This window comes from Triturus cristatus, chromosome 1_2 (assembly GCF_964204655.1).
Source record: "Triturus cristatus chromosome 1_2, aTriCri1.1, whole genome shotgun sequence".
Taxonomy (NCBI): domain Eukaryota; kingdom Metazoa; phylum Chordata; class Amphibia; order Caudata; family Salamandridae; genus Triturus; species Triturus cristatus.
The window spans coordinates 465,827,882-465,899,970 of record NC_140580.1 but is presented as its reverse complement, the minus strand read 5'-3'; positions in this window follow the sequence as shown (position 1 = coordinate 465,899,970).

The following is a 72,089-nucleotide window of genomic DNA, read 5'->3' as shown; positions in this document are numbered from 1 at the left end:
GTGAAAACTGCCGGGTAATTCTACGGCGTAATATGGATGTAGGAAAAGGTTTAGTAAATGGAGCAATGGAAAAAGTTGTTGATTTTGTTAATTATCAGAACAGAGGTGGAATTGAATTTGTGAAGATTAAATTTGATCAGATTGAAGAGGTTAAACACATTGGGCATTGTGCTGTTCGTTTTTTGCTTGTAAAAGATTTGTATGTTCATAGAAAACAGTTTCCTCTTTCTTTAGCATATGCAGTGACCATTCATAAATCTCAAGGTTTAAGTGTAGACAGTGCTATGGTAAATATTGGAAGTACAGTGTTTAAAGAGGGGATTTCATACGTTGCATTCTCTCAAGTAAGACTATTATCTGGTTTGTGTTTGATTGATTTTTATGAGAAAAAGATTAGTGCTGATGCAAATTGTGTGAAAGAGTATGATCGGTTATGAAGACTTTATGCTCCTAACTTAGGTGAATATCCCATTTATGAGAAATGTGTAGTATGTCCAAAACGGAAATATGAGAAACATTCTAGTGTGATTCAAAAAAAGAAAATAATTCAAGAGAATGATGAAGCTGCAAAGAAAATGAAAATGGACACTCATGATGATATTGTAGGAAACCAGTTAGAAAATAGTTCAGGTATCAACTTCTATGCTAATGTAATTGTGAATGTTGTCTTTTATCTAGAAGATCTTCATCATAAAGAAAAAAGATTCTGTTCTTTACTACATTATATTTTTCAAAAGTTGGTAACTGATAGAACTAAAATCCATACTGCTTTTGGCATTCAGCATCTTTTGGATATCTGTACTGGTTCTTCGCAATTTACACTTAATGTACAACAAGATGCACAAGAATGTTTTATGTTTATGCTTGCAGTATTGGAAGATGGAGGAATAGAAATTGAAAATGTGTTTGGAATAAGTTACGGATGGGATCATAAATGTGATGAGTGTTCATTTTCTTCTACCACTGAACGATTCATATATTTGACAATACCAGATTGCAAATCAGTGTCTTTTAACAAATTAGTAAAATCAGCTAATGAAGATATGAAATGTTCTCATTGTAAATTAGAAATGTTGTCAACGTTATATACAGAAAGATTTGGAAAATATGTAATTTTAATGCTACAACTTTGTAGAGCAAATGGACGAAAATTGGAAACCAAAATTAAATTTTTTGTGGCAAGTCAACCATCAATTTCAGGAAGAACTTTTAAAGCTGTGGCTATTATTTTCCATGATGGACCTACTACAACATCTGGACACTATACCGTGTATTTAAAGTGAAATAAAGGATGGACACATTGCAATGATGCCCATTTGGAATTCAAAAGTAGGTTGCCTTTCCAATACCAGATTCATATCTGATATTTTTGACGCGAACGTTTTGAAAACATCATTCGGCCTATTGGTAAGATGCAAACACAAATTAATGAGTTTGTTTTGAATATTTTCAATGCAAATTGATTTGGAAACATTATTAGGCCTATTGGGAAGATTTAAAGAATCACTGTTTGGATTATTGTTTGTGCTAATTCTTATTGCATTTGCAAAATTGTGTTTGAAAGAAATTGTTTATATATTTGATCTTTATATTATACGCGATGTAAATGAGAATGCATATTTCAGAAATGTACTTCAGAGAAATAAATGATTTATTGTAGTTGAAGAATTTAATTTAGAAACTGTAGATGGGTAAACAGATAGTTGAACTTGCTGCAAATTTTTTCAATGCAGATTTTTTTTTACAATCTCATTGATTGTATTTTTTCAATCAATGTCTAGGGTAAAATTCACTAGAATCTGAGAACAGCAAAAAAGGGAAACTGACTGTGTTATGTAATTCAAAAATTATGTTGTGTTCTTAAATCTATAATATTATATGCAATAACAGTTTTTCTTCTTCTTTTTTACAGAAAGTAATACTAAAGCTTGAAAAGATTTTAATTTCAGATTACAATAATAGTAATGCAAAATAGTTTCAATGAGTTTGGCATCTACTTTAATAAAGAAGGTAAGATGAAATAATGTAATAAGCATAATCAGGGGCGAAACACAGGCCCCACATCCTCCGCAGTGCGGGGGGGCCCCCAAGCTCCAGGGGGCCCCCTCAGCACTGAACTTCGACCGGGGATCGCCTGATAGAGTCCGGAAGGGGCCGCTCCACATACCTTGCAGGGGGGCCCCCTCAATTATTATTACGCCACTGAGCATAATATTATGAAGTAATGTTTACAGTCACTTTTATTGCAGTCATCCGTTTTTTCAAACACTACCCTTGCCCTGATCTACACGATTAGGTGCTATTCCCACACTCCTGCCATCACTCATGCACTATCCATGCATTTCTACAATCACAAAGCCTGTATTCCTACAGTTAAAGGATCACCCAGACACTACCTATGTACTTTTCCAATCAGCCAGGTACTATCTGCACACTCATGCAATCAGCTAGACATTATCTGTACACTCTTCCAATCACCCAGGTAGTGCCTACACACTTCTCCAATACCCTAACCATTATCCCTGCACTGATGCAATCACCTAGGCACTACCTTTGCACTCTTGAAATCATCCAGGCAGTATCTATACAATTCTCCATTCATTCAGGCAGTACACATACACTTATAAAATCACCCAAGCTCTATACCGTTCTCTGATCACTCAGGCACTACCTATGCACTCCTCCAATCACCCAGGCCCTCTCCCTACAATCTTGCAATCAGAAAAACATTACCCCTACACTCATGCAATTGCCAAGGTATTAACTATGCATTCCTATAAACCCAAGACAATATGCCTGCACTCATGCAATCACCTAGGTATAAGCCATGCACTCCTGCAATGCACCAGATATTACCCTTGCACTCATGCAATCACTTGGGCATTACACATGCACTCTTCCAATAGTCCTACATGTACCCAGACACTACCAATGTACTCTTCCATGCACCCAGGCATTATCCATGCACTCCTTAAATGACCCAGATATTACCCCTGCACTCAGCAATAACACAGGCATTACCCATGCACTCCTTCAATCACTCAGGCACTACCCCTGCAGTCAAGAAATCACCCAGGCACTACCTATGCACTCATGGAATACCCCAGGCACTACCCCTGCACTCATGGAATAACCCAGGCACTACCCTTGCACTCCTTCACTCATCCAGGCACTATCCATGCACTCCACCAATCGGCCAGTCACTACCCATGCACTTATATGATCACAGAGGCACTACCTATGCACTTGTCTAATCCCTCAGGCACTACCCATACACTCCTCCATTCACCCAGACATTACCTCTGCATTCATGCAATCACCCAGGCATTACCCATGCACTCCTTCAATCACTCAGGGTGTGCCCATGCAGACATACATGCACTCAGGCACTTCTGCAACAGTCATGCAATCATCCAAGCACTACCCATGCAGTCTTCCAATCATCCAGGCACTACTCCTGAACTCATGCAATAACCCTGGTACTACTCATGCACTCTTCCAATCACCCAGGAACGTCCCATGCAGTCCTACATGCACCCAGGCACTACCAATGCAGTCTTCCATGCACCCAGGCATTACCCATGCACTCCTTCAATAACCCAGACATTACCACTGCAGTCATGCAATCACACAGGCATCACCCTTGCACTCCTCCAATCATCCAGCCAGTACTCATGCACTTAAAAAAACACCCAGACACTACTTATACACTTTTGCAATCACCCAGCCACTACCTGTACAGTCATGCAACAACACAGACTTTACTTTTGCACACATGCAATCAGTAACAAATTTCTCAAGCACTTCTTCAATTAACTACACATTACCCATGCACTCATACAATCACTTGGGCATTACCTATCCACTCTTTTAATGACCCAGAGATTTCCCCTGCAGTCATGCAATCACCCAGGCACTACCTATGCACTCATGGAATAACCCGGGCACTACCCTTGCACTCCTTCAGTCATATAGATACTATCCATGCACTCCTCCAATCGGCCAGCCACTACTCATGCACTTATAAAATCACTGAAGCAATGCCTATGCACTCGTCTAATCACTCAAACACTACCCATGCACTCCTCCATTCACCCAGACATTACCTCTGCATTCATGCAATCACCCAGGCATTACCCATGTACTCCTTCAATCACTCAGGTGGTGCCCATTCAGACATACATGCACTCAGGCACTTCTGCAACAGTCATGCAGTCATCCAAGCACTACCCATGCAGTCTTCCAATCATCCAGGCACTACTCCTGCACTCATGCAATCACCGTGGTACTACTCATGCACTCTTCCAATCACCAAGGAACTACCCATGCAGTCCTACATGCACCCAGGCACTACCAATGCACTCTTCCATGCACCCAGGCATTACCCATGCACTCCTTCAATAACCCAGACATTACCCCTGCTCTCATGCAATCACACAAGCATTGCCCATGCACTCCTCCAATCATCCAGCCTGTACTCATGCACTTAAAAAATCACCCAGACATTACGTATACACTTTTGCAATCACCCAGACGCTACCAGTACACTCATTCAACAACACAGATGTTTCTTTTGTACTCATGCAACCAGTCACACCCTTCTCACTCACTTCTTCAATTAACTACACATTACCCATGCACTCATACAATCACTTGGGCATTACCTATCTACTCATTCAATGACCCAGAGATTACCCCTGCACTCATGCAATCAAACAGGCACTATCCATGCATTTCTACAATCACAAAGCCTGTATTCCTACAGTTAAAGGATCACCCAGACACTACCTATGTACTTTTCCAATCAGCCAGGTACTATCTGCACACTCATGCAATCAGCTAGACATTATCTGTACACTCTTCCAATCACCCAGGTAGTGCCTACACACTTCTCCAATACCCTAACCATTATCCCTGCACTGATGCAATCACCTAGGCACTACCCTTGCACTCTTGAAATCATCCAGGCAGTATCTATACAATTCTCCATTCATTCAGGCAGTACACATACACTTATAAAATCACCCAAGCTCTATACCGTTCTCTGATCACTCAGGCACTACCTATGCACTCCTCCAATCACCCAGGCCCTCTCCCTACAATCTTGCAATCAGAAAAACATTACCCCTACACTCATGCAATTGCCAAGGTATTAACTATGCATTCCTATAAACCCAAGACAATATGCCTGCACTCATGCAATCACCTAGGTATAAGCCATGCACTCCTGCAATGCACCAGATATTACCCTTGCACTCATGCAATCACTTGGGCATTACACATGCACTCTTCCAATAGTCCTACATGTACCCAGACACTACCAATGTACTCTTCCATGCACCCAGGCATTATTCATGCACTCCTTAAATGACCCAGATATTACCCCTGCACTCAGCAATAACACAGGCATTACCCATGCACTCCTTCAATCACTCAGGCACTACCCCTGCAGTCAAGAAATCACCCAGGCACTACCTATGCACTCATGGAATACCCCAGGCACTACCCCTGCACTCATGGAATAACCCAGGCACTACCCTTGCACTCCTTCACTCATCCAGGCACTATCCATGCACTCCACCAATCGGCCAGTCACTACCCATGCACTTATATGATCACAGAGGCACTACCTATGCACTTGTCTAATCCCTCAGGCACTACCCATACACTCCTCCATTCACCCAGACATTACCTCTGCATTCATGCAATCACCCAGGCATTACCCATGCACTCCTTCAATCACTCAGGGTGTGCCCATGCAGACATACATGCACTCAGGCACTTCTGCAACAGTCATGCAATCATCCAAGCACTACCCATGCAGTCTTCCAATCATCCAGGCACTACTCCTGAACTCATGCAATAACCCTGGTACTACTCATGCACTCTTCCAATCACCCAGGAACGTCCCATGCAGTCCTACATGCACCCAGGCACTACCAATGCAGTCTTCCATGCACCCAGGCATTACCCATGCACTCCTTTAATAACCCAGACATTACCCCTGCAGTCATGCAATCACACAGGCATCACCCTTGCACTCCTCCAATCATCCAGCCAGTACTCATGCACTTAAAAAAACACCCAGACACTACTTATACACTTTTGCAATCACCCAGCCACTACCTGTACAGTCATGCAACAACACAGACTTTACTTTTGCACACATGCAATCAGTAACAAATTTCTCAAGCACTTCTTCAATTAACTACACATTACCCATGCACTCATACAATCACTTGGGCATTACCTATCCACTCTTTTAATGACCCAGAGATTTCCCCTGCAGTCATGCAATCACCCAGGCACTACCTATGCACTCATGGAATAACCCTGGCACTACCCTTGCACTCCTTCAGTCATATAGATACTATCCATGCACTCCTCCAATCGGCCAGCCACTACTCATGCACTTATAAAATCACTGAAGCAATGCCTATGCACTCGTCTAATCACTCAAACACTACCCATGCACTCCTCCATTCACCCAGACATTACCTCTGCATTCATGCAATCACCCAGGCATTACCCATGTTCTCCTTCAATCACTCAGGTGGTGCCCATTCAGACATACATGCACTCAGGCACTTCTGCAACAGTCATGCAGTCATCCAAGCACTACCCATGCAGTCTTCCAATCATCCAGGCACTACTCCTGCACTCATGCAATCACCGTGGTACTACTCATGCACTCTTCCAATCACCAAGGAACTACCCATGCAGTCCTACATGCACCCAGGCACTACCAATGCACTCTTCCATGCACCCAGGCATTACCCATGCACTCCTTCAATAACCCAGACATTACCCCTGCTCTCATGCAATCACACAAGCATTACCCATGCACTCCTCCAATCATCCAGCCTGTACTCATGCACTTAAAAAATCACCCATACATTACGTATACACTTTTGCAATCACCCAGACGCTACCAGTACACTCATTCAACAACACAGATGTTTCGTTTGTACTCATGCAACCAGTCACACCCTTCTCACTCACTTCTTCAATTAACTACACATTACCCATGCACTCATACAATCACTTGGGCATTACCTATCTACTCATTCAATGACCCAGAGATTACCCCTGCACTCATGCAATCAAACAGGCACTATCCATGCACTCCTTCAATCACTCAGGCACTACCCCTGCAGTCATGCAATCACCCAGGCACTAACTATGCACTAATGGAATAACCCAGGCACTACCCTTGCACTTCTTCAGTCATCCAGGCACTATCCATGAACTCCTCCAATCGGCCAGCCACTACCCATGCACTTATAAAATCACTGAAGCAATACCTGAGCACTTGTCTAATCACTCAGACACTACCCATGCACTCCTCCATTCACCCAGACATTACCCCTCCATTCATGCAATCACCCACACATTACCCATGCACTCCTTCAATCTCTGAGGCAGTGCCCATGCAGTCTTCCAATCATTCAGGCACAACCTATACACTCATGCAATCAACCAGGCACTACCTATGTTCACATCCAATCACCCAGGCACTACCCGTGCACTCCTTCAATCAGTCAGGCAGTGCCCTTGCAGTCATACATGCACTCAGGCACTTCTGCAACACTCATGCAATCATCCAAGCATTACCCATGCAGTCTTCTAATCATCCAGGCACAACTCCTGCACTCATGCAATCACCCTGGTACTACTCATGCACTCTTCTATTCACCCAGGAACTTCCCAGGCAGTCCTACATGCACCCAGGAACTACCCATGCACTCATGCAATCACCCAGGCAGTAGCTATGTACACTCCCAAGTACCCAGTCACTACCGATGCACTTATGGAATCACCCAGGCATTACTCATGCACTCCTTCAATCACTTAGGCAGTACCCATGCACTCTCCCAATCACCCAGACATTACCCCTGCACTCATGCAATCACGCAGGCGCTAGCCATGCACTTCTTCAATAACTGAGGCAGTACCCATGCACTCCTCCAATCACCCAGACATTACCCCTGCATACATGCATTCACACAGGCATTACCCCTACACTCATGCAATCACCCAGGAACTATCCATGCACTCCTCCAATCACCCAGGCACTACCCTTGCACTCATCCAAGTGGATATATCAGTGGCTGTATTGATGAATGACTGTGTGTATGAGTGACTGTATGGGTTAGTGGGTGGATGTGAGTGTAGACCTAGGAATAAGTGAGTGGATATGTAGTAACTGGTATTGGTGTGCCTATGGTTTCAAAAATGGTAGTCTGTATTTTAGAGTGGGTGGATCAAACGTTTTATTAGGGTGTGAGGCGGTGCATCAGATTATCATGTGGATTATGTCATCAGTGAGGTCATTTGAGATGTAATCAGTGATGTCATCAGTGATGTCACTGAGCATGTCATGAGTGATGTAGTTTGTGACGTCATCAGCAGTGCATTGCGAGGGTGCAAGTTATAGTTAGCTCTACTAACTATAATAGCCAAATTTCTCTTGTTTTAGACAAGGGAAATGCCCAACTAACTATAACGTCCCTGAAACCTATAGTTTTTTCAGTGAATTTCCTGAGGTTTTTTAAATACTAATTTCTAACTATAAAGTCGCTGAAACCTATGTTTTTTTCAGTGAATTTCAAAGGTTTTTTAAATGCTAATTTCTAACTATAACATAGCAGTCGCGTTTGCAGAGTGGTGGGGAAAGGTGAGTGTGGTCTCCGAACACCTCTTAGCAATCCCACTGTGTGGCATTTACTGGAGGTAACAGGAGGGGTAGTTAACCCCCAACGTCAATCTTGGGGGCCAACTACCCCTCCTATTACCTCCAGTAAGTCCCACACAGCAGGACACAAGAGGACCTCATCGCCCCACCAGCAGTGCGCCAAGAGTTTGCAGACTGGTGTAAAAAGGGGCGTGACCTCAGACCACCTCTCTGTAATCCAGTTCTGTGGTGCTTACTGCAGGTACCTGGAGGGCTAGTTGGCCCCCAGGGACCCTTAGTATTCAAGGGAAATTAATTCTCCAACTTACAATGTACCAGGGGGCATGTTTGCAAAGTGGTGAAGGGAGGGGTGGGGCCTCCGGCAAGATGCTGGCTTTTTTTGTATTATATTTTTTATAGAAGGTGAGCTGTGTGTCCCCCCTTTTTTTTAATCATTTTTGTGGCCCTGCGGACCCCATCCCCAGGGCCTGACCTCTTTTTATAATAAAAAAAACAGGAAGGGGGCACCCCTCCCAAGGCCAATTTAGGTCATGGGCACTCCATCCCCTGGGGCACGGCCAGACTTTTTAAAAAAAAAACAGGAAGGGGCCCCCCCCTCCTCAGGCCAATTATGGCCATGGGGACCCCATCCCCCGGGGCCGGCCTTCAGCTTTTTTTATTATTATAGGGAAGGGGGCCACGTGTCAGGCGGCCATGTTTAAATCGGTACATATTCATGCACTATGTGTCAAAAATGTAGTGATGCCCTGTGCATGTCCGGCGGCCATATTGGAATGGATATGTAGTCCAATTTCACAATATAAATAATTGCCGAATGCTAACACAACTGACTACTCTATATTGAATACAAATCCTGTTATGCCAGTTTTTTCTGTTATATTCGCACTTAGAGGTGAATTGAACCTTTCTCCTGTTTCTTTATTTACTAAGAACAAAAAGTAATATTACGAAGGAAAAAGTGACTGCGTAGTTAATCTACTATGTCCTAATGTTGCACCATAAGTAAGCCTTCCTAGTGATAGTGATCTCCTCGGGTCAGATGCTTTTATAAGGCTAGTATAAGAGAGACTCACCCTGATTATTAACTATCTCCCCGCTAATACAGAGTACTATGCCCTTCTGATGGGCTAACTTGTTCATCCATAGCAATGGCATTGAATGCGCAGGGCCTCCACCACATTTAGGTGCACAGTGCGTGAATATGTATCCTTTCAATCATGGCTGCCGTACATGCGCAGGGTTAGACCATTGCATGCCGGGTGAACAGTGAAAGCGCGCTCTTTTGGCCAAGTAAAGGGTCTTTAAATGGGGCAGTGAAAAGTAACGAAACACTTGATTACAAATGGACGCAGAGACGCCGTTGATCGGAGCTAAGCATTACAGGACCTAGGACCACAATAGGACTAAAGGAGTATAGCATTGGGAGGGCCTGGAAATAGTGGCAGAGAGCGTGAATATGGGATTGAAAAGTAAAGGAATCCGGTCCGATTTAATAATATATGCTTGGTGCACGTAACATTACTTAGAGAGTCTCAGAAGTGAAGACTGAACCCTGTAAGCTAATAAATAGAGATCCATGCTGGGGGTTAATGCCATGCAGGTTATGCTATGTAGTTTTTGGAATAGGCAACAATATAGAGGGTTTAAACCTAATGTATATTGATTTCACTTTAGGAACCTTTGATTTTCCCGACCTGTCAGGCATTTTTTAACTTTGAAAAAACAAAGACAGATTGGATACAGACATAATAAGAAAACCTACTACTGAACAAAATTACATCCCTGAAAGGGGAGGTAAGCAATTTGGTTTTTAAATTGGAAAGTATAGGTGATAGTTTACCTGCTTAATATAATGAGTTAGTACAAATGAAAGTACCACTCCTTTACTTTATCCTTTTGCAGATAACTTTTGGGCCAACCAACAGGCCCAGGAGACACAACTTGGTGTCTAAAATTGATTGAAGCTGAATAAAAGGCCATACTACTGGGGAAGAAATGCTATGATTGGAAATTTTATTTAGAACTCACTCTTATCTTTAACAACTAGGAGGTATGAGTTTCTATCTCCTAGGGACAATTATAAATCTTTTTTTTTTGCCCTCATTCACCTCAGAAAGGAAGATAAAGCAAGGAGTCCATTGTTTCTGCCCTTATTTTCACGAAGGGATATTGACCATTAATCGGGCATACTACAGTAGACACCCGCCCCTCTGCAGCTTTCTCTCTCACATGGTGAAAAAACACAGAAACTTCATTACATTTTAAAAGTGTGACCAGACCCTATAGCAGTCAAAGAGTTTATTTGCTGGTGGGTGTAATCATTGGACATTATTTCAGACCTTGTTTACATAGTTTAGGGTATTAGTAAAATACTTATAGCAACCCTTCTGTGGTCTCCAACAATAGCTGTAATAAATTCCAGTATGCGTTCTTTTTGTACTTTTTTCTGGATAGATCCATCCTGGACTTACACATGAGAGACTCCAACTATTACGCATGTTGAGGTGGTACGTTGCTCACCCACTTCTGACATATCTCTCTCCTGGCTAAGAGCATTGCTTAGAATAACATGTCTCTAATACTGCTCGTGTATTCATCTGCAACACCAAAAATAACCAGGAAGAGGCTTACCTTTATATGCCGACCCAATATACCTGATATTGTTGTTTCCACTCTACTCCAGAAATCACCAATTGCGGGACATTGATATAACATATGTACATCTGAGGCATCTTTAAGCCCGCATTTGGCACAGCTGGATCGACTTCCTTTCCCCATCTTTGATAACTTCTCCGGTGATATGTACGCCCTATGGAGTGAAAACAGGTGGTTTCTTCTTAAAAAAGCAGGTTTAACTATTTGGTAAAGTGTGCGCATAGATACTTGCCAGATATTTTGCAGCTTCCCTCACGGCAAGTGATCTCCCCACAATTCATCGGCTAAGGTGAATTCTCCGTCCATAATGTCGTGTAGATGCCAGTACCATAGTGCTACTTCCTTTTTTCCTGGTGGTTTAGTTACCAGTTGATCTTCTAGGGAATTTCTGATTCCTAATAACGATTTATCTCATTTAAGTTGTGCCAAGATAATAGTTTACCTTCTAGTGTCAAGTCGCCCCAGATTTTAATATCAGCGAGTTTGATTGGTGTTGCCATTTTGTCCTTAAGACATTCTGGGGTACCTTGTGACTCCCAGATGGGGGCAAAATATGAATGATAATCTAATTTCATAATGCGTCTAATTTGATACCATACTCTTGCCATTGACTGTAGCACTTTCAATGTAACTTTTTGTTTTTTATTTGGGGTCCCCAAACTTAAAGAGAAAACCTTCTGGCCTATCTGGCACTCCTTTAGCATAGCTGTATACATTCTACCTATCATAGATATATCCGGGATGTTGTAAGCATTCTAGAATTCTTTAATTGGAAAGCCCAAGCGTAGTATTGGATGTTAGGCAGGGCTAAACCTCCCTTCTCCCTTCTCTGGAGTTTTTTCCAAGATATTCTAACCCCTTTATTAGCCCAGATAAATGAATTTATATCTTGTTGTATTTTTTGTATGGTTGTTTTTTCGAAATGGAGAGGTATGGAATCAAATATAAAGGTGAATTTTGATAGAATAGACATCTTAACTAAACTAACTCTACCTAAGATGGTTAATGGAAGATGTATCCAACTCTTCACTAGTTTAGCAGCTTCCTTAGCCACCCTTTTTAAATTACTTTCTGCAATTGAATTGATATCTTGAGATATCCTGATACCTAGATGCCTTATCTCTTTTTTTATTAAGGGATTATTTCCTGGATGGTTCCATACCATCACTTCTGTCTTGCTTTCATTTACTGAGTATCCCGACATTTCTCCTAATTTTGTTGCTATACTTAAAATTGCTGGTAAGGCTCTCTACAAATCGGAAGAGTAAACCATAAGGTCATCCGCATATAGCGCAACTTTCCTGACCCAGTCTCCCTGATGAAATGGTGGAATGCCGGTTGCATGTCTAATTTTAAAAGCAAAGGGCTCCGGATAAAAATTAAACAAAAGGGGGGAGAGAGGGCAGCCCTGTCTTGTACCTTTGAAGATTTTAAAGGACGAGGATAATCTTTTGTTTACTAGGACCCTTGCTACCGGTTTTACGTAGATTAACCTGATTGCTCTACAAAAATTGTCTCCCAAGTTGTATCTCTCTAGTACTGCGAATAGATAAGACCATCTCACCTTATCAAATGCTTTGGATGCATCTAATGTAACTATAGAAAAGGGGTATCGAAAGATATTGCAAAATCGATTGTGCCTATAAGCTCATACATGAGTTCGTGTAGATATCTTTCCCTTACAAAACCTCTCTGATCTTCATGAATTACACTACTTGCAATTTTTGCTAAGATTTTTGTAAAGATTTTGTAATCGGAGTTTAAAAGAGAGATTGGTCTATACGACTCACATATTGTTAGATCTTTTTCCGGTTTTAAAATTAGGGAGACTGTGGCCTCACTCCATGACTCTGGTAGTTTTTTACCCTGGCCTAATATCTTATTCATCACCACTGTTAACAAGGGGGACACTGCCTCTACCAAGATTTTATATAGCTCCTTCGGTATACTGTCTGGACCGGCCGCTTTACCCCTTTTACTGGTTAGGATGGCCTTAACAACTTCCTCCTGTGTGATTTCTTGATTGAGACTATTTTGTTAGTTGGCATCTATAGGTTTTGAACATTCCGAGAGCCAGCCCTCTATCTCTTCATTTACTAATTCATCTTTTCCCTCCTTATATAGATCATCAAAGAATTCTTTAAAGGCCTCATTGATCTCAGCTTCACTACTCAATAGATTACCAGATTGAGCTTCGCTGACTTCTTTAATTCTATTCTTTGTTCTCTCTGTCTTAGCTTTCCAGGTTAGGAGTTTGCCAGCTCCCTCCCCGTATTCAAAATGTGCTAGTTTGCTAGCATCCCACCTTTTTTTTATCCGTACTTGGAGGGTCTCTGATAGTTGGTTCTTCGTTAGTACCTGCTCTTTTTCTAACTCTATTTTTTTTTCTTCTAAGCCTGTACTTTTAATTTCCTTATCTATTCTCTTCAACTGCTCCTCTAGTTGTGATATTTCGTTTTTATATACTTTGTTTCTATAACAGGTTATCGATGTAATCTTGCCCCTCATAAAGGCCTTTAGAGTGTCCCACACTATTCCATTTGAGGCTGTATCTCTATTGATCTCAATGAATTGTATGACCTCTGCTTTTAAGATTTTCCATTATTTCGCTATCAGTTAGAATCATGTGATCTAGTGTCCACCTTCTCTCTGTGCCTTTACTGCTATCTTTCAATGTTAGCAGAACTGCTGAATGGTCAAATAGATGAGCTGCCTTATATTCTATATTCGAAATATGTTCTCTAAAACACCAATCTACCAGAAAATAATCAATTCTGGACATGCTCCCATATTTCCTATTGTGAAAAGACATGCCCTGTGGGGTTCCTGCTCTTTCTCTCCAAAGGTCGCACAATGTATGTTGGACCATCATAGCTTTTAATAGATTACGAGATTTAGGGGTTGGAGTTGTTCTAGATTTACTAGATTTATCTAAATTAGGATTTAGTACAATATTAAACTCTCCTCCCATAATTATGGGATCAGGGAAATCCAAAAGGTTAGCAAAAAAATGTATTAGGGGCTCGCAATCATCTTTGGGCCGTAGTAACCAACAAGTGTCAAGGGCCTATCGTTTACCTTCATTTTTGCTATAATCCATCTACCCTCTTTGTCTACTCTGGTTTCTGCTATCCATATTTTTGCATGTTTTTTTCACTATTACTGCTACCCCTCTTATATTACAACTCTGATTTGTACAGAAAACTTGTTCTACCCAACTTTGGTTTTCAAAGAGGTCTACACATTCCTTTTTTAACAGATGAGTCTCCTGCAAAAGTAGAATGCGTGCCGGGGAGTCTTTCAAGTATTGGATTCGTTTATCTCTTCGTCCCTTTACTCATAGAGCATTGACATTCCAGGTTAAGATCTGAATAGCCATATCTTTTTTATTCTCACTAAAACTGAGGATCTTGAGGATCCCCACCCTTCTTACCCATCTTACCCGGGAGAACCCACCCCTGCTTCTTCTCCTTGGACATGGTGTTAGTCGAAGTTAGGCTTGGCTCTGATTGCTCTCAATAATAAATCTTGTATAAATCTTATATGAATCTATAACAGGGGAAATTAAACTGAAAACACTGTTTCTTTAGCCCCTAGAACAATCCGATTGGATTTGGATTCCAATCATTGGTGATGGCTACATGAACAAATAGAGACCATTGAGATGATCTACTTTAAAAAACTGACAGTAATTACACCAGCAAGGGTCAGTGTTTGGTATGTGAGATTTGGTATAAATGGTGAGTCCTGAATGGAGGGGGGTAGGGAGGATACACCCCTTCTAATATGTTCATCCTAAGTGCCCCGTTACCCTATCGCAAATTGAGATGTAATGCAATCATACCGAGGTGTAAAAACTAGAAGCCAGACATGAATAATGCCTGGTGTTATAGATGAGTTTAATATGAGTATATGCAAAAAGTGGGGGGTTAACAGTAGGCTATAAGGAAGATTGTGTGTAATCTAAAACAAACCACATGTACTTACATGTTCTCCCCTTTTTGTGTAGATATAACACAGTTCAGAAGAGGAGTAAATCCCTAAACTAGAGTCCTGAAGAAGGTGGTACTTAAATTCATCTTCACACCACCGAAACGCGTCGATGCCTGTTTTTCTTGAATCCAACTGTATAAACGCCTGGGAAAGGAATAGTTATTCAATCAGGGTTTTCAATTTATAATTTCACAGTGTTGGATCTTGGTGTGCAACAGTCTGTATAAAACTGTGCCAATAGGGTTTCTTCTTATTTGGTTGTATTTTTTGTTATTGTTTTTGCGCCGTATTTTATCATGTTTAGCATTCAATGTATTAGGATGTACAGTTTATGCTATGCATACATTTTTAATAATGTATTGATTGTTTTTTTTTTAAATGTATTGACTGTTTTTAACACTCTGACTTACAGAGTTTTCCAGATTTTAATTTAAAAAAAATAAACAAATATTTGTAAGTATTACATCTCTATTTGGGATATGTTTTGGATTCTATGTTGATAACATGTTGATATAGTAAGAGTAGTATGTTAAGTGTGTGTGATTTGATTTAGAGGAAAAGCTCTGGTGTTATTTTATTCAACCAAGGGAAAATTATTTCTCTTTACTGAATTTGTACATCCCCAGGACTCTAGAGCAGGATCTTTTATTGAAACCAAAACACACACCCTTCATTACTCCCCCGCAATAGTGCCAGCTCATGAGCCCATCCGTAAGGGCTGACTTGGAGCAGCCTCAGGCCTCTGCGGCTTCATGAAGTACATCCAAGTGTTCACATAAATCTGGTCCCATGCCAGCGGGGGCCTAGTGGCCTTTATTCTCCTAAATTCCTTGTCATAGTTCCTCCAAGCGGTACCTCCAAACTCATCATGTACACAAACTATCCTATTCTGATAGCATGCCATGTGTGCCCCAGGGCCCGGCCCGAGCAGCCATGATTTCCTGGAAAATCGTGTAGCTCTTGACCCAATTCAACAGTGTCTCCTAAACCTTTTTTTGTAAAGCTAATGTCCACAATTCCTAGAATGGGAGCCCTGTTTGCATCACTTGCTCTCCTCCCGCTCGGGCCTATTTGAAATTAACTCACACATATCTGCAAAATTTGCCTTTCCAAATCTTCTACTTTACCTGCGCTGGCGGATGCCTGCCCAACTGATTGTGCGCAGAAATAACATCCCCTAAACCAATGCTCTGCAATGGTGCCAATGTACCTGCTGGTGATGTCTCCTTGGCAAGGGGTAGGGCCCCGACTGCCACCGGTACTGCTGGTGCCACACTGCCCGTGCCTGAAGTACCAACCACCACTGACCCCTGGGCCACTGTTAATATTGATATCAGTCTATGCAACGATACATGTATATTCAAAAATTAGATCAAGTCACTGTTATCGAAATCTCCTGAGATGACCTCTACATCAACCCAGAGTAAGACAAATGTGGTCAGGCAGGCCCTGCAACCTAAGCCTGAGGCTACTGATTGACAGATCACAGGTGGGGTGGCACATAACCAGCCGGACACAAACACAAACAGGAAAAACCCAGTTTAGCCCACAGATGGGCAGCAGCACCACAGTGGTCACAGGAGATTGGCCCAAATAAAGCACAGATGGGCAGCGGGGTGTACATGTTCCCAAAATACCATAAAGTTAGCTGCCCCATGAAGTTAAGAACACTCAGTCAATCAGAGCACAGCAAACACAGAATATGCAGCAATCATGTGCTCCCCATACCGGACATTTGGATACTTCACCCACTGGCCCTTATTGTGTCCACACAAGGTTGACACTCACCTGAATTTAGGTGGCCTGATTTACACCACAAGACTAGGCGTGCAATCTTTCCTCTAAAATAAGATTTTATTGTTTTATGATGCTCCAAAGACTGTATATAATGGCACTTAGAACAAATGTATGGTGATACAGTCCTTAGACCTATTTCTGTGAATGTTTCCCAGCCGAAGCGTTAAACCAACTGGTCCTGTTTTTTCAAACCCCTCTTGTCTTGTGTTTTTTCAAGGTATATTTATATTCCAGCAACACCACCTGAGTGGCCACTACAGACCAACCGATCCTACATGCAAGACTACTATTCCCGCCTAATCTTGCTAACCATATCCCCTACATTATCCAAATATGCCACCAGCCTCCTGGTCCTTTAGACATTGTTGCTCCCTGCTACACCTGTCAATGCTTCTCCCATTAGAGATGCGGAATGTTGGACTTGGCCCTTTTTGCAGGGTCATTCTGGAACTTTTTGCCTTCCTCCTGTATTTTTTCTCATCTGTTGTTGTTTGTTTTATGACTCTGGGAACTTTACCACTGCTGATCAGTGCTAAAGTGCATATGCACTCCCTGTAAATTGTGTTTATTGATTGGTGATTCCATGGTTGGCATATTTGATTTACTAGTCACTCCATAGTACAGTACACTGTTTGTGCCCAGGGCCTGTAAATCAAATGCTGCTAGGGGGCCTGCAGCACTTATTGTACCACCCACATAATCAGCCTGTAAATCTAGCTCAGGCCTTCCATTGCAGAGCCTGTGTGTAGTCTAGTACTGCCATGTCGACCTGGCAAGTGCGCCCACTAGCCAGGCCCTAACTTTCCCTTTACTTACATGTTAGTCACCTCTAAGGTAGGCCCAATGTACCCCTGTGGGCAGGGTGCAGTGAAAGGCAAAGGTAGGACATGCCCTGGTGTGTGTGGCATGGCCTGATAGTGAAATACTGCCAATTTTGTTTTTCACTATTGTAAGGCTATCTATTCCCATAGGATAGCATGGGGAGTTTGCTTATAACATCTTATAAGCATAACGGCCCCTGGGAACCAGATAGGAAAATAAAGTTTAGTAGGGGACTCAAAATGTTAAAATGCATCTTTTAGTGAGGGTGATTTTTACATTCTGTGTTTTAAAATACCACTTTTAGAAAGTAGGTATTTTCTTGCTTAGCCATCCAGTGTGCCTCTGCTAGGATGTGTACTGACTGTCTGGCTTTGGAGTGACAGGGGCTGAAGATGTGCAGTAGTTCCAGAGAGTCTGGATGAGTCAGCACTAGGCTGAATAGGCCTGATCTGCATTTGGAGTGGTGGGAGAGTAGCACCTGCACCTGATTAGGGCTGTGCATGCCTTCCGGAGAAGTCAGAGATCATTTTCTTCGGCCCCAATCTGTGAGAGGCCTGGCGCCAATGGTGCCCACTGTATATGTCCCCCCCAGCAACCTCAGTAACCACCGTGAAAAACCTTGGGGTTAAGCTGGACGCTGACATGTCCATGAAGGCTCACATTTAAACTTTGGCCTGCACCTGTTTTGGGCTATTGAAAATGATAAAGAACTTTCTTCCCCCGCTTCCGGTCCCACACAGGAAGACGGTAGTTTAGGCTCTGATTGTATCAAGGCTGGACTACATCAATGTCCTGTATTTGGGCCTACCTGATTATCTACTAGGTCGCCTGCAGGTGGTCCAGGATGCGGCGGCCAGGGCTATTCTTATGGTGGGCCCCAGGGTGCATATGACCCCCTACTTTAGATCCTTGCACTGGCTTCCAGTCCAGAAGAGGATCCATTTCAGGGCTCTAGTCTTGGCCTTTAAGGCCCTCCATGACTCAGGAGCCCCCTACATCGGGAAAAAGATTCAGCGCTATGCCCCACAACGGACACTGAGGTCCTCTGCACAGCACTTGTCGACCATCCAAAGGTTTTTCCACTCCTGTACGGGTGGTCGCTCCTTTCAAGTGGTGTCATCCGAGCTATGGAACAGCTTGTTACTTTCTCTTATACAGGTGAAGGATCTCCTTGTCTTCAAGAGAAAATTAAAAACCTGGCTATTCCACCATTAGAACTAGGCCTACCTGCTTTAGTGTACACTGCCTGTCTCGCGGTCTTTTTAGCGACGGGACACTCTGTAGAGTAGCCGCGCACTTTATAAGTACCTAGTTACATTACATTACAGTACTGTGCTTTCATCATCCTGCTGTTAGAGTTTTCTCCAAGGGCTTGAAGTAGAGCTTGCCTCCTGTAGCAAGTCTCAGGCTAGAAAAGACTTCAAAGATCACTTCTGGGAAATCAAGAGGAACCTTTGCCAAGGGGAAGAGCTGATGCAACTGAGGAGGGATACTGCCCCTGTGCTGGTTGCTGTCTGGGGTTGGCCTGCAGTGGCTACTTTCTGCCAAGGAAAGGGAAAAATGACTTTGCTATTTGCTTTGTCACCTGCTTGAGGAAGATCTCCATGGGCTTGAGAAGAGCTTGCCTACTGTTCTGAAGTCTCAGGGACAAATAGACTTTACCCCCAGCTCCCCTGAACTTCCTTAGCCCAAGAAAAGAAAATGTGAGGAGCTCAGGAAGAGAACTTGGCTGGGCTGGAGGTGGAGTCCAGTTCAGATGGTGGCAGCAAAAAGGTGTTATTTTGTGCTGAGGGAGCAGTACACATACCCAGAGATGTGGCGCCTGACTTGAAGGCGGGGGTTAAAATACACCAGGGCATTCAAGGAAATGAGGTAGCTCCAGTGGTGAACGGTATCCCTGAGGTGGATTGGGGAACTGGCACTGTATCGTGGATTTTTGTCATTTTGGTCTTGTTTGGTTAAGATAAAGATGACTTATTTTTCTAAGCTGGTGTGCTGTCCATTTGTAGTATTTTCCCCGTATTACTGTATGTGTTCACAAATGCTTTACAAACTGCCTCTGAGATAAGCCTGTCTGCTCGTGCCAAGCTACCAAGGCCTGATAGTGGAATACTGCCAATTTTGTTTTTCACTATTGTAAGGCTATCTATTCCCATAGGATAGCATGGGAAGTTTGCTTATAACATCTTATAAGCATAACGGCCCCTGGGAACCAGATCGGAAAATCAAGTTTAGTAGGGGACTCAAAATGTTAAAATGCATCTTTTAGTGAGGGTGATTTTTACATTCTGTGTTTGAAAATACCACTTTTAGAAAGTAGGTATTTTCTTGCTTAGCCATCTAGTGTGCCTCTGCTAGGATGTGTACTGAATGTCTGGCTTTGGAGTGACAGGGGCTGGAGATGTGCAGTGGCTCCAGAGAGTCTGGATGAGTCAGCGCTAGGCTGAATAGGCCTGATCTGCATTTGGAGAGGTGGGAGAAGTAGCACCTGCACCTGATTAGGGCTGTGCATGCCTTCCACAATGACGTCTCCGCCCCCGTGGCGTGTCTGGAGCCAGGGCTCACACTGATAATGGAGGTTGTTGTGCACTTGCAAAGTGACCCCCAGAACTGGTTTGGACTGGGCTCAGAGCCCTAGGCCAGGAGAGAACAATGAGATTTACTATATAAAAAGAGGGATCCAGACCCCAGACATTTAGATTACTGCTGAACTAAGGAACCTGCCAGGAAGAAGGACCGGGAAAGGTGAAGGAGGAGTACTGTCTCTGCGTTGTGTGCTGTTAGGGTTGGCCTGCAGTTGTTGCTTCTGTCTTGGGCAGGGAAGGACTGGACTGCGGAACCTGAGCCCTCTAGGCTGTGTGAATCCTTAGGAATTTTTAACTTGACCCCCTATGTCCTTCTTCCCACCCATGAAAGGGGCCACATTTTAGACTAGATTTTTTCTACGGCCTGGAAAGATATGGACGTGCCCCTCCCCATAGCATGGCCAGACCATTCTCTGCTGGCCTTTAGAGTCCATAAGGAATTATTCATGCCTCAATCATACTGCAAGCCTTGTGCAAGCAGTTTCAGGCCCTTTTATCAGCTCACAGAGGAGGTACTGCATAGTGCACTCGGGCTACATCCTGTTCATTTTAGCGGAAACTTGGAGAACGATGTGTTCTCCTCTGAGAATTGGCTACAGCTCCGTTCTCTGGAGCTGCCCCCTCCCACAACTTGGTCAGCAACAGCCAGCAGAGCCTCGGCCCCATGGTTCCCGAGGCCCTTAGTAAGAGCAAAAGTGCCAGCAAACGCCTCGAGAGAGCGTGGCGGAAGAATTTTAATCCCGCAGACAAAAGTACTTACAAACTGGCCCTGAAAGTTCATTACTCTAAAGAAACTTTTTCTGTCCACTGAAATTGAACAGGCCGGGAACAAAAGTAAGGAACTTTTTGAAATTGTAAAAGACTTCTCATCCCCTAATGCAATAGATAGCCCATTTACATCTCCTAGCGACTGGACTAAACACCTGGCTTGCTATTTTTATGACAAAATTAAAATCATCCAAGATTCCTTTGAGGCGCTGCCCAAGGCGATGGAAGGAAACTCAGGCTCGCCACCTCGAGTTGACCCTAAATTAGGTTTGTCCCTCTTGCCGTTCCCTCCTATCCCGTTGGACAAATCTCTCGAGATAATGAAAGCTCTTAAATCCAGTTCACCCTCCGACCCTTGTCCAGTGAAAGTACTGGCAACCATTGCTGAGGTGATTAACCCAGCCGTTAACTTGGTTCTGAACACCTCCCTGTCAGTGGGGCTAAGCCTGAGAGCTGGAAACACGCAAAAATTCTACGTCTCTTAAAGAAACCTACGGCAGATCCACTGGTAGCCACTAATTACCGGCCAATATCACTGCTGCCTTTCTTTTCGAAGGTCTCAGAGAGATATTTAAATACAGTCACCACGGAATATGTGGAGGCCAACTATTTACTGCATCCGAGTCAGTCAGGTTTCAGAGCAAACTTCAGAACTGAAACGGCCTTACTTAAAGTCTCTGAATCTATTAAAACAACACTCGACAGAGGTGGCGATGCAGTACTGGTATTATTGGTCCTGTCTGCAGCCTTTGATACCGTGCCCCATGACCGACTCCTGCAAAGACTTCAGGACTGCGGTATTGGTGGCACGGTACTCAGATGGTTAACCTCCTTTTTAAGTGGCCGTCATCAAACAATATGGTCCCCTCCCTTTTCGGCCCCCATCCCCCATTAAAGTAGGAGTCCCACAGGGCTCGATCTTGAGCCCGAATCTTTTTAATGTATATATGGCCCCCTTGTGATCCTAGCGGAGAAACACGGCGCTAAAATAGTATCCTACACCAATGACATGCAACTGCTGTTCACATGCGATAAGGGAACCGCCTTTAGAGACAGCGAGATAAACGCCTGCCTGACGGAGGTGTCCTCTTGGCTTAGGCGTATCCAACTAAAATGCAATCCGGAGAAGTCAGAGATGATTTTCTTCGGCCCCAATCTGTGCGAGGCCTGGCGCCAATGGTGGCTACTGTATATGTCCCCCCCGGCAACCTCAGTAACCACCGTGAAAAACCTTGGGGTTAAGCTGGACGCTGACATGTCCATGAAGGCTCAGATTCAAACTTTGGCCGGCACCTGTTTTGGGCTATTGAAAATGATAAAGAACTTTCTTCCCCCGCTTCCGGTCCCACACAGGAAGACGGTAGTTTAGGCCCTGATTGTATCAAGGCTGGACTACATCAATGTCCTGTATTTGGGCCTACCTGATTATCTACTAGGTCGCCTGCAGGTGGTCCAGGATGCGGCGGCCAGGGCTATTCTTATGGTGGGCCCCAGGGCGCATATGACCCCCTACTTTAGATCCTTGCACTGGCTTCCAATCCAGAAGAGGATCCATTTTAAGGCTCTAGTCTTGGCCTTTAAGGCCCTCCATGACTCAGGGGCCCCCTACATCGGGAAAAAGATTCAGCGCTATGCCCCACAACGGACACTGAGGTCCTCTGCACAGCGCTTGTCGACCATCCAAAGGTTTTTCCGCTCCTGTACGGGTGGTCGCTCCTTTCAAGTGGTGTCATCCGAGCTATGGAACAGCTTGCCACTTTCTCTAGACAGGTGAAGGATCTCCTTGTCTTCAAGAGAAAATTAAAAACCTGGCTATTCCACCATTAGAATTAGGCCTACCTGCTTTAGTGTACACTGCCTGTCTCGCGGTCTTTTTAGCGCCGGGACACTCTGTGGAGTAGCCGCGCACTTTATAAGTACCTAGTTACATTACATTACAGTACTGTGCTTTCATCATCCTGCTGTTAGAGTTTTCTCCAAGGGCTTGAAGTAGAGCTTGCCTCCTGTAGCAAGTCTCAGGCTAGAAAAGACTTCAAAGATCACTTCTGGGAAATCAAGAGGAACCTTTGCCAAGGGGAAGAGCTGATGCAACTGAGGAGGGATACTCCCCCTGAGCTGTTTGCTGTCTGGGGTTGGCCTGCAGTGGCTACTTTCTGCCAAGGAAAGGGAAAAATGACTTTGCTATTTGCTTTGTCGCCTGCTTGAGGAAGCTCTCCATGGGCTTGAGAAGAGCTTGCCTACTGTTCTGAAGTCTCAGGGACAAATAGACTTTACCCCCAGCTCCCCTGAACTTCCTTAGCCCAAGAAAAGAAAATGTGTGGAGCTCAGGAAGAGAACTTGGCTGGGCTGGAGGTGGAGTCCAGTTCAGATGGTGGCAGCAAAAAGGTGTTATCTTGTGCTGAGGGAGCAGTACACATACCCAGAGATGTGGCGCCTGACTTGAAGGCGGGGGTTAAAATACACCAGGGGGTTCAAGGAAATGAGGTAGCTCCAGTGGTGAACGGTGTCCCTGAGGTGGATTGGGGAACTGGCACTGTATTGTGGATTTTTTTCATTTTGGTCTTGTTTGGTTTAGATAAAGATGACTTATTTTTCTAAGCTGGTGTGCTGTCCATTTGTAGTATTTTCCCCGTATTACTGTATGTGTTCACAAATGCTTTACAAACTGCCTCTGAGATAAGCCTGTCTGCTCGTGCCAAGCTACCAAGGCCTGATAGTGAAATACTGCCAATTTTGTTTTTCACTATTGTAAGGCTATCTATTCCCATAGGATAGCATGGGGAGTTTTCTTATAACATCTTATAAGCATAACGGCCCCTGGGAACCAGATCGGAAAATAAAGTTTAGTAGGGGACTCAAAATGTTAAAATGTATCTTTTAGTGAGGGTGATTTTTACATTCTGTGTTTGAAAATACCACTTTTAGAAAGAAGGTATTTTCTTGCTTAGCCATCCAGTGTGCCTCTGCTAGAATATGTACTGACTGTCTGGCTTTGGAGTGACAGGGGCTGGAGATGTGCAGTGGCTCCAGAGAGTCTGGATGAGTCAGCGCTAGGCTGAATAGGCCTGATCTGCATTTGGAGTGGTGGGAGAAGTAGCACCTGCACCTGATTAGGGCTGTGCATGCCTTCTACAATGACGGCTCCGCCCCCGTGGCGTGTCTGGAGCCAGGGCTCACACTGACAATGGAGGTTGTTGTGCACTTGCAAAGTGACCCCCAGAACTGGTTTGGACTGGGCTCAGAGCCCTAGGCCAGGAGAAAACCATGAGATTTACTGTATAAAAAGAGGGATCCAGACACCAGACATTTGGATTACTGCTGAACTAAGGAACCTGCCAGGAAGAAGGACCGGGAAAGCTGAAGGAGGAGTACTGTCTCTGTGTTGTGTGCTGTTAGGGTTGGCCTGCAGTTGTTGCTTCTGTCTTGGGCAGGGAAGGACTGGACTGCGGAACCTGAGCCCTCTAGGCTGTGTGAATCCTTAGGAATTTTTAACTTGACCCCCTATGTCCTTCTTCCCACCCATGAAAGGGGCCACATTTTAGACCAGATTTTTTCTACGGCCTGGAAAGATATGGACGTGCCCCTCCCCATAGCATGGTCAGACCATTTTCTGCTGGCCTTTAGAGTCCATAAGGAATTATTCATGCCTCAATCATACTGCAAGCTTTGTGCAAGCAGTTTCAGGCCCTTTTATCAGCTCACAGAGGAGGTACTGCATAGTGCACTCAGGCTACATCCTATTCCTTTTAGCGGAAACTTGGAGAACGATGTGTTCTCCTCTGAGAATTGGCTACAGCTCCGTTCTCTGGAGCTGGCCCCTCCCACAACTTGGTCAGCAACAGCCAGCAGAGCCTCGGCCCCATGGTTCCCGAGGCCCTTAGTAAGAGCAAAAGTGCCAGCAAACGCCTTGAGAGAGCGTGGCGGAAGAATTTTAATTCCGCAGACAAAACTACTTACAAACTGGCCCTGAAAGTTCATTACTCTAAAGAAACTTTTTCTGTCCACTAAAATTGAACAGGCCGGGAACAAAAGTAAGGAACTTTTTTAAATTGTAAAAGACTTCTCATCCCCTAATGCAATAGATAGCGCATTTACACCTCCTAGCGACTGGACTAATCACTTAGGGGCATATGTATCAACATCACCATTTGCGATTCTCAAATAGCGATTGTTAAGGAATCGCTATTTGGGAATTGCAAAACGGGATGTATTTAAAAAATTGCAAACTTTTTGCGATTTCTTAAAATTCCTTAATTGCGATTAGCAAATTGCGAAATCGCAATTAAGGAATACCTGGCCATTCATTTCTATGGGCCAGGAGACCCATAGGAATGAATGGGAAGTAATTCTCAAATAGCGAATTCGCAATTTGCTAATCGCTATTTGAGAATAATTTCAAAGGTGCAAGGGTGTCATGATGACACCCTGATGCACCCCTGAAATGAGCATGTGTGTGCATATGGCGCACATACATGCCCTAAGGGCATGTATGAGCGTCACGTGGCACTTTGCAAAATTAAAAATAGTGCATTTTGAAAGGAAATCGCAAATTACCACCAACTGGAAGTTGGTGGTAATTTGCGATTTCTTAAGGATAATTCGCACAACTTGGGTGCTTTTTACATATCATTTAAGAAATTGCAATGTGCGATTTCTTAAATGATTACGCAAAATTAAGAAATCGCTAAATTAGCAATTCCTTAATTTTGCGATGGGATTTTGCCTAATACATCCCGTTTTGCGAATTTTTACTCGCAAACGCTGTATTTTGCGATTCGCAGCGTTTGCGAGTAAAAATTAGCTTGATACATATGCCCCCTGGCTTGCTATTTTTATGACAAAATTAAAATCATCCAAGATTCCTTCGAGGCGCTGCCTAAGGCGATGTAAGGAAACTCAGGCTCGCCACCTCAAGTTGATCCTAAATTAGGTTTGTCCCTCTTGCAGTTCCCTCCTATCCCATTGGACAAATCTCTCGAGATAATGAAAGCTCTTAAATCCAGTTCACCCTCCGACCCTTGTCCAGTGAAAGTACTGGCAACCATTGCTGAGGTGATTAACCCAGCCGTTAACTTGGTTCTGAACACCTCCCTGTCGGTGGGGCTTATCCTGAGAGCTGGAAACACGCAAAAATTATACGTCTCTTAAAGAAACCTACAGCAGATCCACTGGTAGCCACTAATTACCGGCCAATATCACTGCTGCCTTTCTTTTCGAAGGTCTCAGAGAGATATGTAAATACAGTCACCACGGAATATGTGGAGGCCAACTATTTACTGCATCCGAGTCAGTCAGGTTTCAGAGCAAACTTCAGTACTGAAACGGCCTTACTTAAAGTCTCTGAATCTATTAAAACAACACTCGACAGAGGTGGCGATGCAGTACTGGTATTATTGGTCCTGTCTGCAGCCTTTGATACCGTGCCCCATGACCGACTCCTGCAAAGACTTCAGGACTGCGGTATTGGTGGCACGGTACTCAGATGGTTAACCTCCTTTTTAAGTGGCCGTCATCAAACAATATGGTAACCTCCCTTTTCGGCCCCCATCCCCCATTAAAGTAGGAGTCCCACAGGGCTCGATCTTGAGCCCGACTCTTTTTAATGTATATATGGCCCCCTTGCGATCCTAGCGGAGAAACACGGCGCTAAAATAGTATCCTACACCAATGACATGCAACTGCTGTTCACATGCGATAAGGGAACCGTCTTTAGAGACAGCGAGATAAACGCCTGCCTGACAGAGGTGTCCTCTTGGCTTAGGCGTATCCAACTGAAATGCAATCCGGAGAAGTCAGAGATCATTTTCTTCGGCCCCAATCTGTGCGAGGCCTGGCGCCAATGGTGGCCACTGTATATGTCCCCCCCGGCAACCTCAGTAACCACCGTGAAAAACCTTGGGGTTAAGCTGGACGCTGACATGTCCATGAAGGCTCAGATTCAAACTTTGGCCGGCACCTGTTTTGGGCTATTGAAAATGATAAAGAACTTTCTTCCCCTGCTTCCGGTCCCACCCAGGAAGACAGTAGTTTAGGCCCTGATTGTATCAAGGCTGGACTACATCAATGTCCTGTATTTGGGCCTACCTGATTATCTACTAGGTCACCTGCAGGTGGTCCAGGATGCGGCGGCCAGGGCTATTCTTATGGTGGGCCCCAGGGCTCATATGACCCCCTACTTTAGATCCTTGCACTGGCTTCCAATCCAGAAGAGGATCCATTTTAAGGCTCTAGTCTTGGCCTTTAAGGCCCTCCATGACTCAGGGGCCCCCTACATCGGGAAAAAGATTCAGCGCTATGCCCCACAACGGACACTGAGGTCCTCTGCACAGCGCTTGTCGACCATCCAAAGGTTTTTCCGCTCCTGTACGGGTGGTCGCTCCTTTCAAGTGGTGTCATCCGAGCTATGGAACAGCTTGCCACTTTCTCTAGACAGGTAAAGGATCTCCTTGTCTTCAAGAGAAAATTAAAAACCTGGCTATTCCACCATTAGAACTAGGCCTACCTGCTTTAGTGTACACTGCCTGTCTCACGGTCTTTTTAGCGCTGGGACACTCTGTGGAGTAGCCGCGCACTTTATAAGTACCTAGTTACATTACATTACAGTACTGTGCTTTCATCATCCTGCTGTTAGAGTTTTCTCCAAGGGCTTGAAGTAGAGCTTGCCTCCTGTAGCAAGTCTCAGGCTAGAAAAGACTTCAAAGATCACTTCTGGGAAATCAAGAGGAACCTTTGCCAAGGGGAAGAGCTGATGCAACCGAGGAGGGATACTGCCCCTGAGCTGTTTGCTGTCTGGGGTTGGCCTGCAGTGGCTACTTTCTGCCAAGGAAAGGGAAAAATGACTTTGCTATTTGCTTTGTCGCCTGCTTGAGGAAGCTCTCCATGGGCTTGAGAAGAGCTTGCCTACTGTTCTGAAGTCTCAGGGACAAATAGACTTTACCCCCAGCTCCCCTGAACTTCCTTAGCCCAAGAAAAGAAAATGTGTGGAGCTCAGGAAGAGAACTTGGCTGGGCTGGAGGTGGAGTCCAGTTAAGATGGTGGCAGCAAAAAGGTGTTATCTTGTGCTGAGGGAGCAGTACACATACCCAGAGATGTGGCGCCTGACTTGAAGGCGGGGGTTAAAATACACCAGGGGGTTCAAGGAAATGAGGTAGCTCCAGTGGTGAACGGTGTCCCTGAGGTGGATTGGGGAACTGGCACTGTATCGTGGATTTTTTTCATTTTGGTCTTGTTTGGTTTAGATAAAGATGACTTATTTTTCTAAGCTGGTGTGCTGTCCATTTGTAGTATTTTCCCCGTATTACTGTATGTGTTCACAAATGCTTTACAAACTGCCTCTGAGATAAGCCTGTCTGCTCGTGCCAAGCTACCAAGGCCTGATAGTGGAATACTGCCAATTTTGTTTTTCACTATTGTAAGGCTATCTATTCCCATAGGATAGCATGGGGAGTTTTCTTATAACATCTTATAAGCATAACGGCCCCTGGGAACCAGATCGGAAAATAAAGTTTAGTAGGGGACTCAAAATGTTAAAATGTATCTTTTAGTGAGGGTGATTTTTACATTCTGTGTTTGAAAATACCACTTTTAGAAAGAAGGTATTTTCTTGCTTAGCCATCCAGTGTGCCTCTGCTAGAATGTGTACTGACTGTCTGGCTTTGGAGTGACAGGGGCTGGAGATGTGCAGTGGCTCCAGAGAGTCTGGATGAGTCAGCGCTAGGCTGAATAGGCCTGATCTGCATTTGGAGTGGTGGGAGAAGTAGCACCTGCACCTGATTAGGGCTGTGCATGCCTTCTACAATGACGGCTCCGCCCCCGTGGCGTGTCTGGAGCCAGGGCTCACACTGACAATGGAGGTTGTTGTGCACTTGCAAAGTGACCCCCAGAACTGGTTTGGACTGGGCTCAGAGCCCTAGGCCAGGAGAGAACCATGAGATTTACTGTATAAAAAGAGGGATCCAGACACCAGACATTTAGATTACTGCTGAACTAAGGAACCTGCCAGGAAGAAGGACCGGGAAAGCTGAAGGAGGAGTACTGTCTCTGTGTTGTGTGCTGTTAGGGTTGGCCTGCAGTTGTTGCTTCTGTCTTGGGCAGGGAAGGACTGGACTGCGGAACCTGAGCCCTCTAGGCTGTGTGAATCCTTAGGAATTTTTAACTTGACCCCCTATGTCCTTCTTCCCACCCATGAAAGGGGCCACATTTTAGACCAGATTTTTTCTACGGCCTGGAAAGATATGGACGTGCCCCTCCCCATAGCATGGTCAGACCATTTTCTGCTGGCCTTTAGAGTCCATAAGGAATTATTCATGCCTCAATCATACTGCAAGCTTTGTGCAAGCAGTTTCAGGCCCTTTTATCAGCTCACAGAGGAGGTACTGCATAGTGCACCCAGGCTACATCCTATTCCTTTTAGCGGAAACTTGGAGAACGATGTGTTCTCCTCTGAGAATTGGCTACAGCTCCGTTCTCTGGAGCTGGCCCCTCCCACAACTTGGTCATCAACAGCCAGCAGAGCCTCGGCCCCATGGTTCCCGAGGCCCTTAGTAAGAGCAAAAGTGCCAGCAAACGCCTTGAGAGAGCGTGGCGGAAGAATTTTAATTCCGCAGACAAAACTACTTACAAACTGGCCCTGAAAGTTCATTACTCTAAAGAAACTTTTTCTGTCCACTAAAATTGAACAGGCCGGGAACAAAAGTAAGGAACTTTTTGAAATTGTAAAAGACTTCTCATCCCCTAATGCAATAGATAGCGCATTTACACCTCCTAGCGACTGGACTAATCACCTGGCTTGCTATTTTTATGACAAAATTAAAATCATCCAAGATTCCTTCGAGGCGCTGCCCAAGGCGATGTAAGGAAACTCAGGCTCGCCACCTCAAGTTGATCCTAAATTAGGTTTGTCCCTCTTGCAGTTCCCTCCTATCCCATTGGACAAATCTCTCGAGATAATGAAAGCTCTTAAATCCAGTTCACCCTCCGACCCTTGTCCAGTGAAAGTACTGGCAACCATTGCTGAGGTGATTAACCCAGCCGTTAACTTGGTTCTGAACACCTCCCTGTCGGTGGGGCTTATCCTGAGAGCTGGAAACACGCAAAAATTATACGTCTCTTAAAGAAACCTACAGCACATCCACTGGTAGCCACTAATTACCGGCCAATATCACTGCTGCCTTTCTTTTCGAAGGTCTCAGAGAGATATGTAAATACAGTCACCACGGAATATGTGGAGGCCAACTATTAACTGCATCCGAGTCAGTCAGGTTTCAGAGCAAACTTCAGTACTGAAACGGCCTTACTTAAAGTCTCTGAATCTATTAAAACAACACTCGACAGAGGTGGCGATGCAGTACTGGTATTATTGGTCCTGTCTGCAGCCTTTGATACCGTGCCCCATGACCGACTCCTGCAAAGACTTCAGGACTGCGGTATTGGTGGCACGGTACTCAGATGGTTAACCTCCTTTTTAAGTGGCCGTCATCAAACAATATGGTAACCTCCCTTTTCGGCCCCCATCCCCCATTAAAGTAGGAGTCCCACAGGGCTCGATCTTGAGCCCGACTCTTTTTAATGTATATATGGCCCCCTTGCGATCCTAGCGGAGAAACACGGCGCTAAAATAGTATCCTACACCAATGACATGCAACTGCTGTTCACATGCGATAAGGGAACCGTCTTTAGAGACAGCGAGATAAACGCCTGCCTGACGGAGGTGTCCTCTTGGCTTAGGCGTATCCAACTGAAATGCAATCCGGAGAAGTCAGAGATCATTTTCTTCGGCCCCAATCTGTGCGAGGCCTGGCGCCAATGGTGGCCACTGTATATGTCCCCCCCGGCAACCTCAGTAACCACCGTGAAAAACCTTGGGGTTAAGCTGGACGCTGACATGTCCATGAAGGCTCAGATTCAAACTTTGGCCGACACCTGTTTTGGGCTATTGAAAATGATAAAGAACTTTCTTCCCCCGCTTCCGGTCCCACCCAGGAAGACGGTAGTTTAGGCCCTGATTGTATCAAGGCTGGACTACATCAATGTCCTGTATTTGGGCCTACCTGACTATCTACTAGGTCGCCTGCAGGTGGTCCAGGATGCGGCGGCCAGGGCTATTCTTATGGTGGGCCCCAGGGCGCATATGACCCCCTACTTTAGATCCTTGCACTGGCTTCCAATCCAGAAGAGGATCCATTTTAAGGCTCTAGTCTTGGCCTTTAAGGCCCTCCATGACTCAGGGGCCCCCTACATCGGGAAAAAGATTCAGCGCTATGCCCCACAACGGACACTGAGGTCCTCTGCACAGCGCTTGTCGACCATCCAAAGGTTTTTCCGCTCCTGTACGGGTGGTCGCTCCTTTCAAGTGGTGTCATCCGAGCTATGGAACAGCTTGCCACTTTCTCTAGACAGGTGAAGGATCTCCTTGTCTTCAAGAGAAAATTAAAAACCTGGCTATTCCACCATTAAAACTTGGCCTACCTGCTTTAGTGTACACTGCCTGTCTCGCGGTCTTGTTAGCGCCGGGACACTCTGTGGAGTAGCCGCGCACTTTATAAGTACCTAGTTACATTACATTACAGTACTGTGCTTTCATCATCCTGCTGTTAGAGTTTTCTCCAAGGGCTTGAAGTAGAGCTTGCCTCCTGTAGCAAGTCTCAGGCTAGAAAAGACTTCAAAGATCACTTCTGGGAAATCAAGAGGAACCTTTGCCAAGGGGAAGAGCTGATGCAACTGAGGAGGGATACTGCCCCTGAGCTGTTTGCTGTCTGGGGTTGGCCTGCAGTGGCTACTTTCTGCCAAGGAAAGGGAAAAATGACTTTGCTATTTGCTTTGTCGCCTGCTTGAGGAAGCTCTCCATGGGCTTGAGAAGAGCTTGCCTACTGTTCTGAAGTCTCAGGGACAAATAGACTTTACCCCCAGCTCCCCTGAACTTCCTTAGCCCAAGAAAAGAAAATGTGTGGAGCTCAGGAAGAGAACTTGGCTGGGCTGGAGGTGGAGTCCAGTTCAGATGGTGGCAGCAAAAAGGTGTTATCTTTTGCTGAGGGAGCAGTACACATACCCAGAGATGTGGCGCCTGACTTGAAGGCGGGGGTTAAAATACACCAGGGGGTTCAAGGAAATGAGGTAGCTCCAGTGGTGAACGGTGTCCCTGAGGTGGATTGGGGAACTGGCACTGTATCGTGGATTTTTTTCATTTTGGTCTTGTTTGGTTTAGATAAAGATGACTTATTTTTCTAAGCTGGTGTGCTGTCCATTTGTAGTATTTTCCCCGTATTACTGTATGTGTTCACAAATGCTTTACAAACTGCCTCTGAGATAAGCCTGTCTGCTCGTGCCAAGCTACCAAGGCCTGATAGTGGAATACTGCCAATTTTGTTTTTCACTATTGTAAGGCTATCTATTCCCATAGGATAGCATGGGGAGTTTTCTTATAACATCTTATAAGCATAACGGCCCCTGGGAACCAGAACGGAAAATAAAGTTTAGTAGGGGACTCAAAATGTTAAAATGTATCTTTTAGTGAGGGTGATTTTTACATTCTGTGTTTGAAAATACCACTTTTAGAAAGAAGGTATTTTCTTGCTTAGCCATCCAGTGTGCCTCTGCTAGAATGTGTACTGACTGTCTGGCTTTGGAGTGACAGGGGCTGGAGATGTGCAGTGGCTCTAGAGAGTCTGGATGAGTCAGCGCTAGGCTGAATAGGCCTGATCTGCATTTGGAGTGGTGGGAGAAGTAGCACCTGCACCTGATTAGGGCTGTGCATGCCTTCTACAATGACGGCTCCGCCCCCGTGGCATGTCTGGAGCCAGGGCTCACACTGACAATGGAGGTTGTTGTGCACTTGCAAAGTGACCCCCAGAACTGGTTTGGACTGGGCTCAGAGCCCTAGGCCAGGAGAGAACCATGAGATTTACTGTATAAAAAGAGGGATCCAGACACCAGACATTTAGATTACTGCTGAACTAAGGAACCTGCCAGGAAGAAGGACCGGGAAAGCTGAAGGAGGAGTACTGTCTCTGTGTTGTGTGCTGTTAGGGTTGGCCTGCAGTTGTTGCTTCTGTCTTGGGCAGGGAAGGACTGGACTGCGGAACCTGAGCCCTCTAGGCTGTGTGAATCCTTAGGAATTTTTAACTTGACCCCCTATGTCCTTCTTCCCACCCATGAAAGGGGACACATTTTAGACCAGATTTTTTCTACGGCCTGGAAAGATATGGACGTGCCCCTCCCCATAGCATGGTCAGACCATTTTCTGCTGGCCTTTAGAGTCCATAAGGAATTATTCATGCCTCAATCATACTGCAAGCCTTGTGCAAGCAGTTTCAGGCCCTTTTATCAGCTCACAGAGGAGGTACTGCATAGTGCACTCAGGCTACATCCTATTCCTTTTAGCGGAAACTTGGAGAACGATGTGTTCTCCTCTGAGATTTGGCTACAGCTCCGTTCTCTGGAGCTGGCCCCTCCCACAACTTGGTCAACAACAGCCAGCAGAGCCTCGGCCCCATGGTTCCCGAGGCCCTTAGTAAGAGCAAAAGTGCCAGCAAACGCCTCGAGAGAGCGCGGCGGAAGAATTTTAATCCCGCAGACAAAACTACTTACAAACTGGCCCTGAACGTTCATTACTCTAAAGAAACTTTTTCTGTCCACTAAAATTGAACAGGCCGGGAACAAAAGTAAGGAACTTTTTGAACTTGTAAAAGACTTCTCATCCCCTAATGCAATAGATAGCGCATTTACACCTCCTAGCGACTGGACTAATCACCTGGCTTGCTATTTTTATGACAAAATTAAAATCATCCAAGATTCCTTCGAGGCGCTGCCCAAGGCGATGTAAGGAAACTCAGGCTCGCCACCTCGAGTTGACCCTAAATTAGGTTTGTCCCTCTTGCAGTTCCCTCCTATCCCGTTGGACAAATCTCTCGAGATAATGAAAGCTCTTAAATCCAGTTCACCCTTCGACCCTTGTCCAGTGAAAGTACTGGCAACCATTGCTGAGGTGATTAACCCAGCCGTTAACTTGATTCTGAACACTTCCCTGTCGGTGGGGCTAAGCCTGAGAGCTGGAAACACACAAACATTCTACGTCTCTTAAAGAAACCTACAGCAGATCCACTGGTAGCCACTAATTACCGGCCAATATCACTGCTGCCTTTCTTTTCGAATGTCTCAGAGAGATATGTAAATACAGTCACCACGGAATATGTGGAGGCCAACTATTTACTGCATCCGAGTCAGTCAGGTTTCAGAGCAAACTTCAGTACTGAAACAGCCTTACTTAAAGTCTCTGAATCTATTAAAACAACACTGACAGAGGTGGCGATGCAGTACTGGTATTATTGGTCCTGTCTGCGGCCTTTGATACCGTGCCCCATGACCGACTCCTGCAAAGACTTCAGGACTGCGGTATTGGTGGCACGGTACTCAGATGGTTCACCTCCTTTTTAAGTGGCCGTCATCAAACAATATGGTCCCCTCCCTTTTCGGTCCCCATCCCCCATTAAAGTAGGAGTCCCACAGGGCTCGATCTTGAGCCTGACTCTTTTTAATGTATATATGGCCCCCTTGCGATCCTAGCGGAGAAACACGGCGCTAAAATAGTATCCTACACCAATGACATGCAACTGCTGTTCACATGCGATAAGGAAACCGTCTTTAGAGACAGCGAGATAAACGCCTGCCTGACGGAGGTGTCCTCTTGGCTTAGGCGTATTCAACTGAAATGCAATCCGGAGAAGTCAGAGATCATTTTCTTCGTCCCCAATCTGTGCGAGGCCTGGCGCCAATGGTGGCCACTGTATATGTCCCCCCCGGCAACCTCAATAACCACCGTGAAAAACCTTGGGGTTAAGGTGGACGCTGACATGTCCATGAAGGCTCAGATTCAAACTTTGGCCGGCACCTGTTTTGGGCTATTGAAAATGATAAAGAACTTTCTTCCCCCGCGTCCCTCCGGTCCCACACAGGAAGACGGTAGTTTAGGCCCTGATTGTATCAAGGCTGGACTACATCAATGTCCTGTATTTGGGCCTACCTGATTATCTACTAGGTCGACTGCAGGTGGTCCAGGATGCGGCGGCCAGGGCTATTCTTATGGTGGGCCCCAGGGCGCATATGACCCCATACTTTAGATCCTTGCACTGGCTTCCAATCCAGAAGAGGATCCATTTTAAGGCTCTAGTCTTGGCCTTTAAGGCCCTCCATGACTCAGGGGCCCCCTACATCGGGAAAAGATTCAGTGCTATGCCCCACAACGGACACTGAGGTCCTCTGCACAGCGCTTGTCGACCATCCAAAGGTTTTTCTGCTCCTGTACGGGTGGTCGCTCCTTTCAAGTGGTGTCATCCGAGCTATGGAACAGCTTGCCACTTTCTCTTAGACAGGTGAAGGATCTCCTTGTCTTCAAGAGAAAATGAAAAACCTGGCTATTCCACCATTAGAACTAGGCCTACCTGCTTTAGTGTACACTGCCTGTCTCGCGGTCTTTTTAGCGCCGGGACACTCTGTGGAGTAGCCGCGCACTTTATAAGTACCTAGTTACATTACATTACAGTACTGGGCTTTCATCATCCTGCTGTTAGAGTTTTCACCAAGGGCTTGAAGTAGAGCTTGCCTCCTGTAGCAAGTCTCAGGCTAGAAAAGACTTCAAAGATCACTTCTGGGAAATCAAGAGGAACCTTTGCCAAGGGGAAGAGCTGATGCAACTGAGGAGGGATACTGCCCCTGTGCTGTTTGCTGTCTGGGGTTGGCCTGCAGTGGCTACTTTCTGCCAAGGAAAGGGAAAAATGACTTTGCTATTTGCTTTGTCACCTGCTTGAGGAAGATCTCAATGGGCTTGAGAAGAGCTTGCCTACTGTTCTGAAGTCTCAGGGACAAATAGACTTTACCCCCAGCTCCCCTGAACTTCCTTAGCCCAAGAAAAGAAAATGTGTGGAGCTCAGGAAGAGAACTTGGCTGGGCTGGAGGTGGAGTCCAGTTCAAATGGTGGCAGCAAAAAGGTGTTATCTTGTGCTGAGGGAGCAGTACACATACCCAGAGATGTGGCGCCTGACTTCAAGGTGGGGGTTAAAATACACCAGGAGGTTCAAGGAAATGAGGTAGCTCCAGTGGTGAACGGTGTCCCTGAAGTGGATTGGGGAACTGGCACTGTATCGTGGATTTTTGTCATTTTGGTCTTGTTTGGTTTAGATAAAGATGACATATTTTTCTAAGCTTGTGTGCTGTCCATTTGTAGTATTTTCACCGTATTACTGTATGCGTTCACAAATGCTTTACAAACTGCCTCTGAGATAAGCCTGTCTGCTCGTGCCAAGCTACCAAGGGGGTGAGCAGTGGTTATCTTAGAAGTGTATCCCCCCTAACCTGACTAGGAAGAAGGGTCCCTACTTGGACAAAGGTACCTGCCTCTGCCAACTAAAGACCCATCATTTCTAACATCGAAAATATCCCTACCTTCGATAGCCAAGGCAAAACACTAGCTTGATATGCAACCAAGACTGGCTGCCCTGCTCCACCTGCTGGCGCAATCCCAATCACCATGTAACTATTGCCGTTGGGAACAATACTGTAGTTTGCAGCAGGCACTGTATCCGCCGGTGAGCTACCTTGACTTTCAACACCACATACACTGCCCACTGGCACAACCTCAGGGATAATGCATGCACTCTGGCCCAGTTCAGTGCTCACCTCCTATCCCGTACCACGCTTCTTCACTGCTGGAAATGTTGCCTGGGGAGCAACCCCTGGCCTCCTAGGTGCAAGAGATCCAGAATCACATCCATTGCATCCATCCTGCACTTTAATGGTTTCATATCTACGCCAGTACATGCGTGCTTGGCACCTTTCTTAGCTCCACCTGGCATGCTTGCAGTGATCCTACCTGAAAATACCCAACAAATAATTATAACAATCTGCCACTAGCACCCTGGCGGCAACAGAGTTGAGTAGTTAACAGAGCTAACACGACTTACCCAAGCACAATCCTTGAAAGCAGTATCTCACAGTTCCTCTCTAGCCACTTATGTGAACTATGCAGAAAAACCCCAATTAGCCCCCCAGCACTTGCCTGGGGTCGCTCCAGTTAAGCACTCCTCTGAACAACAATGCTGTCTGCTCTAGAGCACCTGTGCACACACCCCTTTTCTGGGTGGTGGGAAAATTGCCATGAACAGGCACCAGACCACAAACCTGATAAATCAGGCTCTCTCTAACACTCCAAACACTGCACTCATAAAGCTTAGCAGCTACGAAAATATTCTATCTCGCCTCAGAACGAAGAGTGCTTCACAGATGGTTGTAATTTCTTTGATTTGCACTGCGCCTTGCTTTTAATTAATCATTGCGGAAATCTCTGGCCCCAAAGAATCACTCAAATGGGCCTTGGTGCACTACTTCTGCCCCCCATTACCTCCACTGCCCTCTGGCCCTTCAAAGCCACAACCGAGAGATGATAAACTCTGGTCAAGTGAGAAAACTGATCTTGACCCATGCTGCTCCAGGGGGGTAGGGAGAGTGTGACTGATGGCCATTTCAGAGGTGAGAGGAAGCAGAGCAAGAGCGTGATGAGCATCACGCAGTGGGAGCAGGTACAAAGAGACCTGCTCGCTGCATCGCTGCTCCTTTTAAGGGGCATTGTCTGGCCTCACGCACCCCTGGAAGCACATTAGTGCTTCCAGGGAGCATCATCGACCTCGTCCAACCCCTGGACAGGAGGCGAGCACCGTGACCACAGGATGGCCCCTGACTCCCCGCTATACTCATAGCATGGCATGCTGATGTCATTACAATGAAAGTGAAAGTGAAATAACCCAATCCGCTCATTTGACGTTCACTGCTTTGGTTCTTGTGGGGCTATCTCAGCCCCTGAGCACTGAAGCACATGGGAGCGGTATCATTGGAAAGGGGAGAATCTCTAGTGGATCACTGCTTGGAGATAGCCGCAGGAGGGCGATCCCCAAGCAGGAATCCACCACTACATACCAGGAGGGGCCCCTTGGACAAGGTCTCCCCCCAACCTTTTTTGCCCAATTCAGTCTTTCTGCCCCCTGGCAGATGGGGGCATTAGTCCTCGATCTACCCCCCGGAGGGCCGCAAGCCCATTTGGTACCAGAGGCTTTTGTTTTTGTAGTTATGGGTTGGAGGTGCCCAGAATGGGCATACCAATGCCACCACCCGGCCAAATAAAGAGGCACAGTCTTTCAGTCCCATTTGGGGGCAGACATTGGGCAACAGCCCTCAGTCTGCCCCCCAAGGTTCAAAAAGCCCACAGGGCATCAGGGACTACTGATTTTCTTAGTGTAGGGGTGGGGGCTGCCCAGAATGGGCATGTCAATGCCCCCACCACCCACAAAAATTGACCCGGTCTTTCTGCCCCCACAGGGGGCATATGTGGCAGTAGCCCCGATATATGCCCACCCCCCCCAGGGTGCAGAAAGCCTGCTAGGCACCAGCAACAATTATTTTTCAACATTTGAGGCTTGCGAGGGATTCTGGGTAAACAAATGTGGAGAGAGCCCCACAAGTCAGCCCACCCTGGATACCCCTAGGTGTCTAGTTTTCAAAAATGCACAGGTTGGCTAGGTTTCCTTTGGTGCCAGCTGAGCTTGGGTCCAAAATCCGCAGCTAGGCACATTGCAAAAAATGGGTCAGTTTTCAGTGGAAAAATGAAATGTGTCTACATTCTATTTTGGGCTGTTTCCTATTGCAGGAATTAGGCCTACCCACACAAGAGAGGCACTGTTTTCATCCGGAGTCTTAGGGGAACAGAGAATAGTAAAACAAGTATTATTACCAATTGTCTTTCTCTGCTTTTGTGCCTTCCAAATGTAAGAAAGAAGTTATTCGGAGAAATGCTCTCTAATTCACATGCTAGTAGGGGTATCCACAAATTCAGAAATGTGCAAATAACAACTGCTTCTATACTCCATATCTTGTGCACATTTTGGAAACACATACGTGTCCTTGATACCTATTTTTCACTCTTTATATTTTACCAAATGAATTACGGTATACCCAGTACACAGTGAAAAACAATTACATGGTGCAGCTCATTTATTGGCTCTGGGTACATTTGGCTCTTGTTAAACCTTCAACCCCTATATATCACTGCAACCAGAAGGGTCCAGCAGACTTAACGGTATATTGCTTCCGAACAGATGAAAATGTAGGCACAAATGGCTGTTTTCCTCAACTCAATCTCAATATTTTTTCATTTCAACTGTTGCTTTTTATAGGAAAACCTTGAAGGATCTACACAAATGACCCCCTCACACCTGTTTCTACCACTAACTGGAAGGAGGTAGAAAGCACACAAAAATAGGAAAAAAGGCCTCTCTCTGAGTAAAATCCCAAAACCGTGTTAAAAAATGTGGTTTTCTGATTTAAGTCTGCTTGTTTCTGAAAGCTGGGAAGATGGTGAGTTTAACACCACAAACCCTTCATTGATGCTATTTGCAGGAAACAAAAAGCACTTTCTTCTGCAGCACTTTCTTCCAATTTTACCCCAAAAACACACATTTAGCTGTATTTTGGCTAATTTATCGGTCCCCTCCAGGGTAATCCACAAACTCTGAGTACCTTTAGACTAGCCAAAATGTTGGAAAATAAACAGATGCAAATTTGGCATAGATAGCTCATGTGGACAAAACGTTATGGGGGCTCAAGCGCAAACTGCCCCATATAGCCCAAAAAAGCTAACCACGGGGAGGCCTGGCAGTGAAGGGGTTAATGTTTAAGACTGACTCACACAATAAAAGAAACACAAAAAGGATACTGAAAGGGAGGGAATATGTGTGCAGGCCGTGTGTTCCCATTTGCGCCTGTTTCCATATTGAAAGAGGAATCCAAGCCGAATCCAAAATGGCTCCAATGTGGTGTGCACCACAAGCCTCTCACAAAAACAGGTTGTAAGGCAGCAACACCCATTTTCTACTGTACTAAATTGAAGTTAGGAGAACTTGAAAAAGAGTTGTTCTATTTTGCCAAACGAGGAAAGTGCTCTCATAGTTTGTGTTGTACAAAAATGAAAAAGAGTTCAAATACTGTTAGAAACTTAGAAATGTGCATATGTTGAGTGTTTTAAAAAAGAGAGGCCATCCACAAAAAGATAACTGCTGAGTGAGGTTGTTAGACTTGGCATCTTTGGCGTGGCTTCCCCTGACTTTTTGCCTCTACCTCCTGTATTTTTGATGCTGTGCTAGATTTCATTTTTGCTGGCTTAGATGCTTTGGGCACTTTGCCACTGCTGATCAGTGTCAAAGTGCGAGTGCTCCCTCAGTAAATTGTTGTTACCATTGGTTCTCCCTCATTGGCATATTTGATTTCCTGGTAAGTCCCTAGTAAAGTGCACTGAAGTGTGCCAGGGCATGTAAATCAAATGCTAATAATGGGCCTGCAGCACTGATTGTGCCACCCACATGAGTAGCTCTGAAAAGGTAACTCAGACCTGCCACTGCAGTGTCTGTGCACATTTGTTAACTGCCATGTTGACCTGGCAAATGAACCCACTTGCCAGGCCCTAACCTTCACTTTTTCTACATGTAAGGCACCCCTATGGTAGGGCCAAGGTACCCCTCTGGGCAGGGTGCAGTGTATGTGAAATGTAGGACATGTACTGGTGGGTGTCACATGTCCTGATAGTGAAATACTGCCAATTTCATTTTTCACTATTGAAAGGCTATTTTGCCCCATAGGATAGAATGGGAGATTATTCATAACATCATATAAATATAACTTTCCATTGGGACAAGAGAGAGAAATAAAGTTTAGGCTCTCTGAACTCAGAATTTAATGACACATCTTTTAGTAAAGATGTTTTTTTAATTGTGTGTTTGAAAATGCCACTTTCAGAAAGTATGCATTTTCTTGTTTAACCATTCTGAGTACCCCTGTCTGTTTGCGTATTCACTGTCTGGTTTTAGAGTGAAGGGGCTGGGGATGTGCACTCACTGTAGACAGCCACTGGCGGGTTGCGGTGTGGTTGGCCCTTCCTGGATGACTCAGAGCTGAGCTGAATGGGGCTTGTCTGCATATAGAGTAGTGGGAGGGGATTTCCTTTCACCCTAATAGGGTCTGTCTCCCTTGCACAATGCTGTCTCCACACCCTGTGATCATATTGTACCAGTGAGGACAGAACTGGTTTGGACTGGGCTCAGAGACCCTTGCACAAAGAGAACAAAGACATTTTGGGGTTTAAGTATTAAAACTAAAACCCCAGAACGTTAGACTACTTGTGGAATCAAGAGGAACCTTTTCCAAGGAGAAGAGCTGGAGAAACTGAAGGAGAAGTACTGCCCCTTTGCTGTGTGTTCTCTGGGGTTGGCGTGCAGTAGCTGATTCTGCCAAGAAAAGGATAAGGACTTTGCTGTGTGCTGAGTCCCCTGCTTGAGGAAGATCTTCAAGGACCGATGTGAGTTGAGCTCCTGTTCTGAAGTCTCAACGACACAAAGACATCACCCCAACTGCCCTGAACTTACTTGCTAGAAGTTCTGATCTGCCAAGAGGTGTCTGTGACTGTGTTGGACCTCTGGAGGTTGTTCTTGCTGTTGTGAGCTGGAAGAGCAACGCAACTATAAGAAAATCAACGTATCACTCATCTTGCAGCAGTTTTTCTGATGCAGCACCGCTGTGCGAGAAGAATCTCCACGCATCACCATGCCGCTGCTGAAACCGATGCAGCGCCTGTCGCCGCTGCAAGAACCGACACATCAAGGGGTCGGGGCTCAGGAAATGGATGCAGCGCTGCTCGACGTTGCCGCATCGATCGCCAGCGCACCCGGGATTTCCACACATCGTACATGTGCTGCATGTTTTTCTGACGCATCACCCGCAGACCAGAAACTTCTCGGAATCAACACGTCACTTCCCCCTACAGACCGGATTCAACGCATCACTTCTCCTGCGTGCAGCAGAACTGTCTCATCCCCTCCCCAGGGCCTCAGGAACTGACGCATCTCATTGTTTTTTGACGCTTACCATCTCTGCGGCTGTTTGGCCTTGTGAATTTTGTCGCAACCACAGGTACTTTGAGAGCAACATCATGCATCCATAGTTTTCTATGTGCCAAGTTGTTTGAAACATTTTTAAAGTCATATTCCTATTACATGTATGTTGGATTTTTGTTGTTTTGGTCTTTTTGAGTGTAGATATGAATACTTTCTTTTTGAACTGGTGTGGTGTCCATTTGAGGTGCTATCACTGTATTACTGTGTGTTTTGGGTACAAATACTTTACACAGTACCTTTGGGATAAGTCTGTCTGCTCGTGCCAAGCTGCCCAGGGGGTGAGCAGGGGTTATCTAAAGTATGTGTCCCCCTTACCCTGACTAGAAGCAAGGATCCCTATTTGGACAAAGGTACCTACCTCGGCCAACTAGAGACCACATTTCTAACAGAGGTCTAATGTTGAGGAAGTGAAGGACATTAATTTGGCTGGTGAACTCTAAGAGGAGAATTCAGATATCACTATAGCCAAAATTGAGGTGGTAAACCATATATTACAACGCCCAGCATCCTTCACTACCTAACTAGTGTCAGTTGGAGCAAACAAGATGGTGACGGTCTATTCTGACATAATATATCCAGAAAATGTGCGAAAGGCAGCAGGCTTAATAACGTTATAACTTTTTTATAATTTATAATAACAGCTTTATTGTAGGAATTGGCCATTGTTACACATTTGAATGTCTGGAAGGCATCATTATTCTGTACTTCATGATTTTAGAATTCTCAGGAGACATGTCAGTGATTCTTTGACTTATTCAGGAAATTCGTTCATGAGAATTACAGGTCATGTAGTATTGCAGGCAGCCTATGGCAATTGTGTATTTCACTTTCTGATGCCATTACTTGACTTCAATTTAGGATGGCTAATTATTTTGTCTTTTAGGGTGACTTTGAATTTGATTCCTATGAATTTTAATAGCTTTGTGAGTGGCTACTTTTCTAAATGAATGAAATGCTAAACTGTTTCTTTTAAGTAAACTCTTTTGAGTCCATATCTACGCAGCTGTCCTTGAAATGCCATCTTATGATCACACAATGTGCCATTTCGAAGAGTTTTCTAAAGAGTTTGAAATATTTCATATTTTTTTCATTATTTATTTTCTATGAACAATGTCAATGAATAACAATTACAACGGAGAAGGCATCTGGCTTGGCTGCAGAAGCAAAATTCACATTTTCTGCACTTGGCAAACGCTAGAATTCGCTTTTTTGAACGGAAGGGCAAGGACAGACTTGCACGGTAAACTGCTTTGCAGGCACACTTCCCGGTACATTGTGTGGTTTGGCCGGCCATAGTTTTAAGTGTAGATTTCTGTCCTCAGTTATCAGTCTGTTGCTTCCACTGTTAATAACTCGAAAACGTGAAACGCTCGCGTCCGCTCGTGCACATGAAATTAGGCCTCCACTTAAATATCATGGGGCAGATTTACAAGCCCTTTGCGCCACTTTTGCGTCATTTTTAACGGGGAAAATTGGCGAAAAAGTGGCGCAAGGGTCTTGTAAATCTGCTCCCCAATGTAAACAATAACCGCGCCTCTGGTTTTTCATTGGACAGTGAAGATCGCGGTATTATGATAATATGCGTTTGTTATTTCTTTCGGAATCCTGGGAGCGATTTCAGGCGTGGAGTGCCAGCTCCTGGAAATACGCCAAGTGGGGACTAATTAGCATAGGTACTGCAGAATGGTGTCACATAGAAGTGGCAACACGAGAAGATGTAGCCAAGTCAAATCCTTCTCTTTCTTTACTAGAAGGGGGCCTATCTTACTGTCAAAACTCAGATCGAATAATTGTTATGCATTTATGAAAAAGGGAGTCAAATGTTTGCAAATGATGTTATATGCAAGCAAATACATTAGCCTATATTTAAAGAATAATGTATGCTTTTCCAAACTATAAAAATTGATTTAAGATACACGTTTGTGGTTCATTTTATCATAAATCAGTGACTCCAACCGCCTGCACACTCTTGTTCCTTTATCTTTAACTTAAAACAGCATTACCCCCTTGACTTCAAGGATTGCCCCGTAAAGTAAGCAAACATGTATACTCCATCTGCAACAAAACATCTTCATTACTGACCATTTGGTCGCCCAACCTCCTTTACACTTTACTCCCATCACTGGGACCTGAATTAAACCATACACCTGCAGACCTCCACATTAACCATGCCATCATTTCACACACATTACCAATAATGCGCATAAAAGAGTAGAGAGAGGCATTCTTCTAAAAAAATTGCTCCTGACCATACCCAACCACCTACCAACCACACTCACACAATCTTTCAAATACTGCTGTACAGCAGTCATTGCCCTCTTCAATGCCAAGATATCTATCAGTCACCCCCGCCCCAGTACAATTAGGGACATACTTACATCCTGTAAGAAATTGGGCTATTGGTTGAGAGGGTGGAAGTCCCACTCAGGCAACATCTACAATCCTTCTCAGGGTGAAACATAACATTCAATGAATTAACCTATGCTTAACCATTTGTAGCTTGGAGCAAAGCAATCAGGCTTAACTTAGAGGCAATGTGTAAAGTATTTATGCAGCACAAAAATAGTATTAAAGTGAAAATGCAACACAAGATTTAGAAAGATAAAGGACAATTTAATTAATGAAATGACACCAAAACAAATTAAATACAATCAGTTGAACCGAAGTAGTGAATTTTTATAGTTATTAATGTAAAATAGTGCTTAAAAGATCAAAGCACTAGCCATGGGTATCTGCTTGTGCCAGACTGGAGCAAAGTAAAAAGTTAAGGCCGACTGCAATAGTGCAAGAGTTCGATACACAATGTGGATTGAGCCCAGTCTTGGCTTAGTTTCGGACTATGAAGAAATTTTGAAGAAACGTTCTTGAGAAGGAGGAGTTCAGTGGGGCAAGGCAGCAGGTGGCATCCTAATAGGAGTCATCATCAGAGAGTTGCTGGACGAGGTAGTGGTGAAGAGTTTGCCATTGTAATTTGTCACTTGTTTGGGAAGTCAAAAATCTCAAGCATGATGAAGCTGCAGGCTGTAGTTGACAAGGGCTCCATGAGGCCGGATACCTTCCGTTTGTGATCTTTATGAACAGGATTTGTTGATGAGCAGAAGAACGTAGCAGGAGCTACCATGAAGGTTGGCCGATCAGCGTCACACCATTGGCAGATCACCATTATGTCTTTTCTTAAAGCACTTTTTGTTGAAAAAATTCAGTCACAAGTTTTAAGATTAGGCAGGTGAAGCACCTTTAACACCAATTCCAAGGGCCCAAGACCTGGGGGGAAACCACTTTGGGGTTTTAGACTTACTTGATCAGAGACCATATACAAGGTTCAAGGCTTTGGGAGCTTGTTATGCCCCTGTAGCTCACTCAAGAGGCCAGCCAACATGCTCTTGAATTCACTTCTGGTGGCCCTGGTTTCAAGGATATGGTCCAGTTCTCCTTCAAGCTGAAAGGCAGGCCATCAAGCAGTAGGGCAGTCCTTTAACGATCAATGCCGTCCTTATGAAGTCTTCCACAGGTCTAGAAGTGTACAGAAGAGTTGTTCTGAGGGTCCAATATTTTTACCGGGTGCCAGGCTTTGAAGTCGGGGCTTCCCTATACAACCCCCAAATCTGGTTCTGGAAAGTTTCCCCCTTCTCTTGTCAAGGCTCCAATCTATCTGTGGTGGTAAAAGACTAGTGTCAGGTTTTTTTGTGTGTGCTGGAGGCAAGACCTTTTGAATTGCCTTTGAATTTTTAGTGGGCAGGGAAAAGTTCCATCCCCAACCATCCTACAGTGATGCTCCATACTGCCCACACCCAGTCTCCTATTTTCTCGCTGTCTGGGATGACTACACCAAGCCAAACAGCAGAGCCATTGACTGCCATGTGACCCAGTACCCTGGCAGGGGCACAATATGGTTAAGACAAGACAATGCCAACTTTCTGAAAATCACATTTTCATATTTGTGATTTATAATCCAACTTTACCATTAAAGAGAATATTATTTAATTTACTGGTCCTGATTAACATGTAATACAAAATACTAGGGACTTATAAGGAGATTAAAGGCCTTATTACAACTCTGGCAGTCTTCTAGTGGAACCACCACCGCAGTGGTCACAGGAAGACCCCCAAAGCCATGGTGAGCCCACCTTCCAGATTATGAGTATAATCCAGGGTGGGCGATCTCACAGCAGCAGCTTCATTAGGCTCATAGGAGAGCCTTTACAGCATACAGCTGCTGTGAGAGTGCCTGCAACATGATGTGGCATGCACCATGTCGTGCATGCCACACCATGCTGGAACAAGGGTTCGATTCCAGGGGGCACAAAATGTGCCCCCCGCATGCACCCCTAGGTGCAGATTCAGCAACTGAATCTCCACGAAAGGGCGGTGGATATGCAGGTCGTAATATGCTCGGCAGTCCAAGCATTGGCACAAGCAGCATTTTCAGGGTGTTTGAATGACTGCCGCCACAGCAGGATCCTTGATACTGTTGGAGGCAGTGGTCTTGTGGCGATCCCACTTCCACAATCAGAATATGACAGGCAGACCCACCAGGGCACCACTGCGAGTACAGCTGTCCAAGGACTGCTGTACTCGTAATTAGTCCGTAAATGTGGCAATCAGATGTAGGCCAATTTTACCATTTTTATGGAGAGCACAAGCACATTTGCACTGGTTAGCAGTAGTAAAGTGCACAGCGTCCTAATGCCAAGAAAAGAAAAAATTAAGAAAACAGGGGGGCCGAAGATAAAAAGTTTGTGGGATGACCACACAAAGGATGTCAGGTAGGGGTGGGCAGAATTTGCATAGTCGCCCTACGCAAAGCTCTGCGAAACTGTAAAAATCTCCGCAAGCACGCAGAAATTCCACGAACATGCGGAATTGCTTGTTCGCGATGCTTTTTTCCTGTTCGCGAACGCTGTTTGCGTGCTTGGGGGGAAATATCTTGCGAACACGCATTTTGAGAACGTGAACAACCAAAAAATTCTGCAAAGCCGCGGAACGCAGAATTTTGGGCAATTCCGCGTTCTCCGCGGAACGCGAAATTACCCAAATTCTGCAAATTCCGTGAGCAGAACGGAATTTACAGCCCAGGCCTAATGTCAGGTTTAGCACACCCTCTCCTCGGCTCAGCCTAATTGACTATTTCAACTTGGCATTCAGAATCCACTGCAACAGCTTCTATTTTCTTAACTTCTCTTTGATCTCTCGTTAATGAATACACACCTCACACCAACATGTTCCCAAGGCAACCCTAGGCTTCATTGTTGCAGCTATCACTCAATTTACTCTCAATCTACTATTAATCCATAACTATCTTATCATCACTTGATACACGCCTAAGTCAACATTTCCTGAGCGTTCCATCATCACACAAAAAAGAACCCCATCATCAAGAGGACACACTCCTCTGACTTCACTCACCATTCCTGCCCCAGATGAACAAATATTTCAGTTGTTTACAAAAACAAAATGTCCTATCTTCAGTTAAAAAATGCTTTGAAACTAGCATATGACACACATTACCAGCTGCATTTGTTTCCGCTACTACCTCAGGGTCACAGTCCTGAATATCACCTAGCACTTAAAATCTAAAAAAAGAAGAAAAACATTTGATGTAAATGGTGTTGGAACAAGATACCTCCAACCTCAAAGCGTCTAAACAAGCATTCACGACACTCTCTGAAAGCCTTAGCAAATTCAACATTTTCATATCTTCAAACACCTTATCAGCTTACTTCAGCCTCGCTCCAACTAATTGGAAGCACTATAATCTAGTTACTCTCTCATCCATACGTACTCACCAATGACCCACATTTATCAGCGACACACCTTGCCTCTTACTTCTCATTGAAAATCACCATCATCAGAGTAACCGTGGCTACAGAACATCTCCAATAGAACTTGTCCCTATTACAAAAACATACTAATCTAGTGTGTGTAAAATGTAGCCAATTTATTCATCCATCACATTGCATCCTGTGTTCTCATTTGTTTGACCTTTCTTTTCAATTGTTTCCTCAAACCTGGCACATATCCAACATGCTTCAAATCTGCAGTTATTCTCCCATTCCCACTGTAGATCCCCACCTCCCTCCAGATGTTGCCCAACATCTCTACTCTCCTCTTCTCAGTCATATTGTAACTTTTAGTCTTCACTAATTTCCACAAATAATCTACTTAACCCTCTCACAAGATATACATTACTTTTCTTTCTTTAACTGCCAATTGAGTAGTTTTTGTAACTCTGGTGTACAGACACAATTCGACTGGGGTACAGAAGTGTGTGAAAAGAGAAGGCTACTAGATAACAATTATTTTCTATCATGTCAAAATAAAACACTCGAATGATTTACAAATTAAATTTTACATGTGATTCAAACTATCCAAGCAACATGCTCCGTATTGACTCTTAATCTGAATATTGATGGGATGCTGGTAAGACCAAATCAAACCAGAGCACATTGTTTGCTTTCCATGGTGCATGTAGGGGTAATAAGTTTGATTTATTATTTCTCTGTGCTATGCTCTGTTTTTAAAACAGATGCGATGCACCAATGTTCCCAGCTTTGTCAAAAAAAGAGGCATAGTCTTTCTACCCCCCCCCCCCCCCCCCCCCGGAGGCAGATATGGGCAACAAACCCCAATCTCCCCCCCGGGGCAGAAAGCCCACTAGGCATGAGGGACTATTGTTTTTCTTCATGTGGGGGTGGAGCTGCCCAGAAGGCCATAACCCCTTTGTGGCTCCTCAGAATGGGGCTTTAGCACCGGTTAGCCCCCCCAAGGGGGGACAGAAAACCAACTAGGCACCAGGGACTATTTTTTGTAGTTTAGGGGTAGGGGCTGCCAAGAATGGGCATGCTGATGACCCAACCCCAACAAAAGGGCACAGTCTTTCTGCCTCCAGGGGTCAGACATGGGCAAGAGAAATGTGAGTAAATATTTCTTTTATTTCAAAATTTGAGGTTTGCAGGGGATTCTGGGTAAAAAAAACACAGCGAGAGTCAAGGAAGTCAGCCCACCCTGGATAGCCCTAGATGTCTAGTTTTAAAAACCATACAGGTTGGCTGGGCTTCTCTAGGTGCCAGCTGGATAAGGTCCAAAACCTAGAGCTATCATCAGTGTAAAAAAGAGGGTCAGTTTTTGGTGGAAATGTTGTGTTTTGGGCCTGTTGTAGGCACGAGGTCCACGCACACAAATGAGGAAGCATTTTTATTGAGAGACCTGGGGGAACACTGGGTGGTAGGAAAGATGTGGCTGCCTGCAGATTCCAGGACTTTTCCTCACAGGAATCCAAGGAAAATGTGTTTTCTAGGCAAATGTTTGAGCTTTGCAGAGGATTCTGGGTTAAAAAAGCATGGTGTAAGCCACGCAAGTCACCCCACCCTGGACTCTACCTTGTGTCCAGTTTTCAGAAATGTCTGGGGCTGGTAGATTTCCCTAGATGGCTGACATGGCTGGGACCAAAAACACCGTTCCATCACAAAATCACCTGTTTTTGCAAAGGGGGACACCTGGGTTTTTGGCCCCAGGTTCGGCAGCTATGTAGGGGAATCTACCAAACCCCAACATTTCTGAAAACTAGACACCGGGTGGAGTCCAGAGAGATGTGACTTGCATGGATCCCCTAGCGTTTTCCTACCCGGAATCCCTTGTAAACCTCAATTGTAGCTAAAAAATGTAAGTAACTAATTAAGAACCATAATCTACCTCAGTCACAAGTCTGTTGCAGGTACAGTGTTTGTTTTAGGGGATTTAGTAGCAGAACCATACTATTTGGAACACATTCTATCTAAGAATGTCATTACCACTTTACATTACATTTAGTTATGTATTTGTGAGAATGTAGTTCAAATGCACAATTCCCTATTAGCCCTTCTGCTTCTAAACGTGTTTTCCCCCTCTGCTGCACTTTTTAAGTGGCAGATTTTGAGAAGACCTTGATGGCAAGCCCCCCTGCCCACCCACCCCCCCTTCACAAACTCTGAAAACCCATCAGGCCATATCATTGTCTCTAGCTCATCTTGCTGCGCCACCTGGGACTAAAATATATTAACATCCATTCCATTTCCTCGGCTCTCTCCTTTTCTCACCCTACTTCTCTATCCACTGTAAAATAATCTCCTAATTTGGATTCTTATATCACTTTTACTCCAATGATGCTCGAATCTTTTACCCCTTCCCTACTTCAACACCCCACCTCCAGTCACATATCAAAGGATTCATCACTGACAACCGACATTAGATGGTGCTAGATTCATTCATGCTAAAGTGCTCTACAACTGAGGTCCTATAATTCCCTTCCACATCAGCAGCCCATGCACTTACCAGTGGACATGAAAGCTATATGAATGGCATTTAAAATTGTAAAAGTAAACAGTTTTTGTCCCTGAAGGACCGAGAACAATCTAGACTTCAAAAGACATAATATACATCTATGCAGAGATGCGTCAAGGAAATATGTCTGAATGGTCAGTTCACAGATCCGGTGATACACGATAGAATAGGCATTGGCAAACAGAAAATTAACATCTGCTGAAACATCGAAAGGTGGGGAAGAAGGCAGCAGAAGCAGACAAAAGAAACACAACACAAGCTGCACACGTTACTTAATCCATAACCCCCGGAAGAAGCAAGTATTATTTTGTCAGAGGCCCAGACACTATAAAGTATCAAAATGAAAATGACACAAAAGGCTGGTTCGAAGATGTAAACCCATAACATTACAAATGTATTGGTTCATTTGCCTTCTAGGTGGAAACACTTTGAACTACATGACAACGATGAGACTGAACCAAAAGTTAAGGAACAAAAGAAAAATATCAACATTATCAAATGTTTACCTCTATGTGCTTAAGGAGGCACAATTGCTTGAGAACCCGCAGACGGCTGTAATGTTACCAAGTATTAGAGTTCCTGCATTTAGAACTTAGTGCCTCTGCTGTACACACTAAGATTTCTCCACTGGGTTGTTTGTAAAGAAATAATAGTCAAGAAATTAAAACGTTTCTTCTTCTGAAACATCACTACCATACCAGATTACATTATAACAGGCTAGCGTCACCTTTCCAGAATTCAAACAAAAAGGGGCCGATTCTGATCCGGGTCGGAAGGGCACCGAACGTGATCCGGCCGGAAAAACTACGAGCCGTATGCGTGCTTTCTGCCCGACTCGTACAGCTGTACGAGCGAGCAAGTACGATGTGAGCTACGTGAAATTCACCGACCGAGTCGTTTCCGGGTCCGAACCGCTCCGTACGTCTCCGTCATAAGCTGACCGTGGCGTGCAATGGATACGATTTATGACCGAGCCAGTACGATGCACGCGTCAGACAGCCTGTGCGAGCCGTAGTGTCCGGCTCGCAAAATGTCCGGGTGGTTGCCTTTGGGGAACCGCGTCAGACTCCCTCTCACCCGCAGCCCTATGACTCGGACACAGGCGGAGACCCAAGGGTCCCTCCAACACAGGCATGTACGGTGCTGATGGCACCGATGCGTACCCACTGTAGGGGGCGTCTTTGCCTGAGATGTGCCCATTCAGTCAAAGGGAGCCCATGTATGCGTGGTACGACTGGCTCCCATTGACTTCCATGGGAGTCCGACCGAACCGAGTCCGGCAGCATACGGCCGCATCGTACTCGCTCGGTCAGACTACAGGACTCCGGCTCGGTCGGAAAAGACTCCAGATCCGGCTCGGTCGGAGTGCTTTCCGACCCGGATCGGAATCGGCACCAAAGTTGTTGTTTGTTACATTTGAGATGGACACATTTGAAAATGATGAATTTATGTAAGAACTACAATTCAGAACACGGTGAAATGAGGGTTTCTTCTCCAGTTCATGTCAGTAGGGAATGCCATCTGTCCTGGTATGAATCTCTAAAGATTTTATCTTTTCCCACTCTGACTGTAGACTCCAATGGGGTCAAATTATATGGAACACCTCCGTCCACAACCGGTTTCTGTGTAAAATGGCAAATCTCTGTTTTAGGGACCAGCACTCTAGACAAGGAGTGAATGTAAAAACATGTAACCCATAATAGGTGTTTACAAGAAGACACTGGGTCTGATTCACAATGGTAAAGTTAGGCCTTAAGTGTAAGTTTAGAACTGAAGTCTAAGCTTAGACTTCAGGTCTAAACTTACACTTCAGCTCTAAATTAGACTTCAGCTCTAAACTTAACTTCAGCTCTAAACTTACACTTCAGGTCTAAATTTAGGGCTTGGCTGTCCTCTTGCCGGTGCGGCAGTGGTGAGCTGACAGGAGGACCACCAAATTTGTCATTAGTCCCTAATACCTGAAGTCTAAATTTAGACTTCCGGTCTAAACTTAGACTTCAGGTCTAAATTTACCTTTGTGAATCAGACCCATTGTTTTTGGTCTAAACTGCAGATCTGCCAAGTCTGATGAGTAGTGTTAGAGAGCTGCTTGCTCATGCAGAGCAATACACCATTTTTAAAGTTGCACTGGAATGTAATGCAATTCATTGCCAGAAGTGTATTTCTGCATGCTGTCACTTCTTCGAACCACCATAGATATACAACTGTAATTTGAGTAAGTGATGCGGTGGCAGCATGGGTGTAAGCTGTATTTGCCCCCATGTTTACGTTTGATTTTAATGATTCTTTCCTTGATATACCTCTTCATATGCCAAACAGCCGAACCATGTATGTGATAGGGACCTGATGTTTGTCCAAAATATTGAGTTGAAAATATTGTTTTAGAATAACATGTATGCCTTTATTTCATGATAACCGGAATATCATTATCATGAATATAGCCAGTAAAAATAGTGTTTTTTATATTGGTTTTAATATTGTTGCTAAAAATATTGCTGTGTAAAACATATTTGTTCATAATATTTGCTTGTATATTATTGCACTGTTATAAATGTTACAGTTTTTTAACTTTTATTTTTTAATAAATTGTTCAAATATTTTAAGGATAGGTTTTTGAGCTTGTAGCGAAATTGTGTGGGTAGTTATTTTGATAGTTCGGATTTTTTAATTGAATTGTATGTGCAATTTGTTTTTTTAATTAAATGTTAACATTTTTACTTACATTATGGATCTTATTACGATGGCGGTTGGAAAGCCTCCAGTCTTGAGGACCACCAGACTCGTAATCTGGCCCTTAGTGCAGATTTTTGGAGGTGTCTCCATATATTTATGGCTGCATTGGGGTGAACTTTTAGAATGGTTTGAATCATGTCTTACTCAAACTCTATGCTTAGTTTTTGGGGTAGTAGTTATTAGTTTGATATTTTCTAAGGTTTAAGGGGTCATAGTAAATGCTGCTTTGTTTATTTGTTATTAGGCAATATAGAAAAGGGTTACATGTGTTTTGATATTCACCATGCATGGTGTATACCTGAGTGAACGGCTTGAGACCCATTTTGATGGTCCCATCCATCATCCATGTTTGTACATATGTTCTGTTAAGATGTTTAACATGGTTTTGATGCTTTTCCGTTGGGGGTGTTCTAATGTGGAGCAGGTGCTTTCTTTTCTGTTGGTTGAAAAAAAACGCAAGTTGCATTTTAAATGTTAATTTGTTGGCAGTTTCTAGAATTTGAGGTTGTTGGGTTTATTTTTGCTTTCTATTTGGATGAGCTTATAGTTTTGTATTCATTTATGCACACTTACTTTCTTATATCTTTTTGCTGTTTTGTGATAGTTATTTTCTGGCAGATTATTGGGTTTTCACGTTGCAGTTTTTTAGTTTAGGAAGTCTATGTACAGAGCTAGAAGCTTGTGAGTGTTTAACATTTATTTGATATTTTGCATTCTTAAGTTTAATAAGAATTACGTTTTAATTTAAATATATGTTTTGCTTACTTGGTTAAGTAGTTGTTTAGATGTAGATAATTCTTCGTTAATGGGCTGATGAGAGAATCGGGCAGAGTTTCCAGATCTTGAAGCTTTTTTCATTTCTGGAGTATTTAGTTGTGTAAATTAGTGTGCCTTTTAAACTGTTGACTTAATTTTGTGTTTGATATTATTGGTTAAGGTTGTTTATAGTTTTCTTTTAGTGTTTTGAAGTGAAAGCTTTTAACGGCGGACCTATGGCTCTGCACTTCATGCAATTTTCAACAGTGAGTGGTCCTGTGCACCAGCCATTGAGTGGCGTCACTGTGATCCAGATCCTGAAAGGGGCAGCTACAAATGGGGCTACACCAGGCAAAATAGTCCAAGACACAGAAGTTGTATCAAACGCCTTTATTTTGATTTTTAATCCTTTCCATATGTTAATCACCGATACTGGGACGCATATACATGGGCGGAGAGAATAGAAACGTATTTCGGGCATCACTGAGCCCTGGGAACTTTCCTTGCATCCAGTGCACTTACACTCGATGGCTTACCTTGGATACTAGCAACACAGAATTTTAGACCTTCGTGATATTAAGCTCTGATGAAGTTCTCCTTGAGGGAACGAAACACATTGGCTGAACTGCTTGCGCTAATAATCTATGGAAAAATTAAAAATTGAACTAAAGGCGTTTGATACAACTTAAGTGTCTTGGACTATTTTGCCTGGTGCACACCCATTTGTAGCTGCCAGTTTTCTTTTATTGGTTGACTGCCGCCACAGCAGGATCCTTGATACTGTTGGAGGCAGTGGTCTTGTGTCGATCCCACTGCCACACTCAGAATATGACAGGCAGACCCACCAGGGAACCACTGCGAGTACAGCAGTTCAAGGACTGTTGTACTCGTAATTAGTCCGTAAATGTGGCAATCAGATGTAGGTCAATTTTACCATGTTTTATGAAGAGCACAAGCACATTTGCACTGGTTAGCAGTAGTAAAGTGCACAGAGTCCTAATGCCAAGAAAAGAAAAAATTAAAAAAACAGGGGGGCCGAAGATAAAAAGTTTGTGGGATGACCACACAAAGGATGTCAGGTAGGGGTGGGCAGAATTTGCATAGTCGCGCTACGCAAAGCTCTGCGAAACTGTAAAAATCTCCGCAAGCACGCAGAAATTCCACGAACACGCGGAATTGCTTGTTGGCGATGCTTTTTTCCTGTTCGCGAACGCTGTTTGTGTGCTTGGGGGGAAATATCTTGCGAACACGCATTTTGAGAACGTGAACAACCAAAAAATTCCGCGAAGCCACAGAACGCAGAATTTTGGGCAATTCCGCATTCTCCGCGGAACGCGAAATTACCCAAATTCTGCAAATTCCGCGAGCAGAACGGAATTTACCGCCCAGGCGTAATGTCAGGTTTAGCACACCTTGGCTCAGCCTAATTGACTATTTCAACTTGGCATTCAGAATCAACTGCAACAGCTTCTATTTTCTTAACTTCTCTTTGATCTCTCGTTAATGAATACACACCTCACACCAACATTTTCCCAAGGCAACCCTAGGCTTCAATGTTGCAGCTATCACTCAATTTACTCTCAATCTACTATTAATCCATAACTATCTGATCATCACTTGATACACGCCTAAGTCAACATTCCATCATCACACAAAAAAGAACTTCATCATCAAGAGGACACACTCCTCTGACTTCACTCACCATTTCTGCCCCAGATGAACAAATAATTCAGTTGTTTACAAAAACAAAATGTCCTATCTTCAGTTAAAAAATGCTTTGAAACTAGCATATGACACACATTACCAGCTGCATTTGTTTCCGCTACTACCTCAGTGTCACAGTCCTGAATATCACCTAGCATTTAAAATCTAAAAAAAGAAGAAAAACATTTGATGTAAATGGTGTTGGAACAAGATCACCTCCAACCTCAAAGAGTCTAAACAAGCATTCACAACACTCTCTAAAAGCCTTAGCAAATTCAACATTTTCATATCTTCAAACACCTTATCAGCTTACTTCAGCCTCGCTCCAACTAATTGGAAGCACTATAATCTAGTTACTCTCTCATCCATACATACTCACCAATGACCCACATTTATCAGCGACACACCTTGCCTCTTACTTCTCATTGAAAATCACCATCATCAGAGTAACCGTGGCTACAGAACATCTCCAATAGAACTTGTCCCTATTACAAAAACATACCAATCTAGTGTGTGTAAAATGTAGCCAATTTATTCATCCATCACATTGCATACTGTGTTCTCATTTGTTTGACCTTTCTTTTCAATTGTTTCCTCGAAACTGGCACATATCCAACATGCTTCAAATCTGCAGTTATTCTCCCATTCCCACTGTAGATCCCCACCTCCCTCCAGATGTTGCCCAACATCTCTACTCTCCTCTTCTCAGTCATATTGTAACTTTTAGTCTTCACTAATTTCCACAAATAATCTACTTAACCCTCTCAAAAGATATACTTTACTTTTCTTTCGTTAACTGCCAATTGAGGAGTTTTTGTAACTCTGGTGTACAGACACAATTCGACTGGGGTACAGAAGTGTGTGAAAAGAGAAGGCTACTAGATAACAATGATTTTCTATCATGTCAAAATAAAACACTCAAATGATTTACGAATTAAACTTTACATGTGATTCAAACTATCCAAGCAACATGCTCCGGATTGACTCTTAATCTGAATATTGATGGGATGCTGATAAGACCAAATCAAACCGGGAGCACATTGTTTGCTTTCCATGGTGCATGTAGGGGTTATAAGTTTGATTTATTATTTCTCTGTGCTATGCTCTGTTTTTAAAACAGATGCAATAAACCAATGTTCCCAGCTTTGTCAAAAAAAGAGGCATAGTCTTTCTGCCCCCCCCCAGGAGGCAGATATGGGCAACAAACCCCAAACCCCAATCTCCCCCCCCGGGGCAGAAAGCCCACTAGGAATGAGGGACTATTGTTTTTCTTCATGTGGGGGTGGAGCTGCCAAGAATGCCCTAACCCCTTTGTGGCTCCTCAGAATGCCACCACCCCTCCCCAAAAATAGGCACAGTCTTTCCGCCTCCCCAGGGGGCATATGGGGCTTTAGCACCGGTTAGCCCCCCCAAGGGGGGACAGAAAACCAACTAGGCACCAGGGACTATTTATTGTAGTTTAGGGGTAGGGGCTGCCAAGAATGGGCATACTGATGACCCCACCCCAACAAAAAGGGCACAGTCTTTCTACCTAAAGGGGGCAGACATGGGCAAGAGAAATGTGAGTACTTTTTTTTTTCTTTCAAAATTTGAGATTTGCAAGGGATTCTGGGTAAAAAAAACACAGCGAGGGTCAAGGAAGTCAGCCCACCCTGGATAGCCCTAGGTGTCTAGTTTTAAAAACCATACAGGTTGGCTAGGCTTCTCTAGGTGCCAGCTGGATAAGGTCCAAAACCTAGAGCTATCATCATTGTAAAAAAGAGGGTCAGTTTTTGGTGGAAATGTTGTGTTTTGGGCCTGTTGTAGGCACGAGGTCCACGCACACAAATGAGGAAGCATTTTTATTGAGAGACCTGGGGGAACACTGGGTGGTAGGAAAGATGTGGCTGCCTGCAGATTCCATGACTTTTCCTCACAGGAATCCAAGGAAAATGTGTTTTCTAGGCAAATGTTTGAGCTTTCTGGGTTAAAAAAACATGGTGTGAGCCACGCAAGTCACCCCACCCTGGACTCTACCTTGTGTCCAGTTTTCAGAAATGTCTGGGGCTGGTAGATTTCCTTAGATGGCTGCCGTGGCTGGGACCAAAAACGCCGTTGCCCCCCTATCCATCACAAAATCACCTGTTTTTGCAAAGGGGGACACCTGTGTTTTTGGCCCCAGGTTCGGCAGCTATGTAGGGGAATCTACCAAACCCCAACATTTCTGAAAACTAGACACCGGGTGGAGTCCAGAGAGATGTGACTTGCATTGATCCCCTAGCGTTTTCCTACCCTGAATCCCTTAGAAACCTCAATTGTAGCTAAAAAATGTAAGTAACTAATTAATAACCATAATCTACCTCAGTCACAAGTCTGTTGCAGGCACAATGTTTGTTTTAGGGGATTTAGTAGCAGAACCATACCATTTGGAACACATTCTATCTAAGAATGTCATTACCACTTTACATTACATTTAGTTATGTATTTGTGAGAATGTAGTTCAAATGCACAATTCCCTATTAACCCTTCTGCTTCTAAACGTGTTTTCCCCCTCTGCTGCACTTTTTAAGTGGCAGATTTTGAGAAGATCTTGATGGCAACTCCCCCTGCCCACCCACCCCCCCTTCACAAACTCTGAAAACCCATCAGGCCATATCATTGTCTCTAGCTCATCTTGCTGCGCCACCTGGACTAAAATATATTAACATCCATTCCATTTCCTCGGCTCTCTCCTTTTCTCACCCTACTTCTCTATCCACTGTAAAATAATCTCCTAATTTGGATTCTTATATCACTTTTACTCCAATGATGCTCAAATCTTTTACCCCTTCCCTACTTCAACACCCCACCTCCAGTCACATGTCAAAGGATTCATCACTGACAACCGACATTAGATGGTGCTAGATTCATTCATGCTAAAGTGCTCTACAACTGAGGTCCTATAATTCCCTTCCTCATCAGCAGCCCATGCACTTACCAGTGGACATGAAAGCTATATGAATGCATTTAAAATTGTAAAAGTAAACAGTTTTAGTCCCTGAAGGACCGAGAACACTCTAGACCAGGGGTACTCACAAACTTTCTCTCGGGGGCCAAATTTGCAGTGTGGTTTGTGGCCGAGGGCCGCACCGGTGGGGGCGGGGGCAGTGGGGGAGGGGGCGGGGCTAGAGCAAAAAAAAAACTGTGACCATGAGGTTGAACACAGGCCCCTGTAGCAGACGCCTTCATCCACTGAGCCACCAGACCCGGCATTCACACATCTCTATCTATCTATCTATCTATCTATCTATCTATCTATCTATCTATCTATCTATCTATCTATCTATCTATCTATCTATCTATCTATCTATCTATCTATCTATCTATCTATCTATCTATCTATCTATCTATCTATCTATCTATCTATCTATCTATCTATCTATCTATCTATCTATCTATCTATCTATCTATCTATCTGTCTGTCTGTCTGTCTGTCTGTCTGTCTGTCTATCTATCTATCTATCTATCTATCTATCTATCTATCTATCTATCTATCTATCTATCTATCTATCTATCTATCTATCTATCTATCTATCTATCTATCTATCTATCTATCTAGCTCTGTCTCCCTCCCTCCCTCCCTCTATCACTCTCCCTCTATCACTCTCCCTCTCTCTGTCTCCCTCTCTCTCTATCTATGTCTCTCTCTCTCTCTCCCTCTGTCTCCCTTTCTCTCTCTCTCCCTCCCTCAGTCTCTGTCTCCCTCTGTCTCACTCACTCTATCTGGCTCAGTCCCTCCCTCCATCCCTCCCTCTCCCTCCCTCTTGTCTCCCTCTCTCTATCCCCCTCCCTCTGTCTCCCTCCCTCTGTGTCTCCCTCCCTCTGTGTCTCCCTCTCTCTCCGTCTCCCTCCCTCTGTCTCCCTCTCTCCCTCTCTCTCCCTCCCTCTCCCTGTCTCCCTCCTTCTCCCTGTCTCCCTCCCTCTCCCTCTCTCTCTTCCTCTATCTCTCTCTCTCTCTCCCTCTGCCTCACTCACTGTGTTTGTCTCCCTCCCTCTCTGTCTCCCTCCCTGTCTCCCTCCCTCCCCCTGTCTCCCTCCTTCCCTCTCTCTCCCTCCCTCTCTGTCTCCCTCCCTCTCTCTCCCTCCCTCTCTCTCCCTCTCTCTCCTTCCCTCTCTCTCTCCCTGTCTCCCTCCCTCTCTCTATCTCTCTCCCTCTCTCTCAATCAGATTGTCTCCCTTTCTCTCTGTCTCCGTCCCTCTCTGTCTCCCTCCCTCTCTGTCTCCCTCCCTCTCCATCTGTTCTCCCTCTGTCCCCCTCCTTCCCTCTGTCTCCCTCCCTCTCCCAACTTGTCTGTCTCTCTTTCGCTGTCTCTCCCTCCCTGTCTCCTGCTCTGTCTTCCCCCTCTCCCTCTCTCCCTCCCTCTGTCGCACTCTGTCTTCCTCCCACTTTAAACTCACCGGCTGCTCTAACTAGCTGCTGCACACCCCCCCCACTGTCCGGAACCTCACCCGGCGCTGAGTCAGCTTTCCTGGAACACAAACAGCCGCCGCACCCAAGTACTTCACAGGTCTTTCAAAGGCCAAGTCACTTGTTAATGAGGCTTTGTTGTATTTCATCTCTTCTTAGCGCCCCTGCATCTCCACTCATTCAGAGGGGAGATGCAGGGGTGCTAAGAAGAGGTGAAATACAACAAAGCCTCATTAACAACTGACTTGGCTTTTAAAAGAATTGCCCGGCCCCCATAGCTCCGCGCTGCTGCAACCGGCGGTGCTTGCACAGGTACGATGTCTGCAAGGTCCGCGGGCCGCCAGGGAAGGCTTGCCGGGCCGCTGGCGGCCCGCGGGCAATACTATGAGTACCCCTGCTCTAGACTTCAAAAGACATATAATACATCTATGCAGAGATGCATCAAGGAAATATGTCTGAATGGTCAGTTCACAGATCCGGTGATACACGCTAGAATAGGCATTGGCAAACAGAAAATTAACATCTGCTGAAACATCGAAAGGTGGGGAAGAAGGCAGCAGAAGCAGACAAAAGAAACACAACACAAGCTGCACACGTTACTTAATCCATAACCCCCGGAAGAAGCAAGTATTATTTTGTCAGAGGCCCAGACACTATAAAGTATCAAAATGAAAATGACACAAAAGGCTGGTTCGAAGATGTAAACCCATGACATTACAAATGTATTGGTTCATTTGCCGTCTAAGTGGAAACACTTTGAACTACATGACAACGATGAGACTGAACCAAAAGTTAAGGAACAAAAGAAATCTATCAACATTATCAAATGTTTACCTCTATGTGCTTAAGGAGGCACACTTGCTTGAGAACCCGCAGACGGCTGTAATGTTACCAAGTATTAGAATTCCTGCATTTAGAACTTAGTGCCTCTGCTGTACACTAAGATTTCTCCACTGGGTTATTTGTAAAGAAATAATAGTCAAGAAATTAAAACGTTTCTTCTTCTGAAACATCACAACCATACCAGATTACATTATAACAGGCTAGCTTCACCTTTCCAGAATTCAAACTCAAAGGGGCCGATTCCGATCTGGGTCGGAAGGGCACTGAACGTGATCCGGCCGGAAAAACTACGAGCCGTATGTGTGTTTTCCGCCCGACTCGTACAGCTGTACGAGCGAGCAAGTACGATGCGAGCTACGTGAAATTCACCAACCGAGTCGTTTCCGGTTCCGAACTGCTCCGTACGTCTCGGTCGTATGCTAACCGTGGCATGCAATGGATACGATTTACTACCGAGCCAGTACAATGCACGCGTCGGACAGCCTGTGCGAGCCATAGTGTTCGGCTCGCAAAATGTCCGGGTGGTTGCCTTTGGGGAACCGCGTCAGACCCCCTGTCACCCGCAGCCCTATGACCAAGGGTCCCCCCAACACAGGCATGTACGGTGCTGATGGCACTGACGCGTACCCACTGTAGGGGGGGCCCTTGCCTGAGACGTACCCATTCAGTCAAAGGGAGCCCATGTATGCGTCGTCTGACCGGCTCCCATTGACTTCTATGGGAGTCCGACCGAACCGAGTCCGGCAGCATACGGCCGCATCGTACTCGCTCGGTCGGACTGCAGGACTCCGGCTCGGTCGGAAAAGACTCCGGATCCGGCTCGGTCGGAGTGCTTTCCGACCCGGTTCGGAATCGGCACCAAAGTTGTTGTTTGTTACATTTGGGATGGACACATTTGAAAATGATGAATTTATGTAAGAACTACAAGTGTTGAACAATTCAGAACACTGTGAAATGAGGGTTTCTTCTCCAGTTCATGTCAGTAGGGAATGCCATCTGTCCTGGTATTAATCTCTAAAGATTTTAACTTTTCCCACTCTGACTGTAGACTCCAATGGGGTCAAATTATATGGAACACCTCAGTCCACAACCGGTTTCTGTGTAAAATGGCAAAGCTCCGTTTTAGGGACCAGCACTCTAGACAAGGAGTGAATGTAAAAACATGTAACCCATAATAGGTGTTTACAAGAAGACACTGGGTCTTATTCACAAAGGTAAAGTTAGGCCTGAAGTGTAAGTTTAGAACTGAAGTCTAAGCTTAGACTTCAGGTCTAAACTTACACTTCAGCTCTAAATTAGACTTCAGCTCTAAACTTAATTTCAGCTCTAAACTTACACTTCAGGTCTAAATTCAGGGCCTAATTATGAGTGCGAGAGGACCACCGTACTCACGTGGCTGTTCGACCACCGCCACCACTTTGGGGTCCGTGGCAGTATTCTGAGTGTGGTGGTCGGACTGCCACAGGACCGCTGCATCCACTGGAAAACATGATCCTGTGGTGGTGGCGCAGTGGTCAGGAACAGTAATATGCTGGTTATGCCACTGCGGCACTGTTGAGCATATTATGAGCTGCCTGTCTACCGTCCATTTCATGGTGGTGAGCCCGCCAGGAACAGGGTTGGGGAGAGGTAACTACAGGGGCCCTTAACAGGGCCCCTGCCGCTTCTGGGTCTGGGGTTGCATGCATGGTGTGCCTTGCTAGAATTGCAACCCCGTTCCTGCACGGTATGGCATGCACAATATGCGTGCCACGCCGTGCAGGAATGTGCTGCAGGCGCTGTTACGGCGGAAGTCTGCATGTTAGGATTTTCTATGAGCCTAACAGACCACCGCTTTGAGACCACCGCAGCACCGCCCCGTGACCATGATTACACATGCAATCCAGCAGACCGACGCACTACAGGCTTGGCTGTCCTCTTGCCGGTGCGGCAGTGGTGAGCTGACAGGAGGACCACCAAACTCGTCATTAGGCCCTTAGACCTGAAGTCTAAACTTAGACTTCAAGTCTAAACTTAGACTTCAGGTCTAAATTTACCTTTGTGAATCAGACCCATTGTTTTTGGTCTAAACTGCAGATCTGCCAAGTCTGATGAGTAGTGTTAGAGAGCTGCTTGCTCATACAGAGCAATGCACCATTTTTAAAGTTGCACTGGAATGTAATGCAATTCAATCCCAGAAGTGTATTTCTGCATGCTGTCACTTCTTCGAACCGCCATAGATATACAACTGTAATTTGAGTAAGTGATGCGGTGGCAGCATGGGTGTAAGCTGTATTTGCCCCCATGTTTAAGTTTTATTTTAATGATGCTTTCCTTGATATACCTCTTCATATGCCAAACAGCCGAACCATGTAATTGCTAAGGACCTGGTGTTTGTCCAAAACATTGAGTTGAAAACATTGTTTTAGAATAACATGTATGCCTTTATTTCATGATAACCGGAATATCATTATCATGAATATAGCCGGTAAGAATGGTGTTTTTTATATTGGTTTTAATATTGTTACTAAAAATATTGCTGTGTTAAACATATTTGTTCATAATATTTGCTTGTATATTATTGCACTGTTATAAATGTTACAGTTTTGTAACTTTTATTTTTTAATACATTGTTCAAATATTTTAAGGATAGGTTTTTGAGCTTGTAGCGAAATTGTGTGGGTAGTTATTTTGATAGTTCGGATTTTTTAATTGAATTGTATGTACAATTCGTTTTTTTAATTAAATGTTAACATTTTTACTTACATTATGGATCTTATTACGATGGCGGTTGGAAAGCCTCCAGCCTTGAGGACCACCAGATTCGTAATCTGGCCCTTAGTGCAGATTTTTGGAGGTGTCTCCATATAATTATGGCTGCATTGGGGTGAATTTTTAGAATGGATTGAATCATGTCTTACTCAAAATCTATGCTTAGTTTTTGGGGTAGTAGTTATTAGTTTTATATTTTCTAAGGTTTAAGGGGTCATAGTAAATGCTGCTTTGTTTATTTGTTATTAGGCAATATAGAAAAGGGATATATGTGTTTTGATATTCACCATGCATGGTGTATACCTGAGTGAACAGCTTGAGACACATTTTGATGGTCCCATCCATCATCCATGTTTGCACGTATGTTCTGTTAAGATGTTTAACATGGTTTTGAAGCTTTTCCGTTGGGGGTGTTCTAATGTGGAGCAGGTGCTTTCTTTTCTGTTGGTTGAAAAAAAACGCAAGTTGCATTTTAAATGTTAATTTGTTGGCAGTTTCTAGAATTTGAGGTTGTTGGGTTTATTTTTGCTTTCTATTTGGATGAGCTTATAGTTTTGTATTCATGTATGCACACTTACTTTCTTATATCTTTTTGCTGTTTTTTGATAGTTATTTTCTGGCAGATTATTGGGTTTTCACATTGCAGTTTTTTAGTTTAGGAAGTCTATGTAAAGAGCTAGAAGCTTGTGAGTGTTTAACATTTATTTGATATTTTGCATTTTTAAGTTTAATAAGAATTACGTTTTAATTTAAATATATATTTTGATTACTTGGTTAAGTAGTTATTTAGATGTAGATAATTCTTCTTTAATGGGCTGATGAGAGAATCGGGCAGAGTTTCCTCATCTTGAAGCTTTTTTCATTTCTGGAGTATTTATTTGTTTAAATTAGTGTGCCTTTTAAACTGTTGACTTAATTTTGTGTTTGATATTATTGGTTAAGGTTGTTTATAGTTTTCTTTTAGTGTTTTGAAGTGAAAGCTTTCAACGGCGGATCTATGGCTCTGCACTTCATGCCATTTTCAGCAGTGAATGGTCCTGTGCACTGATACCCCAGCACCAGCCGTTGAGTGGCGTCACTGTGATCCAGATCCTGAAAGGGGCAGCTACAAATGGGGGTACACCAGGCAAAATAGTCCAAGACACAGAAGTTGTATCAAACGCTTTTATTTCGATTTTTAATCCTTTCCATATGTTAATCACCGATACTGGGACGCATATACATGGGCGGAGAGAATAGAAACTTATTTTGGGCATCACTGAGCCCTGGGAACTTTCCTTGCATCCAGTGCGCTAACACTCGATGGCTTACCTTGGATACAAGCAACACAGAATTTTAGACCTCCATGATATTAAGCTCTGATGAAGTTCTCCTTGAGGGAACGAAACGCATTGGCTGAACTGCTTACGCTAATAACCTATGAAAAAATTTAAAATTGAACTGAAGGTGTTTGATACAACTTAAGTGTCTTGGACTATTTTGCCTGGTGCACACCCATTTGTAGCTGCCAGTTTTCTTTTATTGGTTGGTTTAGTTTTAGTATGATTTTTTTATCAGTTGAGTCCTCCTGTGGTAATCTCTAATTAAGGGTCCATTTTTGATGTATGATATATAGTTTGGTAGTGTTGAATATGAAGATATATATATATGTGGATATATACAAATATATGTATATGTACATATATATATAATATAATTCACTGAAAAAACCATAGGTTTCACACATGTTATAGTTAGTGGAAATTTTACTGATAAAAAACCAATGAAATTGCCCCGTTATAGTTAGCGCAGGCAACTATAACTCACGCGACCACAATCCTCTGCTGATGCTAATACTGTATTTAGACACTTATTTGCCCATGTCTTCTTCCATACATTTTTAGCTATACATATATTACAAATATTTTTTTTTCCTAAAGACACATATGTCATCAGCAGAGGATTGCGGTCGCGTGAGTTATAGTTGCCTGCGCTAACTATAACGGGGCAATTTCATTGGTTTTTTATCAGTAAAATTTCCACTAACTATAACATGTGTGAAACCTATGGTTTTTTCAGTGAATTTGCAAGGTTTTTTAAATGCTAATTCCTAACTATAACGTGTGTGAAACCTATGGTTTTTTCTGTGAATTAGTACGGTTTTTTAAATGCTAAGTTTTTTTCCCTTATAATAAGCCCTGTACATTTGGTGGCCTACGGCCACCAAAAGCACAGGGGGTGGGGTAAGTGTGGATAGTGTTTTTTTCCATTGTAATAAGCCCAGCACATTTGGTGGCCTTCGGCCACCAAAAGCACAGGGGGTGGGGTAAGTGTGGATAGTGTTTTTTTTATTTTTATTTTTTTACCGTACGCTTACCGTAAGCGTACGGTAAGCGTACCCCGCGAAATTGCCGAAAAAAAAATAAAACCGTTTTTGCACTTGAGGGATGTTTGGGGACTCCCTCCACATGACTATGTGGGAGGGAGTTGTCAAAACAGCCCCTTTACATGTTTTTGGGCTTCCGATTTTAAAAATCTCTCTCAGTGCGAGAGACAAAATGGCGGCCGCCGCTTCCTGGTTTCGGCCGATTCGAATGTTTACTAAGATCTAAGAGCCAATCAGAATCGCGCTCGCGCACGCCACCGTACGCTTACCGTAAGCGTACGGTAAGCGTACCGTAAGCTGGCTCAGATATATATATTGATTTAAAGGCTATTTTCTCAGAATCTACTGAACAGATTTACACCAAACCTACAAAAGGCACTTCCTTGACCTAGGGACTACCTCTCTGCCAAATTTTGAGTAATTCTGTTCAGCCATTCGGGCTGTAGCTCGTTCTAAAGGTCCTATGGAAAAATGCATGGGAAAAACGCGTTTTGGGACCCCCCTTTTATCTCAGCCCCCGCTTGACGAATCCCCCCGAGACTTTCAGGGTAGGAGCGGAGCGTAGCGCCCCACCTATTTTGAGAAATTCGCGAGGATTCGTCGACCGGCGCCAAAGTTATTCAAAATAGAATGTTGAGGTTTTCCTATGGAAACGTGGTCCTAACTATAACTACCTACTGGCTATCGCCAGTAGGTAATATATATATATATATATATATATTAATATAGAAAATGAAAATGGTATATATATGCACTTTAATGAAATAGCATGGTTCCTAACCAATAGTAGAAGGATGGGAGAAGAAAAACAAGAAATGTAATAAAAAGCACTAGCTGATTATCTTGTAAATATGATGAAAGGTTAAATTTACCAATGTTTGATTTTTCCATAAAGTTATATGTGATTATTAAGTAATTACACACAAAGACACTTATGATAAAATAATATGTGTCCATGGTGTTGAAAATACTGTGTTAAAGCAGTTTTTTAGAGTGGTAATGGAGAAAACAGGCAGAATGTAATGAAATGAAAAACATTACAAAATGGTGCCAGCATTTCCCTACCTTTTACTATGTTGATGAAATTTGGTAGTCCCTCATCTATGTTGTTTGTGTTAAGCGTTTTCTTTAAAAAAGAGAAACAAATGGTTGTTCACTATCGTGAACAAGGTGGCGAGAGGCCATCAAAACGCGTTGATGTGAACTCATCAATAAAGGAGCCGTATAAGAAAAGTGCAGTGTGGTTACTGTTGAGCCGTTCGTAACCCTCTGCTGAATGTTTAAAGACGGGGCGCCGTCTTTTTTTCTGCACCATCGACGTTAAGGAAGCACGCCAGAAACCCGTCCGAAGTATATTGTTTATAGACAGGCGTGCCCCCTGAGTGACCTCGATTGGATATTGCCGGCTTTTGGAAAGGAGAAAGGAGCCAAGACCGGGAAGGTTTTTTTTTTATCTTCGCGATCGGAGGATTGCAGAAGAAGTCAAAACACCCGACAAGAGGCTCCGGTAAGCGTGGCAAAAGTGAGAGCGCTCGGGAGCCGAATCCGACACACTGAACTGTTACGAGAGAAATAACTTTTGTGATTATAAGCTCAGTGTGAGAAGGCAAGGGGAATATATCGGCATTTAAAATGAGTGATGATGAATGTGCGGCACGTGAAGAGGAAGCAAAAAAGCTCTTTGAAGATACGATAACAACACATGAAAAGAGCAGGAATGTTCCTAATATGCGAGGAGCTAATGAATTAACAAATCAGTTACATGACTTTGTAAAATTAAAGAAAAGAGAAATATCTCGGTGGTGGGAGGTGGCCTCCCTAAGGCAGTATTTACAAGTGGGAAGATTCCCAAAAGGATTGCGAATTATGATCACGCCCACATATGAGAACCCCCATATTGATATATTGAGTGAATGGGCGGAAAATAGTGCCAATAGCTCAACTAATATGATGCGCATATTATTAAAATATGCGGAGAAGGAACGTGGAGAAGTGGTGGAAAAAATCAAAGAACTAAATGTTATCTTTGAGAAACATGCAGAAAAAGGAAAAATAGAAAAGTTTAAAGCTGATTTAAAAACATGACTTGAAAAATATGAGAAACGCATCAAGGATAGAAAGGCCACGAAATGTATACGCGACCGGCTCGACTATGAGGCAGGAAGAATATACACCTTTGCCAAAAAATTCGATTCTGTTAGACGTAAGCAGATTCAAAGTGGGGTTGCTATGCAACAAGATGCCACACATAGTGAGCTTAGCTCCGACACAGGCTCAGAGCAGGTGTCGGAAGGACAAAGAAGGAAGGGGCCAAGCGATGTTCATCTGGCAGTAACAGACGAATTCCGTTTTTTACAAATGGAACTCCAAACAGATCATCGACCTTCGAGGGGTCGCGGAAGGGGAAGAGGTGTAGGAAGAGGAAACAAAGAAGGGGAGGAGAAGGATGTAGGAGGAGCACCAGAATGGCAAGTAAAACGCTCTATGCGCTCGAACACAGAGAAATCAACAAAACAATGAAGGTGGACAAGACCATTATAAATTTGAGCACTATTAATCTGACAACAGAGGAGCAATCTGTGTTAGAATTGCGATTATCATACTGTGATGATAATGAATTTAATTATCCCCATAGTCGAATGGACTTGTACCAGTATGTACGGAAATTGAAACTAGCCAAAATATTTGCTAATAAGCGATTTGAAAAACCCTCCATAGATTGGGCTCAAACTGTCCCAATAACAGATTTGAGCGGCCTAAATGCCTTGGATGCTGGAATCTTTGGTGACTTGATGGGACTTTGCAATGAGAATGAATGTGTTTCTATAGACTCGCAGACAGTAACTTCAAATAACGAGGAAACATTTGTGTTATTGAGTAGTGACCATACACCATTTTGACCACGGTCTAAGTTTTTACCACAAACAGCGCGAGATAACTTGGACGTCTTCTCTGAAAGTGTTACAAAGGATCTGAAATTACTATACAGTAAATTAGCAGAACAAAAAAGGAAAATAGATCCTAAAAAAGTAACAATACAGCAAACAGTGGAGAAATTAATTAAGGAAGATGGAGTATTGGTGAAACCTTCGGATAAGGGAGGTAACGTTGTATTATGGGGACAAGAATTGTATAAAAAAGAGGCCCTTACTCAATTAAATAACATTGAATGTTATAAGAGGATTGACATGCAAGAGTTTATTTTGGTAAAAGAACAATTCCATGCCAGATTAGATGCATGGAAGGAAGAGGATTTATTAAACTGGGATGAGTATAAATTAATTAAACAAAATAATCCAACTCTCCCGGTCTTTTATATGGTCCCAAAAGTCCACAAGAATGCTATGTCACCCCCAGGGAGACCTATTATTTCTTCATGCAGAAGTCTCTTTGAGAATACTTCAAAGTATATAGATTATATTTTAACCCTATAGTGAAGACCTTAACCTCTTATATCAAAGATTCTACTGATTTTTTAAAATGTATATTTGATATAAGATGGGATGAGAGTAGTATGTTGTTATTAACGCTTGATATTACCACTCTTTACACAAGCATACGACACACTGATGGTTTAAAGGCGACTGAATTTTATCTAAATAGAAGATCTTGGAGGTTTTTTAAAAAGAATGAAATGATTTTAGAGATGATGCGATGGTGTTTAACCAGAAATATGTTTTTGTTTGGAGAGGAAATGTTCCAACAAGAACAGGGGCAGCGATGGGCACCTGCTTCGCCCCCATTTATGCCAGTTTACATCTTGGCTGGTGGGAGGAGCAGGTGCTCAGGGGCCCGTCATTGGAACATTGGAATGACAACATACTCTTATGGGTACGATTAATTGATGATGTTTTCGTGCTGTGGCAGGGCACGGAAGCATGAATTGAATTGTTCATTAATGAGATAAATTGCAATACACTTAATTTGAGATTCACTGGACAATATAGCAAATCCTGCATAGACTTTTTAGATATAAGAGTAAAAGCAGTCAATGGGAAACTAGAAACAACTGTTTTTAGGAAACCTACCTCAGGGAATACGATCTTACATGCTGGGAGCGCTCATCCTGCCCCTTTAATTAGAAGTATCCCCTTTGGTGAATTTTATAGAGCTAGGAGGATATGTAGTAGCTTTGAAGACTATCTAAAGGTTGATGAGGAAATGAGTCAAAGATTCTTACAAAGAGGTTACTCACAGGATGTGATAAAGGGGGCAGCCTCAAAGGCCAGAAAACTTGATAGGAAAAACGTTTTATTTGAACCCTCAAAGTCAGAACAAAGGAAAAAGAGAAACGTCAAACAAGGACCAGGTGATTGCAGGTTTATTACAACATTCAATAAAAACCATAGAGAAGTCAGAACTATTTTAAATAAACACTGGCATTTGGTGAAAAATGATACAATACTTGGCCCAAAAATGAAAAAACATCCTGAGATCAGTTTTCGTCGAAATCATTAAAGGATCGTATTGTGAACAGTGAATTTATTGAAAGTAAGAAATCAGGACCACCCACATGGTTGACACGGAAGATGGGTTTTAAAAAGTGTTTTAAATGTAAGGCATGCTAGTAAATCGGACGCATTTTAAGACATCTTTTAATAAAACCATCAATATTAGAGGCTTTTTAACATGTAGATCTAGTTTAGTGGTCAACGCTCTACAATGCCCCTGCCAAAAAATTTACATAGGGAGCACCACCTTACCAGTGTTCCAACGAGTTTTGCAACATAGAAGTGCGATTGTGAACAAATATAGAACATATCCAATCGCAAGACACTTTGAAACATTCCATCAAAGTGATCCAACAGGTTTACAATACAGTTGTATTGCAGAGATCCCGAAAAAAAGACGGGGAGGGGATAGAGAGAGAGAACTCCGTAAATTAGAAACCTATTACATCTTGGAGTTCGACTGTACGGAACCACAAGGCTTGAATGTAGATGAAGATCTACATACTTGTCTGTACTAAGGAATGTTTAGGTTGCCAAAGAAATAGAATTTAGACATGAAAACAGTCAAAGTAACTGAAAGAAGTAGGGAAGAGGGAAATAAAAAGATAACAATGAATAAACCTCTCCCGAAAAATAATGAAGTAGAAAGTTGTCGTACATTAAATGGATTATTTGTTTAAAGAGGAAATTAAATTGTTTTTAAATGTAAAGAGGGACTCAGATGCTTTGTGGTGTTAGGGTTAGGAGCATATATATAAAGGAGGGGAATTTTTTTTTTTAATTTATAGGTTTAGAGAATATAGCTTTCCCATAAAAGAATGTTTTGAAGTGATTCTTTATTTGAAAAAATAGAATTTTACTATTTTTTAAAGTAATAGAGGTACATATTTTACATAAGCATTTTTTAATGTTATGCAGTATGACAAAATCAATATTAATGTGGTATTTGTTTACATTGATTTACTTGAAGCACTAGCACTTTATTGAGAGAGATCTGAACCTAAAGTATATGTTTACATTAAATAAGCACTAGCACTTTGTGACCAAATGAATAATTAAAATAGAAAATGGTATATATATGCACTTTAATGAAATAGCATGGTTCCTAACCAATAGTAGAAGGAGGGGAGAAGAAAAACAAGAAATGTAATAAAAAGCACTAGCTGATTATCTTGTAAATATGATGAAAGGTTAAATTTACCAATGTTTGATTTTTCCATAAAGTTATATGTGATTATTAAGTAATTACATGCAAAGACACTTATGATAAAATAATATGTGTCCATGGTGTTGAAAATACTGTGTTAAAGCAGTTTTTTAGAGTGGTAATGGAGAAAACAAGCAGAATGTAATGAAATGAAAAACATTACAAAACGGTGCCAGCATTTCCCTACCTTTTACTATGTTGATGCAATTTGTTAGTCCCTCATCTATGTTGTTTG